Source organism: Coregonus clupeaformis, chromosome 10 (genome assembly GCF_020615455.1).
Source record: "Coregonus clupeaformis isolate EN_2021a chromosome 10, ASM2061545v1, whole genome shotgun sequence".
Taxonomy (NCBI): Eukaryota; Metazoa; Chordata; class Actinopteri; order Salmoniformes; family Salmonidae; genus Coregonus; species Coregonus clupeaformis.
In genome coordinates, this window is record NC_059201.1 from 54,650,313 (window position 1) to 54,722,401 (window position 72,089).

General features: G+C 43.9%; 1 protein-coding gene across 1 annotated transcript; it reads left to right on the forward strand.

Moving 5' to 3' along the window:
- Positions 1–1,666: 1,666 nt before the first annotated feature.
- LOC121574660 (protein-glutamine gamma-glutamyltransferase 2-like) lies at positions 1,667–38,675 on the forward strand. Its single transcript, XM_045223331.1, is given in 26 exon segments — positions 1,667–1,729; positions 1,937–2,040; positions 14,597–14,799; positions 15,202–15,296; positions 15,539–15,667; positions 16,091–16,268; positions 16,490–16,628; positions 16,794–16,897; positions 17,195–17,350; positions 17,353–17,430; positions 24,000–24,179; positions 24,359–24,592; positions 25,226–25,306; positions 25,309–25,343; positions 25,604–25,732; positions 26,172–26,349; positions 26,569–26,704; positions 26,890–26,993; positions 27,291–27,530; positions 28,162–28,188; positions 29,557–29,579; positions 31,621–31,636; positions 35,131–35,340; positions 35,607–35,764; positions 36,008–36,144; positions 38,522–38,675. Coding segments are annotated over 26 exon segments (3,291 nt in total).
- The last annotated feature ends 33,414 nt before the right edge of the window (positions 38,676–72,089 follow it).

The window sequence follows — 72,089 nt, forward strand, 5'->3', positions numbered from 1 at the left end:
ATATTTTGATTTGTTTAACACTGTTTTTGGTTACTACATGATTCCATGTGTTATTTCATAGTTTTGATGTCTTCACTATTATTCTGCAATGTAGAAAATTGTAAAAATAAAGAAAAACCCTTGAATGAGTAGGTATTCTGACACACTCTGATGTGTTTCACCTGTCTTTGTGATTGTCTCCACCCCCCTCCAGGTGTCGCCCATCTTCCCCATTATCCCCAGTGTATTTATACCTGTGTTCTCTGTTTGTCTGTAGCCAGTTAATTATGTTTGGTCAAGCCTACCTGCGTTTTTCCCCTTGCTCCTGTCTTTTTCAAGTTCCTGTTTTCTAGTTTTCCCGGTTTTGACCATTCTGCCTGCCCTGACCCTGAGCCTGCCTGCCGTTCTGTACCTTTTGGACTCTGATCTGGATTACTGACCTCTGCCTGCTCTTGACATGTCGTTTGCCTGCCCCCTGTTTTTGTAATAAACGTTTTTACTTCGACACTGTCTGCATCTGGTTCTTCTCCTGAAATGTGATAGTACGCACTGGCCATGACTGACCCAGCAGACTCGAACCAGCTCCGCAACGCCATCTCCTCCCAAGGAGCCACCATTGGAAGGCACGAGGAGTTGCTTCGTGGTCTCATGGAAGGGTTCCAGACCTTGGCCGAACGCCATGACCGAGCGTTTAACACATTGCTGGAGCAATTCCGCGGGTTGTCTGTTAGGCAGCCTACCACAACGGTAACCTCCCAGCCCCTCAGTAATCCGGCTGTTAGCAGCTCGGCCTCCCCGGCCACCCCGGTTTCCCGAGAACCCCGTTTACCTTGGGAACCTGTCGGGAATTTTCACTCAGTGTTTGCTCATCTACGAGCTGCAGCCCTCCTCCTTCCCCTCGGACCGCTCTAGGATAGCGTACCTCATCACGCTGATGTCCGGGAGGGCTCTCGCCTGGGCCACGGCAGTGTGGGAACAACAGTCGGCCATATGCTTCAGTCTGGAGTTCATACAGGAGGTAAAGAGGTTTTCGATGCTCCATTATCCAGGAGTGAGGCTGCCCAGAAGTTACTCCAGCTTCGGGAAAGAATCCCGCAGTGTGGCAGACTATGCAATGGATTTCCGCACGTTGGCAGCTGAGTGTGCCTGGAACCCGTAAGTGCTGTTCGACACATTCCTGCACGGAGTATCGGAGGAAGTAAAGGACGAGTTTGCAGCCCAGGAACTACCGACGGATCTCGACTAGCTCATCGCCTTGACCATTCGGATCAATGGGCGACTACGGGAACGAAGGAAGGAGAGGAAGGTTTCTACCTTACTTCCGAGGCATCCCGGAAGTCCACGACGGCTCTGTTGCCGAGAGAACCCGAGGCTACCCGAGTTCCCCCGAGAGTCTCCGAAGTCTGCCGATTCAGCCATAGCAACTAGGCAGAGCTAGGCTGTCTCCAGCCGAAAGGCAATACAGGCTTCACATGAAGAGTTGCCTGTATTGAGGGACTACTGGTCATTTTGTGTCCACCTTTCCACTAAAAGACCAGGCTCACCGGTAGGAGCGAGTACTCTGGGGGGCCATACGGATAACTTTTCCTCTCCCCTTACTCGCACCCCCTTTCATGCCATCTTGCTGTGGTGGAACCAGTTGAAATCTCTTCGGGTACTCATCAACTCTGGGGCCGATGAAAGCTTTATGGGCGCTACCCTGGTGTCTGAGCTGGGCATCCCCACTCAGCCCCTCTCCATTCCCATGGACGTTAGATCGCTAGACTACATCACACAATTTATTATGGAAACCCCTTATTAGGAAGAGAGTATGTGTATGGTTGAGAAAAAGAAAGAGAGGAAGGAAGAGAGAGACAGTGTGAGAGGGAGTGAGAGAGAGAGAGAGATTATGTTCCTGACTACAATTGTATCATATTTGTTGCTCCACTCCTCTCCCTCTGTTACTCTGTTCCTCTAGGTCAGTGAAAGCGAAGGAAGTGGTGTGGAGAGTCAGGAATCAACAGCAAAGGGCAGGGAGGAAGAGGAGTTAGAGATGATTGGAGGGATAGAGATGTGGAGCGAGTAGTGGAGTGAGAGGAGAGTGGAGGGAGAGTAGAGGGAGAGAGGAAGGGAGAGTGAAGGAGAGGAGAGCGGAGGGAGAGAGGAAGAGGAGTGAAGAGGAGGAGAGGACGAAGCAGAGGGAGACGAGGATGCAGAGGGAGACAAGGAGGAAGAGCACACCTGAGAGGGGAGCCTACGTTTCCATGGCGTGTGTCTGCCCTAAGTCCCACCAGTCACCCTTGTACCACACAGCCTGGGCCTAAAGTGACAGTGGCAGGGGTTTTGGAGTTGTTTTTAAAAGTGGTAGGAATTTATATCTGTTCCAGAGCTTGTAATGGATTACAACAAGAAAATGTGCGGAGTTGACCATCTTTACCAACTGAGGAGCTATTGCAATGTTGCACGCACACGCAGAAAAATGTGGTTTTGGGGGATGCTCAACATTGCCATCATAAATGTGTACATTGTGTGGGGGACCCTGCAAAGGCCCCTTCCCAGAAACCGCAGGCGCTGTTCCCTGAAGGCATTCAAAATGCAGCTTGTGCATTCACTTTGTGATATGGCTACAGTGGCAGGAAGAGGGGAGCCAAGAGTGTGGCACCAGGGCGTGTGGACCGAGTTGTGACTCATTTGAAAGCAGGTGAAGTTAAGGGCACAAGAGAGGGTGTGTGGTATGCATCCGGAATGGACGCAGGGCAAAGAGTGGGAGATGTGTAGAAACCGCCTTTGGGTGCTCTACGTGTTCTGTGCCATTTCGATGGATGGGGCCGTGCTTCCAGAAGTTGAATGACATGTTGTAGGCTAAATGTAAACACTAAAGTGACAGTGTGAAATATTGTCTCTGAACAGTTGTTGTGTTATGTATCTTCTCTCTTTATCTGTCTCTGTCTAATACTTGTTGCATTCACTGAATTGTTGTCAAAGTAGGCTACTATTTCTACATTTTGTGTCAGGCCTGGTCTGTACTAAATCTTATTGAGAGAGGTTACCTACATTTTGAAATAGTCTCTGAATAGTTGTTTGCATTTTTACATTGTTACAGATATAAGAAACGTGGTCAATCAAATAGCCTATTTTGTGTGGGTTTTGAAATACTTTCTGAATATTGTCCTCTGGTCATATTTTGGATAATGTATTTATTTATATGTAAATAATATTTATAAGTAAAATATATTATACTTGGTACATATTAAGGGAGTAATTTAGTCTAATTTACTACAATTTAAATACTCTAGTGTTTTTTGTTGTGTTGAGTGTTAATAGTTTTTTGATAAGGAGTGTCTTTACACAATGGAAGACTAAATGAATGTTATTCCTATTGACATGAATGTGGTGTCATATTAAAGAGGTTGTGCTCTTTAAAACTAAGTTAACTTGTAATTGTCATATGTTCTTTGTTTTTAAGCTATGTCTGTTTGTTTGAAATGTGTGAGAAAATGAGCTTTATCTTGAAAATTCTCAGTAATCTAAAGCAGCATTCTAGAACTGCAACTGCTCTTAAACACTAGTAAAACTAAATGCATGCTCTTGAACCGAACGCTGCTTGCACCCGCCCACCCGACTAGAATCACTACTCTCGACGGGTCTGACCTAGAGTATGTGGACATCTACAAATACCTAGGTGCCTGACTCACATTAAGCATCTCCAATCAAAAGTTAGATCTAGAATCGGCTTCCTATTTCGCAACAAAGCCTCCTTCACTCATGCTGCCAAACATGCCCACGTAAAACTGACTATCCTACCGATCCTTGACTTCGGCGATGTCATTTACAAAATAGCCTCCAACACTCTACTCAGCAAATTGGATGTAGTCTATCACAGTGCCATCCGTTTTGTCACCAAAGCCCCATATACTACCCACCTGTACACAGCCCATCTGTAATTAGCCCACCCAACTACCTCATCCCCATATTGTTATTTATTTTGCTCATTTGCACCCCAGTATCTCTATTTGCACATCATCTTTTGCACATCTATCATTCCAGTGTTAATACGAAATTGTAACTATTTTGCACTATGGCCTATTTATTGCCTTACCTCCATAATGTACTAAATTCGCACACACTGTATATATATTTTCTGTTGTATTTTTGACTTTATGTTTTGTTTACCCCATATGTAACTCTGTGTTGTTGTTTTTATCGCACTGCTTTGCTTTATCTTGGCCAGGTCGCAGTTGTAAATGAGAACTTGTTCTCAACTGGCTTACCTGGTTAAATAAAGGTGAATAAAAAAATAAAATAAATTAAAACAACTAATGGGGTCTAAAGGGTTAATGGCTGGAGAAAACTGAGGATACAGGGTTCCTTCCTAATTCAGTTGCCGGAGATGAAGGAAACCGCTCGGTATTTCAACATGAGGTCAATGGTGACTTTAAAACAATTACAGAGTTTAATGGCTGTGATAAGATAAAGCTGAGGATGGATCAACAACATTGTAGTTACTCCACAATATTAACCTTATTGACAGAGTGAAAAGAAGGAACCTTGTACAGAATACAAATATTCCAGAACGTGCATCCTGTTTGCAACAAGGAACTAAAGTAATCCTGCAAAAAATGTGGCAAAGCAATTTGCTTTTTGTTCTGAATACAACTTGTTATATTTGGGGCAAATCCAATACAACACATTACTGAGTCCCACTCTACATATTTTCAAGCATAGTGATTGCATCATGTTATGGGTATGCTTTTTTCAGGATAATCAGCAGGACAATAACCTAAAACACAAGGTCAAATTTACACTGGACTTGCTTACCAAGAAGACAGTGAATGTTCCTGAGTGGCTGAGTTACAGTTTTGACTTAAATCTACGGCAAGACCTGAAACTGGTTGTCTAGCAATGATCAACAACCAATTTCACAGAGCTTGAAGAATGTTGCACAATCCAGGTGTGGAAAGCTCTCAGAGACCTACCCAGAAAGACTCACAGCTGTAATCGCTGCGTCAAAGGTGCTTGCACAAAGTATTGACTCAGGGGTGTGAATGCTTATGTAAATGAGATATTTCTGTATTTTCAATACATTTGCAAACATTTCTACAAACATGTTTTCACTTTGTCATTATGGGGTATTGTCTGTAGATGGGTATGAATACTTTCTGAAGGCACTGTATGTCAGTTTTAGAGTTCTTCATGGATGGCTTGGGCAGTTTGCTGGTTGCGAGCTGTAGTCATGCCAGCATCGGTCACCAACCCAAAAGGAAAAACGCATCGTACTGAGATCAACAAACAAAAAGCGACACAGAAGACAAACTTTCCCACCACTTCTTCAAGAACCACCTGAAATGTATCCATTATGGATAGTTAATGAAGACTTAAACCGGGTGTATCTACAGGAAGCAATGAGTATGACTGGAATAAACATGTCCAGAAACCAGTGTCTTCTTTTGACTGTTTAGTGAAAAAATTAAGGTTTTACGGAGTCACATTTAGACAGGCCAAAAACTGTGTTTCACCATAGATTCTTTGTCCTGTACTGATTTCTGATGTCACAGGAGTGATGCCACATGGAATAAACTAATGGAGCATTCTAACACTTTCTTTTATTTACAAAATTGAATGTTTTCTATATAAATATGCATTTATATTTACACTACCGTTCATAAGTTTGCGGACTCTTCAAAATGTTCTTGTTTTCGAAAAGAAAAGCAATTTTTTTGTCCATTAAAATAACATCAAATTGATCAGAAATACAGTGTAGACATTGTTAATGTTGTAAATGGCTATTGTAGCTGGAAACTGCTGATTTTTAATGGAATATCTACATAGGCCCATTATCAGAGGCCCATTATCAGCAACAATCAGTCCTGTGTTCCAATGGCACGTTGTATTTGCTAATCCAAGTTTATCATTTCAAAAGGCTAATTAATCATTAGAAAACCCTTTTGCAATTATGTTAGCACAGCTGAAAACTGTAGTGCTGATTAAATAAGCAATAAATCTGGCCTTCTTGAGACTAGTTGAGTATCTGGAGCATCAGCAATTGTGGGTTTGATTACAGAATCAAAATGGCTAGAAAAAAAAGAACTTTCTTCTGAAACTCGTCAGTCTATTCTTGTTCTGAGAAATGAAGGCTATTCCATGTGAGAAATTGCCAAGAAACTGAAGATCTCGTACAACGCTGTGTACTACTCCCTTCACAGAACAGCGCAAACTGGCTCTAACCAGAATAGAAAGAGGAGTGGGAGGCCCCGGTGCACACCTGAGCAAGAGGACAAATACATTAGAGTGTCTAGTTTGAGAAACAGACGCCTCACAGGTCCTCAACTGGCATCTTCATTAAATAGTACCTGTAAAATACCTGTCTCAACGTCAACAGTGAAGAGGCAACTCCGGGATGCTCACCTTCTTGGCAGAGTTGCAAAGAAAAAGCCATATCTCAGACTGGCAAATAAAAAGAAAAGATTAAGATGGGCAAAAGAACACAGACACTGGACAGAGGACGATTGGAAAAAAGTGTAATGGACAGACGAACCGAAGTTTGAGTAGTTCGGATCACAAAGAAGAACATTTTTGAGATGCAGACAAAATGAAAAGATGCTGGAGGACTGCTTGATGCCATCTGTCAAGCATGGTGGAGGCAATGTGATGGTCTGGGGGTGCTTTGGCGGTGGTAAAGTGGGAAATTTGTACAGGGTAAAAGGGATCTTGAACAAGGAAGGCTATCACTCAATTTTGCAACGCCATGCCATACCCTGTGGATGGCGCTTGATTGGAGCCAAATTCCTCCTACAACAGGACAATGACCCAAAGCACAGCTCCAAACTATACAATAACTATTTAAGGAAGAAGCAGTCAGCTGGTATTCTGTCTATAATGGAGTGGCCAGCACAGTCACCGGATCTCAAACCTATTGAGCTGTTGTGGGAGCAGCTTGACCGTATGGTACGTAAGAAGTGCCCATCAAGCCAATCCAACTTGTGGGAGGTGCTTCAGGAAGCATGGGGTGAAATCTCTTCAGATTACCTCAACAAATTAACAACTAGAATGCCGAAGGTCTGCAAGGCGGTAATTGCTGCAAATGGAGGATTCTTTGATGAAAGCAAAGTCTGAAGGACACAATTATTATTTCTATTAAAATCATTATTTCTGACCTTGTCCATGACTACATTTCCTATGCATTTTGCTATATTTCCTATTCAAACTCATTTCATGTATGTTTTCAAGGAAAACAAGTACATTTCTAAGTGACCCCAAACCTTTGAACGGTAGTGTGTGTGTATATACAGTTGAAGTCGGAAGTTTACATACACTTAGGTTGGAGTCATTAAAACTCGTTTTTCAACCACTCCACAAATTTCTTGTTAACAAACTATCGTTTTGGCAAGTCGGTTAGGACATCTACTTTGTGCATGACACAAGTAATTTTTCCAACAATTGTTTACAGACAGATTATTTCACTTATAATTCACTGTATCACAATTCCAGTGGGTCAGAAGTTTACATACAGTAAGTTGACTGTGCCTTTAAACAGCTTGGAAAATTCCAGAAAACAATGTCATGGCTTTAGAAGCTTCTGATAGGCTAATTGACATAATCTGAGTCAATTGGAGGTGTACCTGTGGATGTATTTCAAGGCCTACCTTCAAACTCAGTGCCTCTTTGCTCGACATCATCGGAAAATCAAAAGAAATCAGCCAAGACCTCAGAAAAAAATTGTAGACCTCCACCAAGTCTGGTTCATCCTTGGGAGCAATTTCCAAATGCCTGAAGGTACCACGTTCATCTGTACAAACAATAGTACGCAAGTATAAACACCTATATCGACATAACCTGAAAGGCCGCTCAGCAAGGAAGAAGCCACTGCTCCAAAACCGCCATAAAAAAGCCAGACTACGGTTTGCAACTGCACATGGGGACAAAGATCATACTTTTTGGAGAAATGTCCTCTGGTCTGATTAAACAAAAATAGAACTGTTTGGCCATAATGACCATTGTTATGTTTAGAGTAAAAAGGGGGAGGCTTGCAAGCCGAAGAACACCATCCCAACCGTGAAGCACGGGGGTGGCAGCATCTCGCTGTGGGGGTGCTTTGCTGCATGAGGGACTGGTGCACTTCACAAAATAGATGGCATCATGAGGAAGGAAAATTATGTGGATATATTGAAGCAACATCTCAAGACATCAGTCAGGAAGTTAAAGCTTGGTCGCAAATGGGTCTTCCAAATGGACAATGACCCCACGCATACTTCCAAAGTTGTGGCAAAATGGCTTAAGGACAACAAAGTCAATGTATTGGAGTGGCCATCATGAAGCCCTGACCTCAATCCTATAGAAAATTTGTGGGCAGAATTGAAAAAGTGTGTGCGAGCAAGGAGGCCTACAAACCTGACTCAGTTACACCAGCTCTGTCAGGAGGAATGGGCCAAAATTCACCCAACTTATTGTGGGAAGCTTGTGGAAGCCTACCCGAAACGTTTGACCCAAGTTAAACAATTTAAAGGCAATGCTACCAAATACTAATTGAGTTTATGTAAACCACTGGGAATGTGATGAAAGAAATAAAAGCTGAAATAAATCCTTCTGTCTACTATTATTCTGACATTTCACATTCTTAAAATAAAGTGGTGATCCTAAGTGACCTAAGACAGGGAATCTTCTAAAGCCATGACATCATTTTCTGGAATTTTCCAAGCTGTTTAAAGGCACAGTCAACATATTGTATGTAAACTTCTGACCGACTGGAATTGTGATACAGTGAATTATAAGTGAAATAATCTGTCTGTAAACAATTGTTGGAAAATATACTTGTGTCATGCATAAAGTAGATGTCCTAACCGACTTGCCAAAATGATAGTTTGTTAACAAGAAATTTGTGGAGTGGTTGAAAAACAAGTTTTGATGACTCCAACCTAAGTGTATGTAAACATCCGACTTCAACTGTATACAACAAAATGTACAATGTGGATCCAGAGCATAGCACTTAAAAGTATTAATTAAAACACTTTCCAAAGTGGTCCTTAGATGGTAAAAACAAATAACACATGACAAAATTACAAACAAGATTCATTTATATTGACATCCTAAAAAGTGGCACATTTCCCTAACCTTAAACAACATTCATTCATTGCACATCATCATTGCACATCATCCCTAACCTAGGAAATAAGAAATGTATTGCACATTATCCCTTTCTTTCAAATAAATACAACCTGACCAGCAGTAGGGGACACAAGGGGGCAGTGGAGTGGTTTCTCTTAGACAACCTCGTCCAAATGAAAACCTTTGCCTGCTTTTTAAAGCTATTTCTTATTTTCCGTTGCTTGATCTCCAAGGGGTGGCTGTTCCATAGACAAATGCCTGTAAAGACAAAAGTGCTCCTCGCAGAACTGTTTACACTTGGGATTTCACAAGACAAAACACTAGCTCTGGTATTGTATCTGTGCTGGTTATATACATATCATTGTGTTGTTGTTTTTTAAACCCTGGGGCAGGATCATTTAATGTCAAACATAAAATTGAGTTTAAGTTGGTCCACTCTGGACGCTGTCGTGGAAATTCTAATGAAGTGAGAGAGACTGTCATTTCTTCAAACAATCATCTTTATTTGTTATCGATTAATTATTGCAATAATGAGGCTGGTCGACCCCACACTCTTGAGTGTTGGACCTAGAGCTCCGACATACAGAAAGAGACAGAGATCTTCTATAGTAGACCTATAAATGCTTAGTCATGGCTGGTTCCACCCCTCCCAGGCAGCTCAGGGCATTATAAGCTACCTTGTTTTCTTCTTGTGGCTATGTGTATTGGGTCATAGCACACAAACAAGTGATAACGTTAGTTCCGTTACTCATCTCTGTTCAAGCCAGCCTCTGTTCACCTCATATCTCCACACAGCTGTGCCCTTGAAATATATGAGAAGAACAGGATAGACTGAGACACTGTGGTCACTCTCAGGTTCTTTCTCTTGACCGTGTGATTAAGTTGAACAGAGGCAGAGTGGAAAAATACCAGCTTCTTCTTACAAGACCTCCAAACAGACAGTTGGAAATTTACAGGTTTAAGGCTCATACAGCACATGTGCATAACAAAAGTTGTAATTTTGCCACGACAACGCCAAAGGCAACAAGCCCATCTCCTGGAACTCCTGTACCCTTATGTGGGTCCTAGGAGGAACATTCACTATGTACCATTATTTTGCAACACATGCATTCTATTTTTCAGGTTTTTTAATAGCCACTATACCAGGCGGAGCAAGTGTAATCAAAGTGACACTGAATCAAGGTTGAGACGAGCAGTTTCTTAACTTTGACACTAGTGTTACGATATAGCATTTTCAGTTTGATTGCCATTTTAGAAAGGATTTTAGTAGCAATCAGATTTCCAGAAAGAGACTGATCCAGGGACACAGCAAGATAAGTTACGCTTGTCTTAGATTCAATGTCGTTGCCTGCACAGTTCATCTACACTAAACAAAAATACAAACGCAACATGTAACGTGTTGGTCCCATGTTTCATGAGCTGAAATAAAATATCCCAGATATTTTCCATAAGCACAAAAACCTTATTTCTCTAAAGTTTTGTGCACACATTTGTTTACATCCCTTTTAGTGCACAATTGGCATGCTGACTGCATGAATGTTCACCAGAGCTGTTGCCAGATAATTTTATGTTAATTTCTCTACCATAAGCCACCTCCCATGTCATTTCTGAGAATTTGGCAGTACGTCCAACTGGTCTCACAACTGCAAATCCATGTGTATGGCATCGTGTATGGCATCGTGTATGGCATCGTGTATGGCATCGTGTATGGCGTTGTGTGGGCGAGCGGCTTGCTCATGTCAACGTTGTGAACAGAGTATCCCATGGTGGCGGTGGGGTTATGGTATGTGCAGGCATAAGCTACGGACAACGAACACAATTTATTTTTATCGATGGCAATTTGAATGCACAGAGATACCATGACGAGATCCTGAGGCCCATTGTGAGGCCCATTTTTCTTTAAGGTATCTGTGACCAACAGATGCATATCTGTGCTCCCAGTCATGAAATCCATAGATTAGGGCCTAATGAATTTATTTAAATTGACTGATTTCCTTATAGGAACTGTAACTCAGTAAAATATTTGAAATTGTTGCATGTTGCGTTTTTATATTTGTGTTCAGTATATAACTTGTCAGCCAAACCAAATCAATTAAGTTTTTCCCAAATGTAGCAAGAATTTGTTGTCAATCAACCAATCTTTAACAGAATGCAATTCCTTACTCAAGCCATCCTCTATGTAAGCCGTATCCTTCCCTGATACCAGTAGGGCTAAGTTATCAGCATAAAGCAGGAGTTTGCACTTTACTGTAGCTGGCATATCATTGACAATATGTCAATGATATGCCAGCTACAGTAAAGTGCAAACTCCTGCTTTATGCTGATGACTTTACTACCCTGCATGAATCTGCAGGGAGCTAACCAACCAGGTTAAATGTTAGCTAGCTAACATTAGGCCATAGCTAGCCAAGCAAATGGCTCTTTCTGTCAAAATTAGAAACGCGTAATATCTGAAAATGTACAGTGGGGAAAAAAAGTATTTAGTCAGCCACCAATTGTGCAAGTTCTCCCACTTAAAAAGATGAGAGAGGCCTGTAATTTTCATCATAGGTACACGTCAACTATGACAGACAAAATGAGAATTTTTCTCTCCAGAAAATCACATTGTAGGATTTTTAATGAATTTATTTGCAAATTATGGTGGAAAATAAGTATTTGGTCAATAACAAAAGTTTCTCAATATTTTCTTATATACCCTTTGTTGGCAATGACACAGGTCAAACGTTTTCTGTAAGTCTTCACAAGGTTTTTACACACTGTTGCTGGTATTTTGGCCCATTCCTCCATGCAGATCTCCTCTAGAGCAGTGATGTTTTGGGGCTGTCGCTGGGCAACACGTACTTTCAACTCCCTCCAAAGATTTTCTATGGGGTTGAGATCTGGAGACTGGCTAGGCCACTCCAGGACCTTAAAATGCTTCTTATGAAGCCACTCCTTCGTTGCCCGGGCGGTGTGTTTGGGATCATTGTCATGCTGAAAGACCCAGCCACGTTTCATCTTCAATGCCCTTGCTGATGGAAGGAGGTTTTCACTCAAAATCTCACGATACATGGCCCCATTCATTCTTTCCTTTACACGGATCAGTCGTCTTGGTCCCTTTGCAGAAAAACAGCCCCAAAGCATGATGTTTCCACCCCCCATGCTTCACAGTAGGTATGGTGTTCTTTGGATGCAACTCAGCATTCTTTGTCCTCCAAACACGACGAGTTGAGTTTTTACCAAAAAGTTCTATTTTGGTTTCATCTGACCATATGACATTCTACCAATCCTCTTCTGGATCATCCAAATGCACTCTAGCAAACTTCAGACGGGCCTGGACATGTACTGGCTTAAGCAGGGGGACACGTCTGGCACTGCAGGATTTGAGTCCCTGGCGGCGTAGTGTGTTACTGATGGTAGGCTTTGTTACTTTGGTCCCAGCTCTCTGCAGGTCATTCACTAGGTCCCCCCGTGTGGTTCTGGGATTTTTGCTCACCGTTCTTGTGATCATTTTGACCCACGAGGTGAGATCTTGCGTGGAGCCCCAGATCGAGGGAGATTATCAATGGTCTTGTATGTCTTCCATTTCCTAATAATTGCTCCCACAGTTGATTTCTTCAAACCAAGCTGCCTACCTATTGCAGATTCAGTCTTCCCAGCCTGGTGCAGGTCTACAATTTTGTTTCTGGTGTCCTTTGACAGCTCTTTGGTCTTGGCCATAGTGGAGTTTGGAGTGTGACTGTTTGAGGTTGTGGACAGGTGTCTTTTATACTGATAACAAGTTCAAACAGGTGCCATTAATACAGGTAACGAGTGGAGGACAGAGGAGCCTCTTAAAGAAGAAGTTACAGGTCTGTGAGAGCCAGACATCTTGCTTGTTTGTAGGTGACCAAATACTTATTTTCCACCATAATTTGCAAATAAATTCATAAAAAATCCTACAATATGATTTTCTTGATTTTTTTTCTCTCAATTTGTCTGTCATAGTTGACGTGTACCTATGATGAAAATTACAGGCCTCTCTCATCTTTTTAAGTGGGAGAACTTGCACAATTGGTGGCTGACTAAATACTTTTTTCCCCACTGTAGCTAGCTAGACTATCTTACCCGTATACATCATTCATGGATGGACGCGTCTCCTGTCGGATGCCATGGTTGCCCTTAGTTTGAAGATGTAATCCAGAGACAGATGTTTTCACCATCTCCTTAGCTATCATACTCGAATTCCACTGATTTCAAAACTCAGTCCTCCAGTAAGTGGAGAGCAACACTTACGCAGTTTTAATACACAATAAAAAAAAATTAAAACCTGCTTTAGACAGGATTACCTAGACATACTGACCAGCTCACGTAGACAGACGCGTACTATATGGCAGACCAATGTAAACTCATCTCTCGGAATGTCCAGCCAACTCATTATCTCAGCCAATCATGGCTAGCGGGAAGGTTGCTGTCTTTTTCTTTGGCTAAACCAACTAGGCTCATAATTTAAAAATGTTATTCATGTTTACAGATGGCATACAAGTTTGTTATTAAGGCACATGAAATGTTCGAGAAGGCATTTCGGCCCCAAAACGCATTTTGATAAAATATATATATTTTTAAAGAAAGTAAACGTTTATGTTCTGTAGTTTATGCGCACATGTTTATTAACGGTAAACACACGACAAAACAACAAAGGAAACGAAACGTGAAATCCAAAGGTACAACACAACAAACCTTACACGGAACAAGAACCCACAACTAGACAGTGCCAAAAGGCTGCCTAAGTATGATTCCCAATCAGAGACAACGAGCGACAGCTGCCTCTGATTGGGAACCACACCGGCCAACATAGAAATACAAATCTAGAATATTCACACCCTGGCCAAACTAGCTAGAGTTCTGTAGGCCAGGGCGTGACATGTTCAAACGGCTCTCCTGTGAAGTAGTGACCCGCGACATATGCCTAGTTTCCTGAAACGGGTCACATATATAAGAAATTAGAGGCCCTAAAATTGTTCACTGCGGCACTCCACAGGATATTTCTTTAGCCACTCACAGAACATCACCAACATTACATACTTGTGTTCTGTTGGTCAGATAAGACCTAAACCAATTCACTGCTACATCATTTAAACTCATGTATTTCAGTTTCATCAGAAGAATATCATGGTCCCCAGTGTCAAACGCTCTCTGGAAGTCTAACATGACCATACCTGTATAGTTCCCCTTCTCACTTCTTGCTTGATGTGGTCAGAAAGGTGGATAAGGCGTGTCAATGGATACTTGCTTACGCATTACGCTTAAATATTAACCTAAATATAAATATGTTCAGAAGTGCACTTTGTTTTCTTGTTGCAAACACAAATTGTACCATTAAAAGTGACCATATTTGTGCCATTAAGTATTTGTGTAAAAACATATTTTTAATTACTTACTTGACCTCACTGGTGCATACATTTATTGTAAGAGCATGGATGAAGTATACCCTTTCATGAGGATTAAGGAGACATTAGCGGCGGTGTTCTCAACCAGTGCTTACTTCATCACCGAAGTGCCTACTTCATCACCGAAGTACCTACTTCATCACCGAAGGCCTGAACCCCAACTCTCCCTCTTTGTACATATCCAGCCCTGCCTCTTCTTCCGTAGGGCTCTACAGTATTCAGCTCCACGTGCTCACACAGCACGGTCAGCAGGGCTACGTGGTCGGAGACTTCATCCTCCTTTGCAACCCCTGGTGCCATGGTGAGTTAATCTACAGAACAACTTAAACCCGCTCCTATGATTAAATGTATTGATGTAGCCAGGTTTGGGGTCAAGTCCATTTCGCTTCATAGCAATATGAAAGTGAATACAGATTCTGATTCAAGACACGAAATGGAATGGAATTTACCCCAACACAGATTGTCCTTGAGTCTAGTGCAAACTTTAATCTTGATTAGATAGGATCATATTTATGGAAATTATAATGGTGGCATTAATGCAGTGCCTATTATCAAAAGTGCTTTACTAAGTGTGGTGCTAACTCCGTGATCACCTTGGTAATGCATTATGGCGATTTTGAATCCTACCTAATTTCTACATCTACCAATTTTAAATGTAAGTAATAATAGTATACGATACAAACATATACTCCATGTTTGATGTGAAAGTAATCAAAGTTTTCTCCCTCCAGAGGATGCCAGAGAGAGGAATATGTAAATAATTATTCTCGTTTATTGTACATGGGGACCCCTAAAAACCTTGAATCAAGACCTTGGTCGTTCGATCAGGTGAGCATCTCCTGATCGAGCTTCACATTTTTATGATACCATTCACAGTCAATGTACACATTTTCCAACGAGATCTGCAAAATACTTGACCTTACAAAAAATAAATAAATGAATAAATGAAAATCTATTACATAAATGAAGAAATTATGACATGAATTGACTGAATAATTGCATAAATTAAACATTTATAACTGAAGATTTTTTGAATACATCAATATTCTAAATGTTTTCTGTCCCTGCAGTACGAGCCAGAGATTCTGGATATTTGTCTGAAGCTGCTCCAGGTCAGCCCGCAGCACGGCAGGAACTGGCGGAAGGACTACCTTCGCTGCGCCGACCCTGTCTACCTCAGTAGGGTGGTGTCTGCCATGGTGAGTGACAACGCCTCAGATACCTCAGATAGTAAATTAATCTCTCAGGCTTTATGTGTGGGAATGAGAATAAGAGCTCAGGAGCTCACAAAACAGTTCCTGGTTTGAAATGACTGGCAGTCTATAATACTGATCATATACTCACGCAATGTAATGTATTGCAGTTCAAGCAATGAAGGTTGAAGTGAGCTTGATTGATAAGGCCATTAAAAACGATTGTATCTATGCAGCTGAGTCATCTTACTACTAGAATACGAATTGAATAAATGGTACTCAGTATTTAACTTTTGGACTAGAACAAATGACCATGCAAGTACCTTGTTACCAGGTACTGTATTTACCTGTCAAATATATGGTTACTGGATAAACTTTGGTGAACCCTAGAGGGAATATTGGGTAGATAATTGTGTTATTCTCTATCAGATCAACTGTGAGAATGACCGAGGGGTCCTGAGAGGGAACTGGTCGAGCAGTTTCAAGAACGGGGTGCACCCCTCCAGGTGGACAGGAAGTGCAGACATTTTGAGACAATGGGCCAAGTCCATGTTCAGCCCAGTGAAGTACAGCCAGTGCTGGGTGTTTGTTGCTGTGATGTGCACAGGTAATGAATATGTTGGAAATGTATGTATTGTAAAATGTTTTATCTATGCATATTCAATAATGTCACTTCCAGCTGAATTTCTGTGTATGTTCATCATGGCACAATCGTAATGGAATATTTTAAGAAGATTGTCTAATTTATGTTAGGAATATAAATAGTTAAGAACTCATTGGTCAAATCATTGACAAATTCTTCATCCTTGTATTTCTATCTGTTGCTAGTCATGAGAGCTCTTGGCATTCCATCCCGTGTCATCACCAACTTCAACTCAGCCCATGACACCAACGGCAACCTGGTCATCGAGGAGTTTTACTCTGAGACGGGCAAGAAACTACCTCACAGTAAAGACTCTAGTCTACAGCATTACCACTCGTTAGAATAATACATATTATTTGTAGATTAAATAATATGAAAGTAGATTATATGATAGCAATAAGTATTCTAAGTAAAATGTAAGTAATTGCATGTAAAAATCAATCAATCTGTCTTTGGTATTAAAATGTGCTGTTTTGTCCTCCATTTCAGGAACTTCCATGTATGGGTGGAGTGTTGGATGACCCGGCCAGACCTGGGTGCAGGATTTGATGGGTGGCAGGTTTTGGATCCAACCCCGCAGGAGAGGAGCGGAGGTCAGAGTCAAAACAGACTAAATAGAAACTCCATAATAAGTTAGATTAAATAAAACTGAAAACCCATACATAAATAACAAGTAAAAAACTATTATTTTAGTTTTTATGATATTTGGAAACTGCACTTATCACAGTCAGCCGCCACCAACACTGATAACCAGACATAAATATATGTATAATTATTACCTGTTATATTATTTAGGACACGTTCTACATCATCCAGACTGGAATCAACCAAAGAGTACAGCTGCTATTGCTTCTAGTTCTAAACCTCTACCATATATTTCCCCCTCCTAGGAATCTTCTGCTGTGGCCCAGCCCCAGTGAAGGCTATCAGAGACAGGCGTGTGGACCTGGTCTACGACATCCCCTTTGTGTATGCTGCGGTGAACGCTGACGTCCATACGGTCATTGTGAAACAGGGCCAGGTGCTGAGCTCCAGCACAGACACAGAGTTGGCTCCCTCATCGTCACCAAGACCATAGGCTCACCAAGGCCTCAGAACATCACAGGGGACTACAAACCCACCAAAGGTGAGTCGAACAGGAAGTGATGTCATGAATCAAATGCTAATATCAAATCGGTAAGACTTTATAATAACTATCATGAATAAGCATTAATAAACTAATTGTAAACTATGAACACACACACCACACACGCGCGTTGGTAATCTTCTCTAGTTGCGCCGTGATTGACTCAGTGTTCTGTAACTCATGGGGACACTACGTCACCGCAGAATCTACAGGGAGAGCTAGGCAGTTCAAGCCCCCTTGGGTGCTGCCATAGATTTATATTAGAAGTGCCTATCCAAGAAGGCTCAATGTCATTGGCCACAGATAAAATTACATCAAATCACGTTATATCTACTGTATTTTTGATTGGACTGATCATGTCAACGTCATACTTTCAAAATCTTAGCTAGCAAGCTAGACAAGCAGTCATCATCATGAATCAGGTCGACAATCTACTGGCAAATCCTTTTCAAAAATTATAGATAAAACGTATCGGTGCTCATCGGCCATTGGACATAAACATTACACAAGTTGGAAATTGCAAATTCAACTATGAGTTTGGAAGGAATCAGTGGCTAACTGCAAGCGTTGCAAAGCAATCACTATTTGGCTTCCCTTGCTTGCTATTCGGTGGAGAGAGTGTGTGGTCCAAGTCTGGGTTTAAGGGTCTCTTTTCCAAGCTTAAAAGGATAAACATTCAGACGCAACACCATGGGCCAGAAAAGGTTGAATACATTGGCCATGCTCTCAATCCAGCATGACTTCTGCCGCGTTTAAAACAACTTGAAACTTGGAACTGGGAAATCTCAGACTTCAAGACAAAAATAGACTGGGAAAATACGTTTTGAATGGTCATCCAACTCGGAATTCCAAGTTGGGAACTCTGACCTTTTTCTAGAGCTCCGACCTGAAGATCACTGACGTCATGATTCAACCTTGTTTTTTTCCCAGTTCCCAGTTGTCTTGAAAGCACCATAAATCCAGAGAATGCCAGACTTTGACAAAGTTTCATGACAACATTTCCCCACAAGAAGGAATGTAGACTTGATTGTGTGTCAGCTCACATACGGATGGTCTGACATTCTCCTGTAGAATTCTCTGATACAGAGCAGAATTCATGGTTCCTTCTATTAAGGCAAGTCGTCCAGGTCCTGAGGCAGCAAAGCATCCCCAAACCATCACACCACCACCACCATGCTTGACCTTTGGTATGATGTTCTTACTGTGGAATGCAGTGTTTGATTTTCGCCAGGCATAATGGGACCCATCTCGTCCAAAAAGTTGACTCAAGTTTGCCAAAAAGCACCTGGATGATCATCAAGACTCTTGGAAGAACGTTCTATGGACAGATGATTCAAAAGTATAACTTTTTGGACGACATGGTTCCAGTAATGCCTGGCGAAAACCAAACTCTGCATTCCACAGTAAGAACATCATACCAAAGGTCAAGCATGGTTGTGGTGGTGTGATGGTTTGCTACGCCATCCAAGATGGCGTAGCAGTGCAGTCCTGTTTTTGTCGTGTGTCTGTAAATAGCCTGTAAATAGCCTTTTTATTTTTTTTATTTTTTTCGTACATATTTCCCTATCAGACTTTTCATCCTTCTACAAAATATACTTTCCTACAATCCGCCTCACTCAATGTGGAACGGATTCTATTATTGACTTACCTTTTATCTAGAATCTCCAGTTGAAACTAGCTAGCCAGCTAACTAGCTACTTGCTATTAGCCACAGTTAGCGGTATTTCACCCAGAATATTGGATTTTTCTGCCGGAATAATTTAATCACTGGACATTAATCACCGGATCGCAACTAGCTAGCCGCAACCGAATGGATGTTGCTGTTTGGCTAATCACCACTGCCCCCGATGCAAGCACCAGTTAGCCTCGAGCTAGCCTAGAGCCAGGCTCATATCCCAGCTATCTACCTCTCGGTCTACCGGACGGGAGTAGCCAGCTAACTAGCTACTTGCTATTAGCTACCGTTAGCGGTTTTTCACCATTGTCCGTGGCCTGCACCACCTACCAGCCAGCTCTAGCCTGGACTATTATTTGGGCAGTCTGCACTGTCTGCACAGCGCGTTATCGACCCAGAACATATCAGTTTTTCTGCCGGAATCACTGAATCACTGGACCTTTAACTCCGGATTCATCGCTACCAGCTAGCTGCAACAAAATGGACGTTGTGGTTTGGCTAATCATCCTGAGCTAGGCCCATCTATCGGCTATCTACCTCTCTGTCAACCGGACGGGACCACCTAGTGTTGACACGGAGCCCCGCCGATCCAACACGACTGGTCTGCCGACGAAATAATCTGATGTGGTTACAACAGGCTTCCCGTTACAACGTCGACCACGAAGATTCCATCTGCTAGCCCCGGCCCGCTAGCACACGCTAGCCATGGCCTCTTGCTCGCTAGTGCTTTAGTAGCCCCCGAACTACCTCCGAACTATCCTATTGCTGTTCACCAGACCTTATGATAACTCAGCTATACAGCTGATGCCTGCTGGACTGTACCTTTTTACGGTACCGCATCCTGTTTATGTTTAGCCTCAGCCCAAACTGTGTCGCCATTACCAGCTGTTGTCTTAGCTCTCTCAAATTACACCTGTGATTGCTTTATGCCTCTCTCCCATGTCAATATGGTTTGCTTATTGCTGTTTCGGTTATTTCTAATTGTACTATTTCACTGTAGATCCCCCAGCCCAGCTAAACCTGCCTTAGATAGCTTCTTTGTCCCACCCCCCATACACGCGGAGACCGACTCAATCGGTGCCTCCAGTGATGCTATCTCTTTCATTGTTACCCAACGCTTAGGTTTACCTCCACTTTACTCATATCCTTCCATATCCTTGTCTGTACATAATGCCCTGATTCTTTTCTACAACGCCTGGAAATCTGCCCCCTTTATTCTATGTACCCAACGCACTAGAAGACCAGTTCTTAAAGCCTTTAGCCGTATCCTTATTCTAGTCCTCCTCTGTTCCTCTGGTGATGTAGAGGCTAACCCAGGCCCTGCAGCCCTCAGTATCACTCCTACTCCCCAGGCGCTATCATTTGTTGACTTCTGTAACCGTAAAAACCTTGGTTTCTTGCATGTTAATATCAGAAGTCTCCTTCCTAAGTTTGAGTTATTCACTGCGTTAGCACACTCCGCCAACCCTGATGTTCTAGCAGTGTCTGAATCCTGGCTTAGGAAGGCCACCAAAAATTCTGAAATTTCCATCCCCAACTATAACATTTTCCATCTAGATAGAACTGCCAAAGGGGGTGGAGTTGCAATCTACTGTAGAGATAGCCTGCAGAGCTCTATCATACTATCCAGGTCTGTGCCCAAACAGTTTGAGCTTCTACTTCTAAAAATCCACCTTTCCAGAAATAAGTCTCTCACTGTTGTCGCTTGCTACAGACCCCCCTCAACCCCCAGCTGTGCCCTGGACACCATATGTGAATTGATTGCCCCCCATTTACCTCAGAGTTCGTACTGCTTGGTGACCTAAATTGGGATATGCTTAACACCCCGGCCATCCTACAATCCAAACTAGATGCCCTCAATCTCACACAAATTATCAACGAACCTACCAGGTACAACCCTAAATCCGTAAACATGGGTACCCTCATAGATATCATCCTGACTAACTTACCCTCTAAATACACCTCCGCTGTCTTCAACCAGGATCTCAGCGATCACTGCCTTATTGCCTGCGTCCGTAACGGGTCCGCGGTCAAACAACCACCCCTCATCACTGTCAAACGCTCCCTAAAGCACTTTAGCGAGCAGGCCTTCCTAATTGACCTGGCCCAGGTATCCTGGATGGATATAGATCTCATTCCGTCAGTAGAAGATGCCTGGTTGTTCTTTAAAAGTAATTTCCTCTCAATCTTAAATAAACATGCCCCATTCAAAAAATACAGAACTAAGAACAGATATAGCCCCTGGTTCTCCTCAGACTTGACTGCCCTTGACCAGCACAAAAACATCCTGTGGCGTACTGCATTAGCATCAAATAGCCCCTGCGATATGCAACTTTTCAGGGAAGTTAGGAACCAATATACACAAGCAGTCAGGAAAGCAAAGGCTAACTTTTTCAAACAGAAATTTCAACAAGCATTTTGCTACGGATGGCCATGCTTTCCACCTGGCTACCACTACCCCGGCCACCAACTCTGCACCCTCCGCTGCAACTTGCCCATGCGAGGTCCATAAAACATTTTTTACATTTTACATTTTAGTCATTTAGCAGATGCTCTTATCCAGAGCGACTTACAGTTTTTAGTGAGTACATACATTTTTCATACTGGCCCCCCGTGGGACTCGAACCCACAACCCTGGCGTTGCAAGCGCCATGCTCTACCAATTGAGCTACAGGAAAGTCGTGCCATTCATCCACCGCCATCACCTTATGTTTCGACATGATTATGCACGACCCCATGTTGCAAGGATCTGTACACAATTCCTGGAAGCTGCAAATGTCCCAGTTCTTCCATGGCCTGCATACTCACCAGACATGTCACCCATTTAGCACGTTTGGGATGCCCTGAATCAACGTGTACGACAGCGTGTTCCAGTTCCCACCAAAAGAGGAGTGGGATAACAATCCACAGGCCACAATCAACAGCCTGATCAACTCTATGCGAAGGAGATGTGTCGCGCTGCATGAGACAAATGGTAGTCACACCAGATACTGACTGGTTTTTTGATCCACGCCCCTTCCTTTTTTAAAGGTGTCTGTGACCAACAGATGCATATCTGTATTCCCACTCATGTGAAATCCATAGATTAGGGCCTAATGAATTCCTTTCAGTTGGCTGATTTCCTTATATTAACTGTAACTCAGTAGAATCTTAGAAATTGTTGCATGTTGGTTTATATTTTTGTTCAGTGTAGTTTTATAGAAATAGGCAGGGTTTATGACTCTGTGGCTGTGGTAACTAGTGATGTCCATGGAGGATGGTAGCTTCGAAAAACGTTATGTTGAGGCTTTTCCGCTTCTTCTGTGGGTTTAAGAGGTGCACCCACCTACTTACTGTACATTGTGATCAACACTTTTCTTCAAGTGGGTGAGGTAGTTTAGGAAGTGGCATTTATTGCTAGAAAGGAACCGTTTGTAGTGCCTCAAATACATAGTAGCCTATATTAAATCAACGGTAAAAATGTAGGCTATTTTTGGGCATAATCATTTTATCATTAACTTAAACAATAAATGATTAGATGTAGGCCTATCACCTTTTGTGTAATCAGCAATGATTGTAAATGGATTATGTCCACGTGTGTGGTTGTATTGTGTTTTTAAACTGGCAAATAAATTAAATCTAATTAAAATCACAACAAATATAAGGTATTTATAGAAACAACAAAAATAGCTTGCAGCCTCTGGCTGGCTGTGGTTAGCTGGAAGGTGGCAGGCCGAATTTGAGCTTAGAGAAAATCCTTGCTATTGTCTTTGGAATTATCTCATGGCTAAGTGGCTTCCCTAGTTGTCCTCTGAACGGAGGCTAAACGCCAGAGACGCAAAAGCGGTCTGCCAAGTGCTAATAGCGGTCCTCTGAATGGGGACTTACCTCCGGAGATGCAAATCATGTCATGAGTGGCTAATTCTTCTGCTGGCGGTATGGATGTATGGCTTTGGGCGTAGCGCCAGCGGTAAATAGCAAGCGGGGGAACATATCTTGCTATCTGGGATTTACTATACTTCTGAGTGGGTTGGTCCTGTTAGTCACTCACATTCTAAACATGCACATTGGTAAGACATCTACGCAAGAACACACCTATGACCTTGACTATTGTTCAACACTTTCCATATTCGATCACATAAATGTCACATTAAAAACTTGTCCGTGATCAATGGCGAAACCAGTAAATCCGCTTGCAAACACCCAGTACAGTAATTGTTCAGACATTCCTGTGGGTGGGGCAGAGGAGACTTTAAATAGGTGGAGAGGGAAAGTGTTCCCCATATCATTAAAACAGTGTATCTTTCAAACCGGAGCACACACAAATGGAAGGTGAGATACTGCTTTTGTTATACTTATCGTTAGGTTGTTTCTTACGACTATCACTACACTATTTTCTTTTTAGACTACTTAAATTATCAGCCTGTGACATTACAAGTTTAGTGGTATGATTCTTTGGTGGGTTATGTCACAACTCAGATTTACTCAGCTATCAAGCTGTGGTTTGTGGTCACATGGTCAATCCGCAATAACACTTTCAAGGCAGTTTAACATTGCACACCTGTGAACTCTTGACACCACAATTGAATCAGTATGCTTTTATAATCCTTTATAATCCCTTGAAATTATTCTAGTGTAAATGATCATGCACAACTGAACGATTTTATTATCTGTAAAAAAAAAAAATATATATATAATATATATATATATATATATATATTCTAGATGGAATTGTTACATGTGTTCTTAGCACTGCTAAGTAGAATTTACTATTCAGATGAGATATCTTATTGAATAGCAAAAAGGAACACCTTGGTATTGCTTCATTTTGATGTAGTTTCTGATCTCTGCATTTTACTCACATTAATGTTTTCAGTATTCCATTGACAAAAGCCCAATGTTTCTTTCTTTCCAGAATTGATTATCCAATTTGTCAACTTGGAACTGCAGGGCAACCATGAGAGCCACAAGACCCAGGGGTTCAGCTCTAAAACCCTGGTGGTGCGGAGAGGAGCACCCTTCAAAGTCACCCTGCTCCTCAAGGGACGAGCCTTCAACCCACAAACTGACACCCTGGTGTTCAGAGTCCTCCTAGGTACACTGCCATACATACTGTTCAAGTCAATAATTGGTTAGGACATTTCTTGTCAGAGCGTGGATGATGTATTTAACTCTGTAGAAAGCTAAAGTATACACATTCATGAGGATTAAGGAGACAATAGTGGTGGTGTGCGTTGCGTTATCTGATCCATATTCATTCCTTTTCCCCAACAGGTCAGATGTACGTGGAGTTCCCCGTCACCTTCTCCAAGCAGGGATCCCCCTCCCAATGGAGCGCCTACTTCACCACCAAAGGCCTGAACCCCAAATCTCCCTCTTTGTACATATCCAGCCCTGCCTCTTCCTCCGTAGGGCTCTACAGTATTCAGCTCCACGTGCTCACACAGCACGGTCAGCAGGGCTACGTGGTGGGAGACTTCATCCTCCTTTGCAACCCCTGGTGCCATGGTGAGTTAATCTACAGAACAACTTAAACCCGCTCCTATGATTAAATGTATTGATGTAGCCAGGTTTGGGGTCAAGTCCATTTCGCTTCATAGCAATATGAAAGTGAATAGAAATTATGATTCAAGACACGAAATGGAATGGAATTTACCCCAACACAGATTGTCCTTCAGTCTAGTGTAAACTTTAATCTTGATTAGATAGGATAATAATATTTATGGAAATGCTAATAGGGACTGCATTAATGCAGTGCCTTTCATCAAAAGTGCTTTACTAAGTGTGATCACCTTGGTGATGCATGGCGGCCATTTTGAATCCTACCTCCGTTATTGCGGTGGAGAGGTAAGGTAATTTCTACATCGATCTATTTTCAAACTAAGTACCAGTACTATACGATACAAATATATACTCCATGTTTGATGTTAATAATAATTGGTCATTTAGCAGACGCTCTTATCCAGAGCGACTTACAGGAGCAATTAGGGTTAAGTGCCTTGCTCAAGGGCACATCGACAGATTTTTGACCTAGTCGGCTCGGGGATTAGAACCAGCGACCTTTCGATTACTGGCACAACGCTCTTAACCACTAAGCTACCTGCCGCCCATGTTAAAGTAATCAAAGTTTTCTCCCTCCAGAGGATGCAGTGCACATTCCCTTCGAAGACCAGAGAGAGGAATATGTAAAGAATGACTCTGGTTTATTGTACATGGGGACCCCTAAAACCTTGAATCAAGACCTTGGTCGTTCGATCAGGTGAGCATCTCCTGACCAGCTTCAAAACATTTTACAATACCATTCAAAGTCAATTTACATATTTTCCAAAGAGATCTGCAAAAAGGCTTGACATGACAACATACATGACTAAAAATAAATTAATAAAGGAAGAAATGAAAAATCTATTACATAAATTAAGAAATAATGACATAAATTGACAAAATAATTACATAAATGAAAAATGTATAACGTAGATTAAAAAAAAATATATATATTCCAAAAAAATTATATCTATGCAGTACGAGCCAGAGATTCTGGATATTTGTCTGAAGCTGCTCCAGGTCAGCCCGCAGCATGGCAGGAACTGGCAGAAGGACTACCTTCACCGCGCTGACCCTGTCTACCTCAGTAGGGTGGTGTCTGCCATGGTGAGTGACAACGCCTCAGATCCCTCAGATAGTAAATGAATCACTCAGGCTTTATGTGTGGGAATGAGAATAACAGCTCAGGAGCTCACAAAACAGTTCCTGGTTTGATATGACTGGCAGTCTATAATACTGATAATATACTCACGCAATGTAATGTATTTCAGTTCAAGCAATGAAGGTTAAAGTGAGGTTACGTGATAAGGCCATTAAAAACTATTGTATCTATGTAGCTGAGTCATCTTACTACATTAAACTTTCTTAAATAATTTCTCTCCGAATTGAATTAATGGTACTTAGTACTTAACTTTTGGAGTAGAAGAAAATGACCATGGAAGTACCTTGTTACCAGGTATTTACCTGTCAAATAAATGGTTACCGAATAAACGTTGTTGATCCCTAGAGGGAACATTGGGTAGATAATTGTGTCATTCTCTATCAGATTAACTGCGAAGACGACCGAGGAGTCCTGAGAGGGAACTGGTCGGGCGATTTTAAGAACGGGGTGCCCCCCTCCAAGTGGACAGGAAGTGCGGATATTTTGAGACAATGGGCCAAGTCCAAGTTCAGCCCAGTGAAGTACGGCCAGTGCTGGGTGTTTGCTGCTGTGATGTGCACAGGTAATGAATATGTTGGAAATGTATGTATTGTAAACATTTTTATCTATGCATATTCAATAATATCGCTCCAGCTGAATTTCTGTATATGTGCATCATGGCACAATCATAATGAAATATTTTAAGAAGATTGTCTAATTTATGTTAGGAATATAAATAGTTAAGAACTCATTGGTCAAATCATTGACAATTTCTTCATCCTTGTATTTCTATCTTTGCTAGTCATGAGAGCTCTTGGCATTCCATCCCGTGTCATCACCAACTTCAACTCAGCCCATGACACCAACGGCAACCTGGTCATCGAGGAGTTTTACTCTGAGACGGGCAAGAAACTACCTCACAGTAAAGACAGCATATGGTAAGCACATCTCTAGTCTACAGCATTACCACACTTGAATAATAAATATTATTTGTAGATTAAATAATATGAAAGTAGATTATATGACAGCAAGAAGTATTTTAAGTAACATGTAAGTAATTGCATGTAAAAATCAACCAATCTGTCTTTGGTATTAAAATGTGCTGTTTTGTCCTCCATTTCAGGAACTTCCATGTATGGGTGGAGTGTTGGATGACCCGGCCAGACCTGGGTGCAGGATTTGATGGGTGGCAGGTTTTGGATCCAACCCCGCAGGAGAGGAGCGGAGGTCAGAGTCAAAACAGACAAAATAGAAACTCCATAATAAGTTAGATTAAATAAAACTGAAAACCCATACATAAATAACAAGTAAAAAACTATTATTTTAGTTTTTATGATATTCAGACACTGCACTTGTCACAGTCAGCCGCCACCAACACTGATAACCAGACATAAATATATGTATAATTATTACCTGTTATATTATTTAGGACACGTTCTACATCATCCAGACTGGAATCAACCAAAGAGTACAGCTGCTATTGCTTCTAGTTCTAAACCTCTACCATATATTTCCTCCTCCTAGGAATCTTCTGCTGTGGCCCAGCCCCAGTGAAGGCTATCAGAGACAGGCGTGTGGACCTGGTCTACGACATCCCCTTTGTGTATGCTGAGGTGAACGCTGACGTCCACACAGTCATTGTGAAGCAGGGCCAGGTGCTGAGCTCCAGCACAGACACAGAGAGAGTTGGATCCCTCATCGTCACCAAGACCATAGGCTCACGAAGGCCTCAGAACATCACAGGAGACTACAAACCCACCGAAGGTGAGTCGAACAGGAAGTGATGTCATGAATCAAATGCTAATATCAAATCGGTAAGACTTTACAATAACTATCATGAATAAGCATTAATAAACTATTTGTAAACTATGAAGACACACCACACACATAGATAAAGTGCATTAGGAAAGTATTCAGAATTTCTTAGCAGACGCTCTTATCCAGAGCAATTAGGGTTAAGTGCCTTGCTCAAGGGCACATCGACAGATTTTTCACCTAGTCGGCTCGGGGATTAGAACCAGCGAACTTTCGGTTACTGGCACAACGCTCTTAACCAATAAGCTACTTGCCACCCCTTCAATTTTTCCACATTTTGTTACGTTACAACCTTATTAAAAAATGTATAACAACAAAAAAATGAATCATCAATCTACACACAATACCCCATAAGGACAAAGCAAAAACAGGATTTTATAAACTTTAATATCACATTTGAATACAGTGAAGGGAAAAAAGTATTTGATCCCCTGCTGATTTTGTACGTTTGCCCACTGACAAAGAAATGATCACCTTTTGCAGCAATTACAGCTGCCAGTCTCTTGGGGTATGTCTCTATAAGCTTGGCACATCTAGCCACTGGGATTTTTGCCCATTCTTCAAGGCAAAACTGCTCCAGCTCCTACAAGTTGGATGGGTTCCGCTGGTGTACAGCAATCTTTAAGTCATACCACAGATTCTCAATTGGATTGAGGTCTGTGCTTTGACTAGGCCATTCCAAGACATTTAAATGTTTCCCCTTCAACCACTCAAGTGTTGCTTTAGCAGTATACTTAGGGTCATTGTCCTGCTGGAAGGTGAACCTTCGTCCCAGTCTCAAATCTCTGGAAGACTGAAACAGGTTTCCCTCAAGAATTTCCCTGTATTTAGCGCCATCCATCATTCCTTCAATTCTGACCAGTTTCCCAGTCCCTACCGATGAAAGACATCCCCACAGCATGATGCTGCCACCACCATGCTTCACTGTGGGGGTGGTGTTCTCGGGGTGATGAGAGGTGTTGGGTTTGCGCCAGACATAGTGTTTTCCTTGATGGCCAAAAAGGTCAATTTTAGTCTCATCTGACCAGAGTACCTTCTTCCATGTGTTTGGGGAGTCTCCCACATGCCTTCTGGCCACTCTTCCGTAAAGCCCAGCTCTGTGGTGTGTACCGCTTAAAGTGGTCCTATGGACAGATACTCCAATCTCCGCTGTGGATCTTTGCAGCTCCTTCAGGGTTATCTTTGGTCTCTTTGTTGCCTCTCTGATTAATGCCCTCCTTGTCTGGTCCGTGAGTTTTGGTGGGCGGCCCTCTCTTGGCAGGTTTGTTGTGGTGCCATATTCTTTCCATGTTTTAATAATGGATTTAATGGTGCTCCGTGGGATGTTCAAAGTTTCTGATATTTTTTTATAACCCAACCCTGATCTGTACTTCTCCACAACTTTGTCCCTAACCTGTTTGGAGAGCTCTTTGGTCTTCGTGGTGCAGCTTGCTTGGTGGTGCCCCTTGCTTAGTGGTGTTGCAGACTCTGGGGCCTTTCAGAACAGGTGTATATATACTGAGATCATGTGACAGATTACATTAACATTTATATTTACGTCATTTAGCAGACGCTCTTATCCAGAGCGACTTACAAATTGGTGCATTCACCCTATAGCCAGTGGGATAACCACTTTACAATATTTTTTTTTTTTGGGGGGGGGGGTTGCTGGGGGGGTAGAAGGATTACTTTATCCTATCCCAGGTATTCCTTAAAGAGGTGGGGTTTCAAATGTCTCCGGAAGGTGGTGAGTGACTCCGCTGTCCTGGCGTCGTGAGGGAGCTTGTTCCACCATTGGGGTGCCAGAGCAGCGAACAGTTTTGACTGGGCTGAGCGGGAACTATGCTTCCGCAGAGGAAGGGAGCCAGCAGGCCAGAGGTGGATGAACGCAATGCCCTCGTTTGGGTGTAGGGACTGATCAGAGCCTGAAGGTACAGAGGTGCCGATCCCCTCACAGCTCCATAGGCAAGCACCATGGTCTTGTAACAGATGCGAGCTTCAACTGGAAGCCAGTGGAGTGTGCGGAGGAGCGGGGTGACGTGAGAGAACTTGGGAAGGTTGAACACCAGACGGGCTGCGGCATTCTGGATGAGTTGTAGGGGTTTAATGGCACAGGCAGGGAGCCCAGCCAACAGCGAGTTGCAGTAATCCAGACGGGAGATGACAAGTGCCTGGATTAGGACCTGTGCCGCTTCCTGTGTAAGGCAGGGTCGTACTCTCCGAATGTTGTAGAGCATGAACCTGCAGGATCGGGTCACCGCCTTGATGTTAGCGGAGAACGACAGGGTGTTGTCCAGGGTCACGCCAAGGCTCTTCGCACTCTGGGAGGAGGACACAACGGAGTTGTCAACCGTGATGGCGAGATCATGGAACGGGCAGTCCTTCCCCGGGAGGAAGAGCAGCTCCGTCTTGCCAGGGTTCAGATCATGTGACATTTAGATTGCACACAGGTGGACTTTATTTAACTAATTATGTGACTTCTGAAGGTCATTGGTTGCACCAGATCTTATTTAGGGGCTTCATAGCAAAGGGGGTGAATACATATGCACGCACCACTTTTCCGTTATTCATTTTGTATAATTTTTTGAAACAAGTTATTTTTTTCATTTCACTTCACCAATTTGGACTACTTTGTGTATGTCCATTACATGAACTCCAAATAAAAATCAATTTAAATTACAGGTTGTAATGCAACAAAATAGGAAAAACGCCAAGGGGGAAAAATACTTTTTAAAGGCACTGTGTATATATATATATATATATATATATATATATATATATATATATATATACATATATATATTGTGACGTCACGAGAGGCTACACAGCTTTCAGCGGGATTGCTCAAGTAGTGCAAGGAGACAAGGTTCAAACAAAACAAGGATTTTATTATAGGTCTTGGGAAATTAACGAAAATATAACAAAATTCTGTTCTCTTGTGGCTCTTTAAGGGTTAACAGTTCAGGGATGTCTCTTCCACATCCAAAATCATAATTCTCACTCGCTCAGATAACTTTTCCCCAGCCTTACTGTAGTCCACGTTGCAGCTAGTGGCCAACCCAGCAAAAAGTCCTTCCAAATGTCTCTCACGTATTTCCACAGGTGCATATATCCAAAGGTGAGTATTTCCCAAAGGTAAGTATCTCCAAATCCTTATATTCCTCATGGAAGTGGACGTGCAGCACTCTTGTCCTCCAGAGAGCCCAGGTTGGAGACTGTGTCTCTTCCCTTCCCAAACCTTCAGCTCATCAGCTCCTCATTTGTTCCAGCTGCGTGGGAAGATTGGCCATAGAGGAGTGGAGTTCCCGACCATACCAGCAGATGGAGCCATAGCTGTCTGGGTTTGCAGCCACCTCAGGGGATGTAACGTCCCTCCAGGACACAGCCTCTCGTGACATCACACATCCCCCTCCTCGGGACCGACGTCCTCGTCGGGGTAAAGGCAGCGAAGAAGGCATCACGCCGGGAGAGGGCGTCCGCATTGCCGTGGTGCTTGCCAGACTGCTCTCTCTTCAACTCCTCCAACTCTAGGACCAGGGACTCAGCCTCCTGTTGTCTCTCCTTGAGTTTCTTACTGAACGCATCAGCCTTGGTTTTAGCAGAGTTTAGCTTCTGTTGAGCAGCTTTCAGTTCCTTCTCTCTCTCTGCCTCCGCATTCTTCATCTTGTTCTCCAACACCTTGTACTTCTCCTCTGCCTTTTTCTGGACCTCCTTACTACTGCGCAGGGTCTCCTCACACTCCTCGATGGTCCTGCGCAGCCTCTCCAGCTCCTCCTGTTGCTTATGGAAGGAGCTCTGTTGGAGTTTAGCCTGGAGGATATCTAACTCTTCTGTCTTCATGTCTAACTGTTGCTTTAACAAACGATACCTCTCAGTGGTCCCCTTCAGACCAGACAGTTCTTTGTCCAGATTCTGTAGCTCCGTCTCTGTGTCGGTCTGGGCACCTGCCATCCCTATCAAAGCCCGGGCGGGAGTGAGTAACTCGGAGGATTGCACCGAGCCTTCCCAGGATGAGTCTTGCCTCTCCGTTTCCGAGGTACTCGGGTTATCCTCTCCTGAGACTCTCTCCAGAGTGGGTAAAAGGCTGGGCAGTCTCGTCCAATTAGGACAGGGACGGGGAGGGAATCAACCACCCCCGCCGTCGTGTGTATGGTTCCCCGTGTGCTGGTCATTGTAAGTTCAGTAATGGGGTATTCTCTGGTGTCCCCATGGACACAGGAAACTGGGAGGACTTTCCCCGGGGTCAGACACGTTGGGCCCACCAAATCCTTACGCACCAGGGTAGCCCGGCTACCAGAATCCAGTAAGGCCTCCACATCATGGTGATTCACAGTTACCGGGCAGGTGGGGGGTCGATCTGGGCCGCCATCTACGACTCCCAAGAGCGAGGCAAAACGGTGTGTGGGTGCTGAGCTGGAGGACTCCGCAGTGGGCATAGGTTCATCGGCTGGTTTCCCACACTGCCAGGAGATATGTCCCATCTCCCCACACCGGTAACACTGTCGAGTTTCCCCCTCCTGGTGTACTCTTCTTGGACCCGCCTGGTTTCTGGCTCCCCCTGGAGCCGGGATAAGTCCTGACGTGGCTGGGTTCGAGACCTTGGGGGTCCTTTGGACGGGTTCTTCCCATTTGTGGTGGGGCCGCCCTCCTGGGGTCTTTTTCGGGAAGCATTCAGCATCTCCGCTGTGGCCTGGTACTTTTCCACCGCTTCCACGGTCAGATCAGCCGTGGTCAAGGCCTGTTGACTGATGAACCGTTTTGCCTCATAAGGCAGGGCGCGTAGGTAACGATCCACCACAACGGCCTCCACCACCGCCGCTGCTGTATTCCTCTGCGGATCCAGCCATTTCCTTGCGATTCGGACAAGTTCATGCATCTGCGCCCGAGGAGGTTGGTCTGGTTGGAAGGTCCAGCTGTGAAAGCGCTGGGCCATACCAAACTTTGTGAGTCCATATCTGCTGAGGATCTCAGACTTCAGGGCATCATAGTCAGTAACCTGGTCAGGGCCCAGGTCCCGGACAGCATTCAGCGATTCCCCGGTTAGAAAGGGGGCTAACAGACCAACCCACTGTTGCTTGGGCCAGGCTTCCCTAGTGGCCGTGGCCTCAAATGCATGCAGGTATGCCTCAATGTCATCGGTAGCTCCCATCTTAGATATAAAGTCACTTGCCTTTATTGGGCGGGTATTTTGGACCACCCTCTGTCTCTGCAACTGCAATTCCTCTGCCTTCAGAAGGTTGGCTTTCTTTTGCTCCTCCAAGAGAGCCACGTTTGCTTGCATCTGGGCTTGCTGGCCAGCAACAAGGGCTTTCAATATGTCCTCCATTTCAGTCGGCGGGGAGCCTACGGCCAACTTGGAAAACTGGGTGATCAAACCTTCGGTATCCTCCTCTGACATGCACTATTAACGCTTGAGCGTGCCCGTATTCTCCACCATCTGTGACGTCACGAGAGGCTACACAGCTTTCAGCGGGATTGCTCAAGTAGTGCAAGGAGACAAGGTTCAAACAAAACAAGGATTTTATTATAGGTATTGGGAAATTAACGAAAATATAACAAAATTCTGTTCTCTTGTGGCTCTTTAAGGGTTAACAGTTCAGGGATGTCTCTTCCACATCCAAAATCATAATTCTCACTCGCTCAGATAACTTTTCCCAGCCTTACTGTAGTCCACGTTGCAGCTAGTGGCCAACCCAGCAAAAAGTCCTTCCAAATGTCTCTCACGTATTTCCACAGGTGCATATATCCAAAGGTGAGTATTTCCCAAAGGTAAGTATCTCCAAATCCTTATATTCCTCATGGAAGTGGACGTGCAGCACTCTTGTCCTCCAGAGAGCCCAGGTTGGAGACTGTGTCTCTTCCCTTCCCAAACCTTCAGCTCATCAGCTCCTCATTTGTTCCAGCTGCGTGGGAAGATTGGCCATAGAGGGGTGGAGTTCCCGACCATACCAGCAGATGGAGCCATAGCTGTCTGGGTTTGCAGCCACCTCAGGGGGATGTAACGTCCCTCCAGGACACAGCCTCTCGTGACATCACAATATATATATATATATACATATATATATATATATATATATATATATATATATATATATATATATATATACAGTTGAAGTCGGATGTTTACATACACTTAGGTTGGAGTCATTAAATCTTGTTTTTCAACCACTTCACAAATTTCTTGTTAACAAACTATAGTTTTGGCAAGTCGGTTAGGACATCTACTTTGTGCTTGACACAAGTAATTTTTCCAACAATTGTTAACAGACAGATTATTTCACTTATAATTCAATGTATCACAATTCCAGTGGGTCAGAAGCTTACATACATAAAGTTGACTGTTCCTTTAAACAGCTTAGAAAATTTCAGAAAATGATGTCATGGCTTTAGAAACTTCTGATAGGCTAATTGACATCATTTGAGTCAATTGGAGGTGTACATGTGGATGTATTTCAAGGTCTATCTTCAAACTCAGTGCCTCTTTGCTTGACATCATGGTCAAATCAAAAGAAATTAGCCAAGACCTCAGAAATAGAATTGTAGACCTCCACATTCTGGTTCATCCTTGGGAGCAATTTCCAAACGCATGAAAGTACCACATTCATCTGTACAACAATAGTACGCAAGTATAAACACCATGGGACCACGCAGTCGTCATACTGCTCAGGAAGGAGATGCGTTCTGTCTCCTAGAGATGAACATACTTTGGTGCGAAAAGTGCAAATCAATCCCAGAACAATAGCAAAGGACCTTGTGAAGATGCTGGAGGAAACAGGTACAAAAGTATCTATATCCACAGTAAAACGAGTCCTATATCGACATAACCTGAAAGGCCGCTCAGCAAGGAAGAAGCCACTGCTCCAAAACCGCCATTAAAAAGCCAAACTACGGTTACAACTGCACCAGTGGCCCCCAGCTATCTTGGCACGCATACCTTCTGGCACCCACCAGTGACAGAAATAAATACATGGAATGTCCTCATCCTCCAAATCCTATGCAGCTCACAATATCCAACATCAACTAATTCTGTATAAAATACGTAATATCAGGGATATACATGGATTCACCATAACCCTACACTACCTCTCTATACTATGAGTAAAGTGGACTTTGTGTGGCTGTTATGAATCCATAAAATAATTGTGAATGTTGGTTCAAGAATACTGATCTCTTATGAGTCTCAATGTCACAGCGTTGTGTTTATACTGTAACGATCGTCTTTATATCTCAATCTAAATCCTTTTTGTTTCATATGCAGCTGCCATGTCCTCCCACAGATCAAGGGGTGCAAGTAAGTGTTAACTTATTAGCTAAATTATTAATTTAGTGTATGAAAAATTGTATTTATTAGAAATAAATTCCTATTCCTATATTCAAATGTGTCTAACACAATATATTTTTCTCTCTTTCAACAGATAGGAGAGGTGAGTGTTAATTATTTGATCTAGAACTTCTATATATGATTCTGTCTATATTCCATCTTTCCACATATTTCATTGACATCATACATTTAATTGAGTCATTGACATAATACACTTCATTTAATGTTCCATTCATATGTTTCTCATAGGGTCAACTCAGGGCCTCTCAGTGTCTCTGAGCCTCCTTAAAGTGCCTGCGGCTGGGGAAAACATCTCCTTCACAGTCATGGTCACGAACATGGACAGCGTCCCCAAGGTGCTGAGGGAGCATGTCAACGCTCAGACCAAGAAATACAACCACAGTCCCTCAGACGCCTTCTGGGAGGCCCACAACATCATACGGATAGCGCCGCACGAAGGTAAGAACCTTAACGCATCGCTAACGTTAACTCTGGCGCATAATGTCGAATGGCTAGCACCCTGAAGATAGTGTATCTCCCTCCACACTGATATATGGAATTAAATCTGTTATATTTCTTGACATACCAATAGTAATCTTCCTTGAAATTATCTCTTTGGTCATATGGAACATTTCGGGGACACCATGCCATTTTGTTGAACCTACCATGTATTCACTAATTTGTCCCCCCTCTCTCTTTCTCCCTCTCTCTCTCCCTCCCTCCAGCTAAGGCCATTCATCACCAGATCGGCCATGTCCAGTATGAGTCTCTGATGGGAGATGACCTGGTCAACCTGGCTGTGGTCATGGAGGACGAGTCCACTCAGGAGAGAGTCCTGGCCTCAGAGGAGTTCAACATCACCAGCCCTCAGCTCTCCATACAGGTATATGCATCTCTTCAGAAAGTCTCTACATACCAAATGAACTTCACACAGGGTATTTGAATGCCGTTATTCATCTTGCGTCGACATTCAAAGCAATTAGACCTAGACTAAATAATATAGCTATGTTTAGACAGTGATTTGCTGTGTGAAATAGGTCCTTTACTTGTTTTATACCTAAAACAAATGGGTTGATAACATCCTGTGTGCAGATGAAGGACATAGCTTTAACCTTTTTTTCTTTAGATTGCAGATGAAGACTCCATCGTGCCACACAAGGAGCACACTGCCCTCGTAGTCTTCCGCAACCCCTTCTCTGTACCTGTGAGCGGCGTATTAACCGTGGCTGGCTCTGGTTTGATAGAGGGGAAAGTTCACCCAAGGTAAGAACATGTTCTTTTAGTGTTTTTAAATGTGTTTAATTCTTTGGTGTCTTAGACGTCAAATAGAAAACATTTCTTACATAAGGAGTGACGAAAGGCAGTGTTGGTAACTGCCAATTTGGATTCCATTGAGTATTAGCAAAAGAAGGTGCAAACATTAGGAGTGGCATAGTCGTAAGGTATACAGTGGGGAGAACAAGTATTTGATACACTGCCGATTTTGAAGGTTTTCCTACTTACAAAGCATGTAGAGGTCTGTAATTTTTATCATAGGTACACTTCAACTGTGAGAGATGGAATCTAAAACAAAAATCCAGAAAATCACATTGTATGATTTTTAAGTAATTAATTTGCATTTTATTGCATGACATAAGTATTTGATACATCAGAAAAGCAGAACTTGATATTTGGTACAGAAACCTTTGTTTCCAATTACAGAGATCATACGTTTCCTGTAGGTCTTGACCAGGTTTGCACACACTGCAGCAGGGATTTTGGCCCACTCCTCCATACAGACCTTCTCCAGATCCTTCAGGTTTCGGGGCTGTCGCTGGGCAATATGGACTTTCAGCTCCCTCCAAAGATTTTCTATTGGGTTCAGGTCTGGAGACTGGCTAGGCCACTCCAGGACCTTTAGATGCTTCTTACGGAGCCACTCCTTAGTTGCCCTGGCTGTGTGTTTCGGGTCGTTGTCATGCTGGAAGACCCAGCCACAACTCATCTTCAATGCTATTACTGAGGGAAGGAGGTTGTTGGCCAAGATCTTGCAATACATGGCCCCATCCATCCTCCCCTCAATACGGTGCAGTCGTCCTGTCCCCTTTGCAGAAAAGCATCCCCAAAGAATGATGTTTCTACCTCCATGCTTCACGGTTGGGATGGTGTTCTTGGGGTTGTACTCATCCTTCTTCTTCCTCCAAATTTTGCGAGTGGAGTTTAGACCAAAAAGCTCTATTTTTGTCTCATCAGACCACATGACCTTCTCCCATTCCTCCTCTGGATCAACCAGATGGTCATTGGCAAACTTCAGACGGGCCTGGACATGCACTGGCTTGAGCAGGGGGACCTTGCATGCGCTGCAGGATTTTAATCCATGACGGCGTAGTGTGTTACTAATGGTTTTCTTTGAGACTGTGGTCCCAGCTCTCTTCAGGTCATTTACCAGGTCCTGCCGTGTAGTTCTGGGCTGATCGCTCACCTTCCTCATGATCATTGATGCCCCACGAGGTGAGATCTTGCATGGAGCCCCAGACCGAGGGTGATTGACCGTCATCTTGAACTTCTTCAATTTTCTAATAATTTTGCCAACAGTTGTTGCCTTCTCACCAAGCTGCTTGCCTATTGTCCCGTAGCCCATCCCAGCCTTGTGCAGGTCTACAATTTTAGCCCTGATGTCCTTACACAGCTCTCTGGTCTTGGCCATTGTGGAGAGGTTGGAGTCTGTTTGATTGAGTGTGTGGACAGGTGTCTTTTATACAGGAAACGAGTTCAAACAGGTGCAGTTAATACAGGTAATGAGTGGAGAACAGGAGGGCTTCTTAAAGAAAAACTAACAGGTCTGTGAGAGCCGGAATTCTTACTGGTTGGTAGGTGATCAAATACTTATGTCATGCAATAAAATGCAAATTAATTACTTAAAAATCATACAATGTGATTTTCTAGATTTTTGTTTTAGATTCAGTCTCTCACAGTTGAAGTGTACATATGATAAAAATTAAAGACCTCTACATGCTTTGTAAGTAGGATAACCTGCAAAATCGGTAGTGTATCAAATACTTGTTCTCCCCACTGTATGTCATAAGTCCTTAAATATTTGTATGGGTAATGAAGGACAGAACGTAATGGTATGTAAACCTTCGTTGCAATAAGCGCCAATAGATGATCATTTGGATAAACAATTGTAACTCTTATATAAAGGCTGTAATTATACTGTACATGGTTACTTGGTGCTATGGTAATATGAGCGATAACCACAGGGGAACTTTACAAGATCCAGAGACAAAACTTCATTCTGTCAACTCTTTGCACTTCAACATTTTCATTATGAGATGGCATTCAGTAGATTAACTTCACTAGATTTATAGGGATAGTTTGCTCAAATTATAAATTGACATATTGATTTCCATAGCCTGTAAGCAGTCTGTGGACATGGAAAGACAGGTAGACAAAACCAAAGCATGGATTGCTTCCAGTTTCTTACCTTGTCCATAGACTGCTTACAGGGTAAAGAAACAAATGTCATTTTGTAATTGGGTGAACTACCCCTTTAATCCCCATTCCCATAACCTTCACATGAATAACCAGTCTTGTCAATTCATATGTTGCATCATTGAGACAAATACCTTACATACTGTATCAATTCCTTCCTGTCTTGCAGGATTCAACTGTTAAAGCCAGGGGGCACTATGGAGAGGAGCGTCAGTTTCACTCCGAGGATTGTGGGAAAAAAGATGTTGCAGGCTACTCTAGTCCTCGAAAACAATTCTGCAAAAATTACAGGCTACAGAATGATCTCCGTGAAGGCAGCTTAGTCATTTTGCAATGATTCAGATGGTGCTAATAAATAAATGTATATTGTCACGGTTTCGGCCGAGGCTGCTCCTCCTCCTTGCTCGGGCAGGCTTCGGCGGTCGTCGTCTCCGGAGTACTAGCTGCCACCGTTGGATGTTTTCGATGTTCGTTTGGTTTTGTCTAGTTGTTGTGCACCTGTTCCCTGTTAGTGTGATTATGTACCCTATATATTGTTCCATTTGTTTGTCATGTGTTGTGTGTAATTGTTTTCCTGTCGTTTGGTGCAGTGCTGTTTGCTAGACTCTCTTTGTTTTACCGTCGCACTATTGTTCGTGCGCAGTTCGGTTTGGGAGTATTTTACGCACTGTGGCGTATGTTTCGCCTCCGGGTTGTTTGACCCGTGTTATGATTTTTGGATTTTCTAGTAAAGTCTGGATTAACTGAGCTCCTGTGTCCTGCTATTGATTCGCACCACATCCGCATCAGAGTTCGTGACACTCATGTACAACTTAAGTATTATATCAATTATTATTATAGTTTTTTTACTGAAACATGTATTTATTGATTGATTATAGTTTGTGATATTTATTGATTTGTTGATTTAAAAAAAAATCTAACTCAATTACCCTCAGAGTAGCTTGTCATTGGTGGGCCATCAATTTACTGGAGAAAATGTGTTGAAATGATCATATTTTATCACACGTGCAGCAGTAGAAAAATACTGGGAAAATCAAAGATCGTAATCAAAAAATAAACCCATACCCCAACGCAACCTCAAAGTGTGTGTTTTCCTGTCTCCAGACCTATTTAAAAACAAGGATTGCCCACTCACTAGAAACTTGCTGTGAGATGTAAAACCAACATTGAGAGAGTGGACCGAAGTTGTAAATTATATTTACAGTTGAAGTCGGAAGTTTACATACACTTAGGTTGGAGTCATTAAAACTCGTTTTTCAACCAATCCACAAATGTATTGTTAACAAACTATAGTTTTGGCAAGTCGGTTAGGACATCTACTTTGTGCATGACACAAGTCATTTCTCCAACAATTGTTTACAAACAGATTATTTCACTTATAATTCACTGCATCACAATTCCAGTGGGTCAGAAGTTTACATACACTAAGTTGACTGTGCCTTTAAACAAGCCGAAGAACACCATCCCAACCGTGAAGCACGGGGGTGGCAGCATCATGCTGTGGGGGTGCTTTGCTGCAGGAGGGACTGGTGCACTTCACAAAATAGATGGCATCATTTTGAAGGAATATTATGTGGATATATTGAAGCAACATCTCAAGACATCAGTCAGGAAGTTAAAGCTTGATCGCAAATGGGTCTTCCAAATGGACAATGACCCCAAGCATACTTCCAAAGTTGTGGCAAAATGGGTTAAGGACATCAACGTCAAGGTATTGGAGTGGCCATCACAAAGCCCTGACCTCAATCCTATAGAACATTTGTGGGCAGAACTGAAAAAGCATGTGCGAGCAAGGAGGCCTACAAACCTGACTCAGTTACACCAGCTCTGTCAGGAGGAATGGGTCAAAATTCACCCAACGTATTGTAGGAAGCTTGTGGAAGGCTACCCGAAAAAAATGTAAAGGCAATGCTACCAAATACTAATTGAGTGTATGTAAACTTCTGCCCCACTGGGAATGTGATGAAAGAAATAAAAGCTTAAATAAATCATTCTCTCTACTATTATTCTGACATTTCACATTCTTAAAATAAAGTGGTGGTCCTAACTGACCTAAGACAGGGAATTTTTACTAGGATTAAATGTCAGGAATTGTGAAAAACTGAGTTTTAATGTATTTGGCTAAGGTGTATGGAAACTTCAGATTTCAACTGTATAACATGGAAGAAATCCAAATTTGAGAAAACACAGTCACATAAAGACAAACGGTTGAAACGGAAGGAATTTATAAACATTGATAAGGTATCTTGATAGGCCTACAGTGCCTAGTGAAAGTCTACACACCCCTTGCACAGTTGTGTGTGTGTTCCATGTGAGAGTCACACCTTCATTAATCTAGTAGTTGGGGATGCAGCAAAATCATCTGTAAAGTTGCTGAGCTTTGGGGTTCTACAGAGGGCTTTCAACCTGTTCAGCTCCTCTGTGCAGTGTTGGGAGATAATGCAGGCCAATGCTTGTTTCTCTGCTCTGAAACTCATCAAGGCCTACCCGCGGCTGTCAGATCGTGATCATTTCAACAGAGCAGAGAGTTTATTTAAAAATAAGGATTGCCCACTCACTAGAAACACCGAGACAGTGGACCGTAGTTGTAAATTATATTTCTAAAACAATTTTTTTCAAACAATACAAAACACAACGACATCACACCTGCCCAGACCCATCTGTTCTCACCCCTATCTCCAGTGCCTGCACTACTCTCTGCCACATGTCCTCAAATTGCATTATTTTTTCCTCTCTGTCGCCCAATATTTAGATAATAAAGCATATGATTTTTCCATTGTCTGAACTATGGAGGATTGGTTGATTTCCAGTTTTTAAATATACGTTTTTTCAAGATAATTGATGAGAAGAGTATCCTCCAACCCATCAGGTATCTCACTGTGGCGGTCATGACATTCTGTCAGCCAGTGATTTTCAGGCAAGTAACTGCTGGTGTCACCGTAATTGACCGTTAATTAACATAAACACATTAAGCATCTCCTGGCTTCCGCGCATAGCCTACAAGCCACAGATCCATTTAATATAGCCTACACCATCACAGTAAATCCATTATTTACTTTAGACAGGTCTAAAGAAACATGATATGAAGAAAATGTAGTCTATTTTAGAAGAACAGAATAGCATACTCTGAGTTATCCTTATGTTAGGCCCTGATCTAGCTATGCCATATGACTGTGGTCTACACTACACAGCCATATGACTGTGGTCTACAATTCCGTGGCATTCTTTTTTATTATTTTATATTATGAAGAATACAATTGAACAAAAACTGAATAAAATAGAAAGGATATTTTCTCCAAACGATACTGTATAGGAAGGAGTGTACACATCGGCTATTCTGTGTTGAGCGGTTAACAAAGAAACAGTTCGTAATATAAGCTTAATTTCAGTAACGGTGCATGGGCAAAATCACTGGGGAAGCCAAGCCATAAAAAAATGCTATATTACAACCTATGTGTTGTAATATTTGCTTTGTTTGCTCTATAACCTGTTAGTTCAAATGCCTTGCGACCGTGATATATATAGGCCTAAGCCCGAGACAATAAGAAGACACAGTGGCTAAATACATTCAACCACACCTTTGTTTCATCAGAAAACCGGAGAGCAACCTCTGTCCAGTGAAGTCCACAAAGCATTTTGCATGTAACAAACAGTTACATGACCTATACAGTGGGGAAAAAAAGTATTTAGTCAGCCACCAATTGTGCAAGTTCTCCCACTTAAAAAGATGAGAGAGGCCTGTAATTTTCATCATAGGTACACGTCAACTATGACAGACAAAATGAGGAAAAAAAATCCAGAAAATCACATTGTAGGATTTTTAATGAATTTATTTGCAAATTATGGTGGAAAATAAGTATTTGGTCAATAACAAAAGTTTCTCAATACTTTGTTATATACCCTTTGTTGGCAATGACACAGGTCAAACGTTTTCTGTAAGTCTTCACAAGGTTTTCACACACTGTTGCTGGTATTTTGGCCCATTCCTCCATGCAGATCTCCTCTAGAGCAGTGATGTTTTGGGGCTGTCGCTGGGCAACACAGACGTTCAACTCCCTCCAAAGATTTTCTATGGGGTTGAGATCTGGAGACTGGCTAGGCCACTCCAGGACCTTGAAATGCTTCTTACGAAGCCACTCCTTCATTGCCCGGGCGGTGTGTTTGGGATCATTGTCATGCTGAAAGACCCAGCCACGTTTCATCTTCAATGCCCTTGCTGATGGAAGGAGGTTTTCACTCAAAATCTCACGATACATGGCCCCATTCATTCGTTCCTTTACACAGATCAGTCGTCCTGGTCCCTTTGCAGAAAAACAGCCCCAAAGCATGATGTTTCCACCCCCATACTTCACAGTAGGTATGGTGTTCTTTGGATGCAACTCAGCATTCTTTGTCCTCCAAACACGACGAGTTGAGTTTTTACCAAAAAGTTCTATTTTGGTTTCATCTGACCATATGACATTCTCCCAATCCTCTTCTGGATCATCCAAATGCACTCTAGCAAACTTCAGACAGGCCTGGACATGTACTGGCTTAAGCAGGCGGACACGTCTGCACTGCAGGATTTGAGTCCCTGGCGGCGTAGTGTTTTACTGATGGTAGGCTTTGTTACTTTGGTCCCAGCTCTCTGCAGGTCATTCACTAGGTCCCCCCGTGTGGTTCTGGGATTTTTGCTCACCGTTCTTGTGATCATTTTGACCCTATGGGGTGAGATCTTGCGTGGAGCCCCAGATCGAGGGAGATTATCAGTGGTCTTGTATGTCTTCCATTTCCTAATAATTGCTCCCACAGTTGATTTCTTCAAACCAAGCTGCTTACCTATTGCAGATTCAGTCTTCCCAGCCTGGTGCAGGTCTACAATTTTGTTTCTGGTGTCCTTTGTCAGCTCTTTGGTCTTGGCCATAGTGGAGTTTGGAGTGTGACTGTTTGAGGTTGTGGACAGGTGTCTTTTATACTGATAACAAGTTCAAACAGATGCCATTAATACAGGTAACGAGTGGAGGACAGAGGAGCCTCTTAAAGAAGAAGTTACAGGTCTGTGAGAGCCAGAAATCTTGCTTGTTTGTAGGTGACCAAATACTTATTTTCCACCATAATTTGCAAATAAATTCATAAAAAATCCTACAATGTGATTTTCTGGATTTTTTTTTCTCAATTTGTCTTTCATAGTTGACGTGTACCTATGATGAAAATTACAGGCCTCTCTCATCTTTTTAAGTGGGAGAACTTGCACAAATAGTGGCTGACTAAATACTTTTTTTCCCCACTGTAGCTTGGTCAAGCAAGTTAATGTTTCCGACATTTCCTTCTTTTTAATACTTTGAAAGAAATTACTGAGAGTTTGACACTTCCACATGCTATTATTTTTCTTTCATTGTACAAAGCATTTGACATGGTTGAACACCCTTTTATCTTCCGTACTTTGGAGCTTTATGGTTTTGGAGAGAAGTTCAGGAACATAACTAGATCCTTCTATCAAAACACTTATAGCTCAGTGTCTGTATCCCGCTGCTAAAGCGCATCAAATGCGTTCCCCGCTTCCGGGGTCCAGGCAAAGGAGCGTACGCTCATCTGGGTGAGGAGCTTCTAACATCAAGGCGGTGACCCGATCATGTAGGTTAATGCTCTACAACATTCGGAGAGTACGACCCTGCCTTACACAGGAAGCGGCACAGGTCCTAATCCAGGCACTTGTCATCTCCCGTCTGGATTACTGCAACTTGCTGTTGGCTGGGCTCCCTGCCTGTGCCATTAAACCCCTACAACTCATCCAGAATGCCGCAGCCCGTCTGGTGTTCAACCTTCCCAAGTTCTCTCATGTCACCCCGCTCCTCCGCACACTCCACTGGCTTCCAGTTGAAGCTTGCATCTGCTACAAGACCATGGTGCTTGCCTACGGAGCTGTGAGGGGAACGGCACTGCCGTACCTTCAGGCTCTGATCAGTCCCTACACCCAAACGAGGGCATTGCGTTCATCCACCTCTGGCCTGCTGGCTCCCCTACCTCTGCGGAAGCACAGTTCCCGCTCAGCCCAGTCAAAACTGTTCGCTGCTCTGGCACCTCAATGGTGGAACAAGCTCCCTCACGACGCCAGGACAGCGGAGTCACTCACCACCTTCCGGAGACATTTGAAACCCCACCTCTTTAAGGAATACCTGGGATAGGATAAAGTCATCCTTCTACCCCCCCCCCAAAAAAAAAATAATAATAAAAAACACATTGTAAAGTGGTTATCCCACTGTCTATAAGGTCAATGCACCAATTTGTAAGTCGCTCTGGATAAGAGCGTCTGCTAAATGACGTAAATGTAAATGTAAATGGCTGTCAGGGGAGCGGCTAGGGAGCAAAAATTGCAAATAAATCGGCTATAAAAATGAGCAAACCCTAAAAAACGTTGTAGTTGCTTGAGGGATGACGGCTGGGGCCAATCCAGTACCGCGCTGACCTTGGCTGGGTCCATCCGTAGGTCCCCCTGGGTGATGATGAACCCCTATGTGGAACACATACTTCTCTGCATTGACGTAGAGCTGGTGACGGAGAAGACGTTGGAGGACCTGCCGAACGTGCTTCTGGTGTTCACTCATGTCCTTTGAAAATCTTAGGATGTCATTCAAATACACGAAGACGCTGTAGTCGAGGAGGTCCCAGAGCATGTCATTGACCAACGCCTGAAACACTGCAGGCGCGTTGGCTAGACCGAATGGCATGACTTGGTCCTCGTAATGCCCACTTGGTGTGTTAAAAGCCGTCTTCCACTCGTCCCCCTCCCGAATCCTCACCAGGTGTCCACGGTGAAGCTTGGTGAAGACCCGGGCTCCCTGCAATGACTCGAATGCCGTCGTCATCAGGGGGGTGGGTAGCGGTTCTTAACCGTGATGTCATTGAGCGCCCGGTAATCAATGCAGCGCCTGCGGGTGAGGTAGAAGGACGGATGTGACCCTCGACGAGTGCCTCGTCGATATACTCCCTCATGGCCAGCGTCTCCGGCCGGGACAAGGAAAACAATCGCCCTCGTGTGGGCATGGTGTCCGGCAGGAGATCGATAGTGCAGTCGTAAGGCCTGTGAGGAGGTAGGCCCTTGGCACGCCTCTAACTAAACACCTACCCCAGATCCCAATACTCCCGGGGAACGCCTGCCAGGTCTGGGCCGGTGACGGAGTCTGTAGCCGCCGTCCTCCCGGTGGCAATCGCAGCCAGGGCAGTAGGCGGTTCGGAGTGCGGGACCTGGGGAAGAGGTGAGGACTGGTTGGTGGTCTGGGACGGTGGTTTGGGCTGATGAGTGGTCAGTGGAGACCGGAACAGGACGGGGGCGGAGCCTCCCTCCAGGATGAGCCGCCCAGTGGACCAGTCTATCCGGGGTTTGTGGGCGACCAGCCAGGGGTGCCCGAGGACGAGGGGACACTCCGGAGAGTCCACAATGAAAAACTGGATATCCTCCCATAGCCCCCCGCCACCCGGACACGCACAGGGCCAGTGTGCCAGGTGATGAAGCCCGACCCCAATGGCCGGCCGTCCAGGCCCATGACCGGAACCGGCTCGGAGAAGGAGAGTAACGGAATGATCCACCCTTGGGCCAGCCCCGCGTCCATCAGGTTTCCCGCGGCCCCAGAATCGACCAGTGCATGCGCCCGATGCGCAGCGCAAGCCCACTGAACCCTGACAGGGAGAAAAGTTTGGGAGTCTCTGGAGTTGGGGTTTCGGTTCCGGCTCGCTAGCACCCCTCCCGATACTAGCGAGCCCTCCCATATCCCTGCTTCTCCGGGCATGAGTCGAAGTGGTGACCTGCCTGGCAGCAGTACAGGCAACGTCCCTGGTGTAGACGCCTCTCCATCCTGGACAAGCGCGCCGCCCCCTGCTGCATAGCCGCCTCCCTGAATCGTTGGAAAGCCTCCAGGTTGAAAGGGGGACGTGGAAGCGCCCCTTGCATCATCCCTCTCTCATGCGCCCTCTCACGACACTGATTGTCTACCCACACCGAGAGTTCGATGAGGCCGTCCAGACGCTCAGGCAGCTCCTGAAGGAGAGTTCGTCCTTCATCTCCTTCGATAGCCCCTGGGCGTAAAGGACGACCAAGGCGGCCTCCTCCCATCCTGCCTCCCGAGCCCGGATCCGGAACTCCACGGAGTAGTCCACCACCGAACGGTCACCCTTCCGACAGGCAGAGAGCCACCATCCGAGAAGTGTCGAACACCTTGCGTAGCTCCCGGGTGAATTGGTAGGAGTCGGAGCACGCCAGAGTTTGGCTCTCCCACTCCGCGGTAGCCCAGGAAAGGGCCCGACCCGTCAACAGAGTGATGATGTAGGCCACCCGGCCCTGCTCCGTCAGGAAGGAGGAGGGTTGTAGGCTGAATAAAAGGGAACACTGGGTGAGGAATTCCCTGCAGTCCTCTGGGCGTCAGTCATACCTCTCCGGAGGTGGTAGGCGGGGTTCCTTCGATGTTGCAGGTGAGACTGGAGACGCCGCAGCCGCGGCTTCCGCTCCACCGGCTACTGGGGCTGGTCGGGTGTCCACCCGGCTCTGCACAGCGATCGTCAGCTGGCGGAGATTCACGGTGATCTGCTGCAGGCTGCGGTCGTGTTGGTTCAGCATAGCTCCCTGTGTTGCCAATGTGCTCCGATACTGTGCTGCCTCCGCTGGATCCATATTGGCTCAGTTTTCTGTAAGGGTTGGGGTGAGGTGTGACCCATGTGCGGTGCAGGATATACAGTAAGCAGTAGGCAGAGATGGTGAAACAAGGATCTTTACTGGTGGTCCCGAAGCCAAAATACAAAATAATGGACTTATCACGATAAAAGAAAGGCATATCAAATAAGTCTCCAAAAAACGGCTGACAGCCAAAATACAAAATACTACCTAAGACTGAAACAAATAACGAAACAGTGAGAACACTTCTCAAGTACCTGTACATAGATCTCCGATCAGACACTGAGTAGTACTGCTGGACATAGAGAAATTAGCAGAGAAAACTGAGCAAGGGAACACTGGGAAGTGAGGGCATAAATACACAGGTGAACCGATAGACACAGGTGACACAAATAGGATGATGATTAGTCCCGACTGTGAGTGAGGAGGTGAATAAGGTTGTCGGAGGATGACACCTAGTGGGTCGCTCCGGAACTGCGACCCCCTCCTGTAACACCAAGGCACTTCTCTGCGGTTTGACATAAATCGTGGAATTAAATAAGTCTGCCATATTTCACCATCAATCTTTTTTATGGCTGTAGAAATGCTGACAATTCTTGTAAAGAATTCTGATATAGAAAAATTGAATGTTTTTGATATTCACATTGTCATAAGTCAGATGGCAGATGATACAACAATGTTTTTGAGAAATATTGACCAGGTTCCAGGCTCTCCAAACCATAAAACGATTTTCCAAAGCTTCTGGTTTACGCCTTAATTTAAGGAAGTGTTAATTAATGGCTCTAGATGACTCCCACCTTATCTACAGTAGGTATACATATTACCAAAGATATCAAGATAAGTGAGACTCTCAATGTCTGGAATAAATTGGATGAATGCAAGGCCAGACTTAACAGATGGATGCAAAGCAATATCTCCCTATTTGCCTTCGGAAAGTATTCAGACCCCTTGACTTTTTCCACATTTTGTTACGTTACAGCCTTATTCTAAAATTGATTATATTGTTATTCCCCCCTCATCAATCTACACACAATACCCCATAATGAACAGGCAAAAACAGGTTTTTAGATTTTTTTTGCAAATGTATTAAAAATAAAAAACGGAAATATCACATTTACATAAGTATTCAGACCCTTTACTCAGTACTTTGTTGAAACACCTTTGGCAGCGATTACAGCATTGAGTCTTCTTGGGTATGACGCTACCAGCTTGGCACACCTGTATTTGGGGAGATTCTCCCATTCTTCTCTGCAGATCCTCTCAAGCTCTGTCAGGTTGCTACACAGCTATTTTCAGGTCTCTCCAGAAATGTTTGATCGGGTTCAAGTCCGGGCTCTGGCTGGGCCACTCAAGGACATTCAGAGACTTGTCCTGAAGCCACTCCTGCGTTGTCTTGGCTGTGTGCTTAGAGTTGTTGACCTGTTGAAAGGTAAACCTTCTCCCCAGCCTGAGGTCCTGAGCGCTCTGGAGCGTGTTATCATCAAGGATCTCTCTGTACTTTGCTCCGTTCATCTTTGCCTCGATCCTGACTAGTCTCTCAGTCCCTGCCGCTGAAAAACATCCCCACAGCATGATGATGCCACCACCATGCTTGCCCACCACACACTCTCATTCACAATTTCACAAGCAATTGACAATATTTTCACCACGCCTCGAATTTCCTGGTGGCATCGACAGCCTTGTGTGGCCATAATGCCCCTTAAAAATATCCATGCCTTGCGACCAAAGTGGCCGTTGTGCCCTTGGGCTGAATATAATAATTATAATTCCCTTCTCCCAGCTGCCAATCATGGTGCTCCGAAGCACTTCTCACTCACATGGCTCTCTCAGATACCTCAATTATTATCAGCCAGTGCCCCGTCACGTGATCGGGTCCTTCTCAAAGGCATTGCAGCTCCGAAGTAGGCTACAGGTGAACACAGACACATCAGGGACGCAACTGCGCACGTCCTTCCTATCGAATTCCGAGGCACATATTTAAGATGTTAGAAGAACTGTCCACATTTGCTTATTGTCATCCATCCAGATGAGTAAGCCTATCGAACAGCAAAAGCACTAGCCTATGTCAATCTACTATCCCACCTAGTACAAACGTGCCAGAAATAAATATTCCAAACATACTTTGGAACAGTTGTGGGATGCGATAGATCCCAATTTAATACAACTACTACATCAAAAAAACTTTGAAAAGCAATGAGGCTGATGCAACAGATCAGAATGTTTAGCTTAAATGCGCACAGGGCAGTAGGCTATACGGGAAAACACCATTCTCAAAAGTGACTGCAAATGCAAGCGGTTTCATATGAGTTTGGCTACATTTTCAAGTGCCTCCCTCATGTCAGCATCGGTCTGGACATGACAGGCTGTAGCCAATATGCATACGCTATCACCTACACTTCGACAGGTAGGCTAATTAGTTATGTACATTTACATACACATCAAAATCAGATCAAATTGTATTTGTCACATGCGCCGAATACAACAGGTGTAGAACTTACCGTGAAATGCGTACTTATGAGCCCTTAACCAACAATGCAGTTCAATAAATATTTACTAAATAAATTAAAGTAAAAAATACATTAAAAAGTAAAAAATAAAATAACAATAATGATAACGAGGCTATATACAGGGGGTACCGGTACCGAGTCAATGTGCGGGGTTACAGGTTAGTTGAGGTAATTTGTACATGTAGGTAGGGGTAAAATGACTATGCATAGATAATGTAAAAAGTCTGGGTGGCCATTTGATTAATTGTTCAGCAGTCTTATGGCATGGGGGTAGAAGCTGTTAAGGAGCCTTTTGGACCTAGACTTGGCGTTCCGGTACTACTTGCCGTGCGTAGCAGAGAGAACAGTCTATGACTTGGGTGACTGGAGTCTTTGACACTTTTTTGGGCCTTCCTCTGACACCGCCTAGTATATAGGTCCTGGATGGCAGGAACCTTGGCCACAGTGATGATCTGGGACATACGCACTACCCTCTGTAGCGCTTTACGGTCAGATGCCGAGCAGTTGCCATACCAGGCGGTGATGCAACCGGTCAGAATGCTCTTGATGGTGCAGCTGTAGAACTTTTTGAGTATCTGGGGACCCAGGCAAAATCTTTTCAGTCTCCTGAGGGGTAAAATGTGTTGTCGTGCCATCTTCACGACTGTCTTGGTGGGTTTGGACCATGATAGTTTGTTGGTGATGTGGACACTAAGGAACTTGAAACTCTCGACCCACTCCACTACAGCCCTGTCGATGTGAATGGGGGCGTGTTCAGCCCTCCTTTACCGGTAGTCCACGATCAACTCCTTTGTCTTGCTCACGTTGAGGGAGAGGTTGTTGTCCTGGCACCACACTGCCAGGTCTCTGACCTGCTCCCTATAGACTGTCTCATCGTTGTCAGTGATCAGGCCTACCACTGTTGTGTCGTCAGCAAACTTAATGATGGTGTTAGAGTCGTGGGTGAACAGGGAGTACAGGAGGGGCCTAAGCCTGCACCCCTGAGGGGCCCCCGTGTTGAGGAACAGCGTGGCAGGTGTGTTGTTGCCTACCCTTACCACCTGGGGGCGGCCCGTCAGGAAGTCCAGGATCCAGTTGCAGAGGGAGGTGTTTAGTCCCAGGGTCCTTAGCTTAGTGATGAGCTTTGTGGGCAATATGGTGTTGAACGGTGAGCTGTAGTCAGTGAACAGCATTCTCACATAGGTGTTCCTTTTGTCCAGGTGGGAAAGGGCAGTGTGGAGTGCGATTGAGATTGTGTCATCTGTGGATCTGTTGAGGCGGTATGCGAATTGGAGTGGGTCTAGGGTTTCCGTGATGATGGTGTTGATATGAGCCATGACCAGCCTTTCAAAGCACTTCATGGCTACCGACGTGAGTGCTACGGGGTGGTAGTCATTTAGGCAGGTTACCTTCGCTTTCTTGGGCACAGGCACTATGGTGGTCTGCTTGAAACATGTCAGTGAAGACACTTGCCAGTTGGTCCGTGCATGCTCTGAGTACACGTCCTGGTAATCCATCTGGCCCGGTGGCCTTGTGAGTGTTGACCTGTTTAAAGTTCTTACTCACATCGGCTATGGAGAGCATGATCACACAGTCGTCCGGAACAGCTGGTGCTTTCATGCCTGCTTCAGTGTTGCTTGCCTCGAAGCTAGCATATAAAAGGCATTTAGCTCATCTGGTAGGTTCGTCTGAGAGCATAGCGGGATTTCTTATAAGCGTCCAGATTAGTGTCCCACTTCTTGAAAGCGGCAGCTCTAGCCTTTTGCTCGGAGCGGATGTTGCCTGTAATCCATGGCTTCTGGTTGGGATATGTACTAACGGTCACTGTGGGGATGACGTCATCGATGCACTTATTGATGAAGCCGGTAACTGAGGTGGTAAACTCCTCAATGCTATTGTATGAATCCTGGATCATATTCCAGTCTGTGCTAGCAAAACAGACCTGTAGCGTAGCATCCATGTCATCTGACCACTTCCTTATTGAGCGAGTCACTGGTACTTCCTGCCTTAGTTTTTGCTTGAAATCAGGAATCAGGAGGATAGAATTATGGTCAGATTTGCCAAATGGAGGGCGAGGGAGAGCTTTGTATACATTTTACATTTACATTTAAGTCATTTAGCAGACATCTCTGTGTGTGGAGTAAAGGTGGTCTAGAGTTTTTTTCCTTCTGTTTGCACGTGACATGCTGGTAGAAATTAGGGAAAATGGATTTAAGTTTCCCTGCATTAAAGTCCCCGGCCACTATGAGCGCGGCATCTGGATGAGCATTTTCTTGTTTGCTTATGGCCTTATACAGCTTGTTGAGTGCAGTCTTAGTGCCAGCATCGGTTTGTGGCGGTAAATAGATGGCTACGAAAAATATAGATGAAAACTCTCTTGGTAGATAGTGTGGTCTACAGTTTATCATGAGGTACTCTACCTCAGGCGAGCAATATCTTGAGACTTCCTTAATATTAGACATTGCGCACCAGCTGTTATAGAGAAATAGACACACAACCCCACCACTCGTCTTACCAGATGTAGCTGTTCTGTCCTGCTGATGCACGGAAAACCCAGCCAGCTCTATATTATCCGTGTCGTCGTTCAGCCACAACTCGGTGAAACATAAGATATTACAGTTTTTAATGTCCCGTTGGTAGGATAGTCCATACATACTATATACATTTTATGGACACAGGCAAATTCTACAATAATTATATTTTGTTTGTTTTTACTCCTGAACTTCCTCCGATCATTTTCATGATGTCCATCTGGTTTGCTTCTATATGCCATATTTTTCTATCTGTGCTCTTTCACAAAAGCTCTCAACCTATAACCTATATACTTATTATGGACACAGTATGCTTTACATTAGTTATCTTGTTGTTATTAGTTGTTGTTATTAGTTCTATCCTTCAGCTCCATTCAACACCTCCCATCTATCTCTTAACACCATCCATATTGGATTTCAATTTGCCATATCTTTTTCAACTGTACTGTGATGTTTTACAAAAATTCTGAACCTTTCTATTCTCATTGCTTCTACAGATCGTAAATTGAAAATAAACATTTTTGCTAAAAGTATTATTATATTATTGATCGATTGACTATGACTTTTCAGATCACCCAGTAGTGCTATCTGCAGGGATAGCTCCAGGTAAATATTGCAATCCTTTAGCCATTCCTGGACCTGTGTCCAAAAACAAGCTACAAATGGACAGTACCAAAACAAATGATCTAATGATTCTGTCTCTTCGCAGCAAAATCTGCAGAGCTGGGAAGATTGTATCCCCCATATAAATAACATTCTATTGGTAGCAAGAATTTTATATAATAATTAAAATTGAAAAACACTATGCCATGGAATCGGTACATAACAAATCTCTTCCCAACTATTTTGCAATCTATATGGGACGCCTGTCAATTCTTTGGTCCTTAAATGAAACTGGTATACTTTTTTATTTATCACAATTTTCTTTAACCAATTATATTATTTAATGCAAGGCTGACAGACAAGTTCCTTACTTTTTCCCCCTTCCACTTTCCTTTTCCATTTTTGCAGTAATGCTGCAATTATTTGGTTGTAATTTTGGGTAGAGCAGACATTTCCATATGTTTTTGTTAGCTGCATGTGCGACATAACTCCACCAGTCCTACCGATAATATCATTTACGAAGATTATACCTTTTTTTAAAATTTTGTCCAAAAAAAAGTTTTTTAATCAGTTAGTATATTTGAGTTTAACCACAATATTTGTTTCATTATTTGTTCTGTAATTTCTGGAGGATTAAATTGAAACTGCAACCAACTTTGTATGGCTTGTTTCAGAAATAGTGATATTTGGGAGATTATTTCCTTTTCAGTGAGAGGTTGTAATCTGAATAAAGGGAAAAAGGCCATTATTAGAAAATATCTACATTGATCAATCCAGCATTTCTCCTTAATTCTGTCATGCAAATAAATGTATTTCCTATTACCAAGTCATTTACGGGTTCTATGCCTTTAGTTTTCCATGTGGACCAATTTATCGGTGCATTCTGAAAAGCTATCCAAGAATGGTTCCATAGGGTTGAGTTTTTTTGGGAGTGATATTGGTTCTTGTAGAATCCGTTTCCTTTTCTTCCATATTGTTAAAGTGTTCTTAACTATGAAGTTGTGAATGTTCTTGGCTGAATCCTTTGAAACTAGATACGTTAAAAGATTATGGGGATGAGCATGCACATCTTCAATAATGACCCATTGTTCCTCTTTAGTGCATTTAACAATATGTCTCAAGTAAAAGCCTTGGGTGGCGAGTTGATAGAGTTCCAAGTCTGGGATGTAAAAACCACCCTCAGACTTATGGAGATGTAAAACTTTCATTTTTATTCTATGACTTTCATTTGACCATATAAAATCGGTTATGGCCAAGTATAATTTTTTTAAAGAATGTCTTCATTCGTTATTACCGAGAATAAATATAAAAACTTTCGGAGCCATGCCATTCTGAAGAGGTTTATTCTACCTGTAAGATTTATGCGAAGATTGTTCCATTTAAATAGATCTAATTTCATATTGTTGAGCGATGGGATAAAGTGATCTTTATATATTGGTTGTTTCTTGTCACTTACTAAGCATCCTAAGTATTTGATATTTTTTGTGGTCCACCTAAAGGATTGCTTTAGAGTTATTCTTTTTTCTTTTTCCTATTGCCATTATTTCAGGTTTTTTCCATGTTCATTTTATATCCTGAGATTTTAGAGTATTCTGAAAGTATTTTTAGCATGGGGGGCATTACATTTTCAATATTGGTCAGGTATATCAGGAGATCAACTGCAAATAAGTTTAGTTGATATTCATGCTTACCAATACTGATACTTTTTACGTTTGGGTTCAGATGCCACTGCAAACAGGAAGGGGGAGAGAGGACATCCCTGTCTTGTGCCCCTTTCTAAAGCAATTTTATCAGATAATGTATTATTAGTGTATATTTTTACTTTAGGATATTTATATATATATTTTTATATATATTTTTATATATATTTTTATTTCAGCTGGAAAGTTGAAGGCTTCAAAAGTTTTGATTAGAAAATGCCATTCAAGACGGTCGAAAGCCTTTTCGGCATCAACAGCCATTATTGATAAATCTTTGTTGTTTTTTGTGTATTGTATTATATTGAAACATGTTATTGTATTTGTTTGTAAGTGTCTATTTTTAATAAACCTTGTTTGATTGATACAGTTGAAGTCGGAAGTGTACATACACCTTAGCCAAATACATTTACACTCAGTTTTTCACAATTCCTGACATATAATCCTAGTACAAATTATTTGTCTTAGGTCAGTTAAGATCACCACTTCATTTTAAGAAGATGAAATGTCAGAATAATAGTAGAGAGAATGATTTATTTCAGCTTTTATTTATTTCATCACATTCCCAGTGGGTCAGAAGTTTACATACACTCAATTAGTATTTGGTAGCATTGCCTTTACATTTTTTAACTTGGGTCAAACGTTTCGGGTAGCCTTCCAGAAGCTTCCCACAATAAGTTGGGTGAATTTTGGCCCATTCCTCCTGACAGAGCTGGTGTAACTGAGTCAGGTTTGTAGGCCTCCATGTTCGCACACGCTTTTTCAGTTCTGCCCACACGTTTTCTATAGGATTGAGGTCAGGGCTTTGTGATGGTCACTCCAATACCTTGACTTTGTTGTCCTTAAGCCATTTTGCCACAACTTTGGAAGTATGCTTGGGGTCATTGTCCATTTGGAAGACCTATTTGCGACCAAGCTTTAACTTCCTGACTGATGTCTTGAGATGTTGCTTCAATATATCCACATAATTTTCCTTCCTCATGATGCCATCTATTTTGTTTAGTGCACCAGTCCCTCCTGCAGCAAAGCACCCCCACAGCATGATGCTGCCACCCCCATGCTTCACGGTTGGGATGGTGTTCTTCGGCTTGCAAGCGACCCCCTTTTTCCTCCAAACATAACGATGGTCATTATGGGCAAACAGTTATATTTTTGTTTCATCATACCAGTGGACATTTCTCCAAAAAGTACGATCTTTGTCCCCATGTGCAGTTGCAAACCGTAGCCTGGCTTTTTCATGGCGGTTTTGGAGCAGTGGCTTCTTCCTTGCTGAGGGGCCTTTCAGGTTATGTCAATATAGGACTCGTTTTACTGTGGTTATAGATACTTTTGTACCTGTTTCTTCCAGCATCTTCACAAGGTCCTTTGCTGTTGTTCTGGGATTGATTCGCACTTTTCGCACCACAGTACTTTCATCTCTAGGAGACAGAACGCGTCTCCTTCCTGAGTGGTATGACGGCTGTGTGGTCCCATGGTGTTTATACTTGCGTACTATTGTTTGTACAGATGAATGTGGTACCTTCAGGCATTTGGAAATTGCTCCCAAGGATGAACCAGACTTGTAGAGGTCTACAATTTTTTTTCTGAGGTCTTGGCTGATTTCTTTTGATTTTCCCATGATGTCAAGCAAAAAGGCACTAAGTTTGAAGGTAGGCCTTGAAATACATCCACAGGTACACCTCCAATTGACTCAAATGATGTCAATTAGCCTATCAGAAGCTTTTAAAGCCATGACATCATTTTCTGGAATTTTCCAAGCTGTTTAAAGGTACAGTCAACTTAGTGTATGTAAACTTCTTACTCACTGGAATTGTGATACAGTGAATTATAAGTGAAATAATCTGTCTGTAAACAATTGTTGGAAAAGATTACTTGTGTCATGTACAAAGTAGATGTCCTAACTGACTTGTCAAAACTATAGTTTGTTAACAAGACATTTGTGGAGTGGTTCAAAAACGACTTTTAATGACTCCAACCTAAGTGTATGTACATTTCTGACTTCAACTGTATGTATCAAGTCTGGTAAGACTTTTGCCATTCTGTTGCTTATGAGCTTTGTTATTTTTTTGTTGTCGCAGTTTATTAAACGTATGGGTCGGTAATCAGCAGGGGACTCTCCAGATTGTAATATAACTGAAAGTATTGAATTGAGTGACGTGTGTTGTCATTTTTGTAAATATGGGTGCTACTTTGTCCCAAAATGTTAAATAGAATTCTATTGGGGAAGCCGTCCATTCCTGGTGCATTTCTCCGCGTGAATGTTTTAACAGTGTCTAATATTTTTTGGGGGGTGATCTCTCTTTTTAGTGATAATTTTTTGTCTGCCTTAGGGTTGTTGAGTCTAAGAACGCTGTAGGGTCAGTCCAACTGTGGTTTAATTCTGATTTATATAGATTTCATATAAATTTTAGAAAAAAAGGTTAATCGCATTGTAGTTTCTAATTAACGCATTTGTATTTTTATCTTTTAAAAATATAACTGGTTTGGCTTGTATTCGTTTCGCAAAGTCTGTGTGATGTTTACCAGGTTTATTTGCCATGAAGTAGTATGCTTTATTTGAGTTTAACCTGTAGTTGTTGGCTCTCTTCAAAAGTAAAAGATCCTATTCCTGCTTAAGTTCAAACATTTTATTTTCTTCTTTACCATGTATATATTTTTTTGTGGGCTTTTTCTAAGATAGTGATCTCTGTTCCTTTTTCTTTAATTTTAATTTCTAACTCAGATTTAACGTTTGCCGAGTATGAGATAATCATACCCCTAATGCCTTAAAAGCATCCCAAATTACACTACCAGTCAAAAGTTTGGACATACCTACTCATTCAAGGGTTTTTCTTTATTTTTACTATTTTTTACATTGTAGAATAATAGTGAAGACATCCAAACTATGAAATAACACATATGGAATCATGTAGTAAGTAAAGTGTTAAACACATCAAAATATATTTTATATTTGAGATTATTCAATTAGCCACCCTTTGCCTTGATGACAGCTTTGCACACTCTTGGCATTCTCTCAACCAGCTTCATGAGATAGTCACCTGGTATGCATTTCAATTAACAGGTGTACCTTCTTAAAATTTAATTTGTGGAATTTGGTAAAAGACCAAGTCCATATTATGGCAAGAACAGCTCAAATAAGCAAAGAGAAACAACAGTCCATCTTTACTTTCAGACATGAAGGTCAGTCAATATAGAATATTTCAAGAACATAGAAAGTTTCTTCAAGTGCAGTCGCAAAAACCATCAAGCGCTATGATGAAACTGGCTCTCATGACCACCACAGGAATGGAAGACCCAGAGTTACCGCTGCTGCAGAGGATAAGTTCATTAGCGTTACCAGCCTCAGACATTGCAGCACAAATAAATGTCTCAGAGTTAAAGTAACAGACACATCTCAACATAAACTTTTCAGAGGAAACTGTGTGAATCAGGCCTTCATGGTCGAAATGCTGAAAATAAACCACTACTAAAGGACACCAATAAGAAGAAGAGACTTGCTTGGGCCAAGAAACACAAGCAATGGACATTATACTGGTGGAAAGTTGTCCTTTGGTCTGGAGTCCAAATTGGATAATTTTTTTTTTACTGTGGATATAGATACTTTTGTACCTGTTTCCTCCAGCATCTTCACAAGGAACTTTGCTGTTGTTCTGGGATTGATTTGCACTTTTCGCACCAAAGTACGTTCATCTCTAGGAGACAGAACGCGTCTCCTTCCTGAGCGGTATGACGGCTGCGTGGTCCCATGGTGTTTATACTTGCTTACTATTGTTTGTACAGATGAACGTGGTATCTACAGGTTTTGGACATTTCTCCCAAGGATGAACCAGATTTGTGGAGGTGTACAATTTTTTTTCGGAGGTCTTGGCTGATTTCTTTTGATTTTCCCATGATGTCAAGCAAAGAGGCACTGAGTTTGAAGGTAGGCTTCCAATTGACGATGTCAATTAGCCTATCAGAAGATTCTAAAGCCATGACATCATTTTCTGGAATTTTCCAAGCTGTTTAAAGTCACAGTCAACTTAGTGTATGTAAACTTCTGACCCACTGGAATTGTGATACAGTGAATTACAGTGGGGAAAAAAAGTATTTAGTCAGCCACCAATTGTGCAAGTTCTCCCACTTAAAAAGATGAGAGAGGCCTGTAATTTTCATCATAGGTACACGTCAACTATGACAGACAAAATGAGAATTTTCTTTCCTGAAAATCACATTGTAGGATTTTTAATGAATTTATTTGCAAATTATGGTGGAAAATAAGTATTTGGTCAATAACAAAAGTTTCTCAATACTTTGTTATATACCCTTTGTTGGCAATGACACAGGTCAAACGTTTTCTGTAAGTCTTCACAAGGTTTTCACACACTGTTGCTGGTATTTTGGCCCATTCCTCCATGCAGATCTCCTCTAGAGCAGTGATGTTTTGGGGCTGTCGCTGGGCAACACAGACTTTCAACTCCCTCCAAAGATTTTCTATGGGGTTGAGATCTGGAGACTGGCAAGGCCACTCCAGGACCTTGAAATGCTTCTTACGAAGCCACTCCTTCGTTGCCCGGGTGGTGTGTTTGGGATCATTGTCATGCTGAAAGACCCAGCCACGTTTCATCTTCAATGCCCTTGCTGATGGAAGGAGGTTTTCACTCAAAATCTCACGATACATGGCCCCATTCATTCTTTCCTTTACACGGATCAGTCGTCCTGGTCCCTTTGCAGAAAAATAGCCCTAAAGCATGATGTTTCCACCCCCATGCTTCACAGTAGGTATGGTGTTCTTTGGATGCAACTCAGCATTCTTTGTCCTCAAAACACGACGAGTTGAGTTTTTGCCAAAAAGTTATATTTTGGTTTCATCTGACCATATGACATTCTCCCAATCCTCTTCTGGATCATCCAAATGCACTCTAGCAAACTTCAGATGGGCCTGGACATGTACTGGCTTAAGCAGGGGGGACACGTCTGGCACTGCAGGATTTGAGTCCCTGGCGGCGTAGTGTGTTACTGATGGTAGGCTTTGTTACTTTGGTCCCAGCTCTCTGCAGGTCATTCACTAGGTCCCCCCGTGTGGTTCTGGGATTTTTGCTCACCGTTCTTGTGATCATTTTGACCCCACGGGGTGAGATCTTGCGTGGACCGCAGATCAAGGGAGATTATCAGTGGTCTTGTATGTCTTCCATTTCCTAATAATTGCTCCCACAGTTGATTTCTTCAAACCAAGCTGCTTACCTATTGCAGATGCAGTCTTCCCAGCCTGGTGCAGGTCTACAATTTTGTTTCTGGTGTCCTTTGACAGCTCTTTGGTCTTGGCCATAGTGGAGTTTGGAGTGTGACTGTTTGAGGTTGTGGACAGGTGTCTTTTATACTGATAACAAGTTCAAACAGGTGCCATTAATACAGGTAACGAGTGGAGGACAGAGGAGCCTCTTAAAGAAGAAGTTACAGGTCTGTGAGAGCCAGAAATCTTGCTTGTTTGTAGGTGACCAAATACTTATTTTCCACCATAATTTGCAAATAAATTCATTAAATATCCTACAATGTGATTTTCTGGATTTTTTCTTTCTCATTTTGTCTGTCATAATTGACGTGTACCTATGATGAAAATTACAGGCCTCTCTCATCTTTTTAAGTGGGAGAACTTGCACAATTGGTGGCTGACTAAATGCTTTTTCCCCCCACTGTATAAGTGAAATAATCTGTCTGTAAACAATTGTTGGAAAAATTACTTTTGTCATGCACAAAGTAGATGTCCTAACCGACTTGCCAAAACTATAGTTTGTTAACAAGAAATTTGTGGAGTGGTTGAAAAACGAGTTGTAATGACTCCAACCTAAGTCTATATAAACTTCTGACTTCAACTGTATTTTGACTTGTTTAATACTTTTTTGGTTACTACATGATTCCATATGTGTTATTTCATAGTTTTGATGTCTTCACTTTTATTCTACATTGTAAAAAATAGTAAAAATAAAGAAAAACCCTTGGTGTGTCAAAATGTTGACTGGTAGTGTATACAGTGGGGAGAACAAGTATTTGATACACTGCCGATTTTGCAGGTTTTCCTACTTACAAAGCATGTAGAGGTCTGTAATTTTTATCATAGGTACACTTCAACTATGAGAGACGGAATCTAAAAAAATCCAGAAAATCACATTGTATGATTTTTAAATAATTAATTTGCATTTTATTGCATGACATAAGTATTTGATCACCTACCAACCAGTAAGAATTCCGGCTCTCACAGATCTGTTAGTTTTTCTTTAAGAAGCCCTCCTGTTCTCCACTCATTACCTGTATTAACTGCACCTGTTTGAACTCGTTACCTGTATAAAAGACACCTGTCCACACACTCAATCAAACAGACTCCAACCTCTCCACAATGGCCAAGACCAGAGAGCTGTGTAAGGACATCAGGGATAAAATTGTAGACCTGCACAAGGCTGGGATGGGCTACAGGACAATAGGCAAGCAGCTTGGTGAGAAGGCAACAACTGTTGGCGCAATTATTAGAAAATGGAAGAAGTTCAAGATGACGGTCAATCACCCTCGGTCTGGGGCTCCATGCAAGATCTCACCTCGTGGGGCATCAATGATCATGAGGAAGGTGAGGGATCAGCCCAGAACTACACGGCAGGACCTGGTCAATGACCTGAAGAGAGCTGGGACCACAGTCTCAAAGAAAACCATTAGTAACACACTACGCCGTCATGGATTAAAATCCTGCAGCGTACGCAAGGTCCCCCTGCTCAAGCCAGCGCATGTCCAGGCCCGTCTGAAGTTTGCCAATGACCATCTGGATGATCCAGAGGAGGAATGGGAGAAAGTCATGTTGTCTGATGAGACAAAAATATAGCTTTTTGGTCTAAACTCCACTCGCCGTGTTTGGAGGAAGAAGAAGGATGAGTACAACCCCAAGAACACCATCCCAACCGTGAAGCATGGAGGTGGAAACATCATTCTTTGGGGATGCTTTTCTGCAAAGGGGACAGGACGACTGCACCGTATTGAGGGGAGGATGGATGGGGCCATGTATCGCGAGATCTTGGCCAACAACCTCCTTCCCTCAGTAAGAGCATTGAAGATGGGTCGTGGCTGGGTCTTCCAGCATGACAACGACCCGAAACACACAGCCAGGGCAACTATGGAGTGGCTCCGTAAGAAGCATCTCAAGGTCCTGGAGTGGCCTAGCCAGTCTACAGACCTGAACCCAATAGAAAATCTTTGGAGGGAGCTGAAAGTCCGTATTGCCCAGCGACAGCCCCGAAACCTGAAGGATCTGGAGAAGGTCTGTATGGAGGTGTGGGCCAAAATCCCTGCTGCAGTGTGTGCAAACCTGGTCAAGACCTAGAGGAAACGTATGATCTCTGTAATTGCAAACAAAGGTTTCTGTACCAAATATTAAGTTCTGCTTTTCTGATGTATCAAATACTTATGTCATGCAATAAAATGCAAATTAATTACTTAAAAATCATACAATGTGATTTTCTGGATTTTTGTTTTAGATTCCATCTCTCACAGTTGAAGTGTACCTATGATAAAAATTACAGACCTCTACATGCTTTGTAAGTAGGAAAACCTTCAAAATCGGCAGTGTATCAAATACTTGTTCTCCCCACTGTATATTTTTTATAATTGACTGTTTTGCATGTTATTTTGGCATTAATACTTGTCACATATCAGTTTGCAAACAATGCAAAAATATAAATTATTGAGTTAAAGCTGTATACAAACATGGTCTCTTTTTTGTATTCTTGAGTAAAGCAGCTTCAAAATGCAGGGGTTTCAGCCTAGCTCAGTGCTTTCTGTTATGGAGGTGCAGCCAGCAGAAAATACAGAGCATAGGCGTTGGTAATCTTCTCTAGTTGTGCCATGATTGACTCAGTGTTCTGTAACTCATGGGGACACTACGTCACCGCAGAATCTACAGGGAGAGAGGCAGTTCAAGCACACATTAGAAGTGCCCATCATTGGCCACAGATAAAATGACATCATATCACGTTATATCTAGTGTAGCTTTGATTGGACTGATCATGTCAACATCATACTTTCAAAAGCTAGCAAGCTAGACAAGCAGTCATCATCTTGAATCATGTCAACAATCTACTGGCAAATCCTTTTCAATCCTTGTCATATGAAGAGAAATTATGGCTAAAGGTATCGGTGCTCATCGGCCAATGGACATAAACATTGCACAACAAGTTGGATCTCACAAATTCAACAATGAGTTTGGAAGGAATCAGTGGCTAATTGCAAGCGTTGCAAAGCAATCACTATTGTGCTTCCCCTGCCTGCTATTCGGTGGAGAGAGTGTGTGGTCCAAGTCTGGGTTTAAGGGTCTCTTTTCCAAGCTTAAAAGGATAAACATTCAGACGCAACACCATGGGCCAGAAAAGGTTGAATACATTGGCCATTCTCTCAATCCAGCATGACTTCTGCCGTGATCAGAACAACTGGAAACAAACTCGGAAATGGGAAACCTCAGACTTCAGTGAGTTCAAGACAACTGGGAACTCGGAAAAAAACGAGGTCCGACTATGGAAAATACGTTTTGAATGGTCATCGGAATTCCAAGTCGGGAACTCTGGCCTCTTTCTAAAGCTCCGACCTGAAGATCACTGACGTCATGATTCGACCTTGTTTTTTCCCCAGTTCCCAGTTGTGTTGAAACCACCATAAATCCAGAGAATACCAGACTTTGATGACAAAGTTTAATGACAAAGGTTGTCCACAAGATGGACCGCGCCACCTTCCTGTTCAAGTGAGCACAGCACAACAACGGTGAGTCCAAAAATGTATTGTATGCTGCTGCATAAATTATGCAATACGCCAGCGAGATATGTATACTGTAGCTAAGGAAGCAATACTAAGTCTATGTTGTGTAGTAAGCTGTTAGTAGCCCATGTGGCTTATCACCTCAGAACTTAGCCTACTATTCTGACTTGGTGGTGCACATGTAGCCTGTAGCCTGTTTTAGAGAAATGTCATCATCAAATATTGTAAGAGCTTTCATTTTCTACGTATATTTCCCCGTTATTCATCCTACGGTTCTGACTTGGTGTACAGGGAGAAAACTGTATGAACGACCCATGTTCAGAATTATGTCTCTGTCCATTTCAAAAGAGCTGAACAAATGGATATATCGACTATGTCCGTCTTAGTTTTCTCATTAATGTCTTAATCAAAATTACGGCTTGCCTCTTATCCGCTCATCATACCCTTATGCATAGTTTGTTCAATGCGTATAATTGTTTTGCTTACTTTGTATTATAATTAGCTCATGTGCTTTTCTCGATGAGGAGGGGATACTATATAATGTTGTTGGGTCTGTAACCATGTTTGCCAGTGACAGTCTCTTCCCATTCAAATATTGTTTTTTCAACATAAGGTTCAGTAATAGACCCATGTAATTCCAGTTGATATTGCGAGGGTTGTTTTGTTTGTGCAATGCGCTGTCTGTGCGTCGGTATATTGTCTATAAAAGTGGATCCTCGTGATTGTATTTTCCTTCCTTTTTAGACCACATAGGCCTAATAAAATACATTAAAATGGTTGGCTAACAGCATCTATCTCTCTCTCTCTCTCTCTCTCTCTCTCTCTCTCTCTCTCTCTCTCTCTCTCTCCGCTCGCTCTCTGTCTGTCTGTCTGTCTGTCTGTCTGTCTGTCTTTCTCTGTGTGTTTGGTGACTTAAAGAAGAAGAAAGTTAAGGCCTCAACATCTTGCTGAATTTATCTGAACTAACATTAACCTGAATATCTGTCGGTGTCCATTTTGAAAGTGCTGAACGAACAGGCCTACCTTGTCATTGCTCATTTGCTTGCACTTGCTTATACTTAGAGCTAAGTGTTAATGATATAAGAACAAACATTATGAATTTGCTGAACATAAATGTAATAATGTTTGTGTATGGTTCAAAAGTCAAAACTCATGTCGGCATTTCTTATTATTGAAGGAGAAAGTGATTCTTATCAAGTCACACAAATCCACAAGGAGTCAGTAGAAACCACTTTTTTTTAATCAAGTCAGCCAAATCAGCTATGGTTTTTAAAAAGACAGTAAATGAGGCTGAATTAACTGTTTTGCTGCCAGACAAAGCTTCGCTGATAGCCAGACGCAGCAACGGTAAGGATTCACGCCATGGTGCTGAAAGGAACGCTCCGCTGTCGGGACAGTTTTTATGTAGGCCCTAATAGTTTGTGGGCACCGTTTGTCACCGTTATAGTGCAATTAATGCATGCTTTGCTGGCATGCATTAAAATAAATTGGTTGAGTTTGCCCAACCAAGATTTTCATGCTAAAATCACCACTGTTTGCACCTCAGGTAATATATGATTTATTTTGAAATAAATTATCTATTATTTGTAATTTCATTTAAAGTATTTAATCTATACATGGTTGATTAATTCATATTCATAATATTTGGATATTATCCACTATACTTAATAATGTCCAAGATGTTGTGCAATTACACCCCACCTTTTCACAAAGGTTTATTACTACACAAATGTTTTATTACAAAATACAAAGTTGACCAACTTTTTCAACTAGAATTGTATCTTAGTAAAAGACAAGACTGTATTTATTAGAATCAACTGCATATCCTGTACAGTATGCATATAGGGCCAGCAGTACAGATCTTAATTTGACTAGTTTCTCACAGCAGGAAATAATTCTGCAGCAACAGGAAATGTGAATTTTTGTGTGGATTATAATTAATGGATATTTTTGTAGGGTTGAGACATTTTTTATTAGGGCAGATCAAGCCTTTTTAAACCTCGAATACACTACTAGTTTGGATTTCCTGCTGTGTATTTTTTGCCCATTCAAACTTTAAAACATGTTGACTGTTATGGATTGAGTTGCTTGTATACAACTTTTGGATATCTTTCATACTTTTTAAACTATTAAGCTTTGTGTCCTTCTTTTTTCAGCTAGTTAAACAGGCAGAAATGACCTAAAACTAGTGTTATTGTCATGAATGTCTGTGGAATGCGGTAGGCCAGTGTCACGGTTTCGGCCGAGGCTGCTCGGCGGTCGTCGTCCCCGGAGTACTAGCTGCCACCATTGTATGTTATCGATGTTTGTTTGGTTTTGTCTTAGTTGTACACCTGTTTCCGTTTAGTGTTAATTATGTGTCCTATAAGTTCTCGTTTTGTTAGTCGTGTGTTGTGTGTAATTGTCCGCCTGTCAGCAGGTGCTGTATTGTTTTGCTCCATTGTTTTGGAGAGTTTTCGCACCTGTGTGCGCACTTATTTGTATTTTGGTGTTTACGCACGGTGTGCGTAATCGCTCGCCTCCGGGCTCTTTTGAGGCCCGTTTGTTACTTCTTGGTCGTCTACTAAAGTGTGTTGGACGAAGCTTCTATGTCCTGCGCCTGATTCCTGCACCACATCCACATTCAGCTATTCCTGACAGAATTACACACCAACGATGGAATCAGCAGGAGCAGCAGCAGCGCCCGAGTCGTGGGAGGAGCGTTTCTGCCCTCATCTCCTGTCTCACCGGCAAAGCGTTGGAGTGGGCCAACGCCGAATGGAGGGGGATAGATGCCGCCACTATCACCTACGCGGAGTTCTCCCGCCGCTTTAGGGCCGTGTTCGACCATCCACCTGAGGGGAAAGCGGCGGGGGAGCGTCTATTCTACCTCCGACAGGGGAAGAGGAGCGCCCAGGAGTTCGCCATGGAATTCCGGACTCTAGCGGCGGATGCAGGGTGGAATGAGCGGGCCCTCATCGACCACTATCGATGCAGTCTGCGGGAGGACGTCCACCGAGAGCTGGCCTGCAGGGACACCAACCTCTCGTTCAACCAGTTGGTGGATATGTCCATCCGTCTCGAGTGGGGGCCGTCCATTCCATCCTCCAGCACCTCCGAGCCGAGCCCTATGGAGCTCAGAGGTGCTGGCGCTAGAGAGAGTAGGAGAAGGAGCCCGAGGGGGGCCGTCCCCTGCACCAACTGTGGCCGTGGAGGGCACACTGCGGCTAGGTGCTGGGGAGGGTCTCCAGGTGGACGAGACAACAGGCCACGCACTGGGGAGTCCTTCCAGGTGAGTAGGCGCTCCACTTACCCAGAGCTCTCTGTTGTGCACCTATGTATACCTGTCAGTTTTCCACAGGTTGCACCTCATTCCCAGCATAAGACGCCAGTAGATTCAGGCGCAGCTGGGAATTTTGTTGATCGGAATTTTTGTGCTAAGTTAGGGATTCCCCTCCTTCCTGTCAATGCTCCCTTCCCTGTACATGCACTAGATAGCCGCCCGTTGGGATCGGGGTTGATTAGGGAGGTCACAGCGCCACTTAGGATGAGTACGCAGGGGGGTCATGAGGAAACTATTCAGTTATATCTGATCGACTCTCCTGCGTATCCAGTGGTGCTGGGGCTTCCCTGGTTGATTACCCATAACCCCTCTATTTTGTGGCAACAGAGGGCTCTTAAGGATTGGTCTGCCCAGTGTGTGGGGCAATGTCTGGGTGTTTCCGTGGGGGCGACCTCGGTGGAGAGTCCGAACCAAGTGCCCGCAATGCACATTCCCCCTGAGTATGAGGAGGTAGCACTCGTGTTTAGCAAGGCGAGGGCGACGCGATTGCCACCTCATAGACAGGGGGATTGTGCGATAGACCTCCAGGCAGGAGCAGCGCTTCCGCGTAGCCATGTGTATCCTCTGTCTCAAGAGGAGAAGGGGGCTATGGAGACATACATAGCCGAGTCTCTGAGACAAGGATACATACGACCCTCCACTTCCCCTGCGTCCTCGAGCTTCTTTTTTGTGAAGAAAAAGGATGGAGGATTGCGCCCGTGTATTGATTACCGTAGTCTCAATCAGATCACTGTGAAATACAGTTATCCACTCCCTCTGATTGTGACTATGACGGAATCATTACACGGAGCATGTTTCTTCACAAAACTGGATCTCAGGAGCGCCTACAACCTGGTGCGCATTAGGGAGGGTGATGAATGGAAGACAGCATTTAGTACCACCTCGGGTCATTACGAGTATCTCGTCATGCCATACGGGTTGATGAATGCTCCTTCAGTCTTCCAATCCTTTGTGGATGAGATCTTCCGGGACATGCAGGGGCAAGGTGTGGTCGTGTACATTGACGACATTCTAGTGTACTCGTCTACCCGAGCCGAGCATGTAGCGCTGGTGCGCCGGGTGTTGAGGAGGCTGCTGGAGCACGACCTGTATGTCAAGGCAGAGAAATGTCTGTTTTTCCAGGAGTCTATCTCCTTTTTGGGTTATCAGTTGTCCGCGTCAGGGGTGAAGATGGAGGTTGATCGTGTGTCAGCCGTGCGTAATTGGCAAACCCCAACCACGGTTAAAGAGGTGCAGCAGTTCTTGGGTTTTGCGAATTACTACCGGAGGTTTATCCGGGGTTTTGGACAGGTGGCAGCTCCCATAACGTCTCTTCTGAAGGGGGGTCTGGTGCGCTTGCAGTGGTCAGCTGAGGCGGACAGGGCGTTTGGGAGACTGAAGGGCCTGTTTACTTCGGCTCCGGTGCTGGCGCATCCGGATCCCGCCTTACCATTTCAGGTAGAGGTGGACGCGTCTGAGGCCGGTATAGGGGCCGTGCTATCGCAACGGTCTGGCACGCCACCTAAACTCCGCCCCTGTGCTTTTTACTTCAAGAAGCTCAGCCCGGCGGAGCGAAATTATGACGTAGGGGACAGGGAGCTGTTAGCCGTGGTACAGGCCCTAAAGGTGCGGAGGCATTGGCTTGAGGGGGCTCAACACCCTTTCCTCATTTTGACTGACCACCGTCACCTAGAGTACATCCGGGCAGCTAGGAGACTGAACCCTCGCCAGGCTCGGTGGAACATGTTTCTAGCCCGGTTCGTATTTAAAATCACGTACATCCCTGGGTCCCAGAACGGTAAGGCAGACGCCCTGTCCCGGCGGTATGACACAGAGGAGAGGTCCGTTGAGCCCACTCCCATACTACCGGAGTCTTGTCAGGTGGCACCGGTAGTGTGGGAGGTCGATGCTGAAATCGAGCGGGCGTTGCGTACCGACCCTAGCCCTCCACAGTGTCCTGTGGGTCGGACGTACGTTCCGCTCGAGGTTCGGGATCGACTTATATATTGGGCTCACACGTCACCCTCCTCTGGACATCCAGGTATTGGCCGGACAGTGCACTGCCTTAGCGCTAAGTACTGCTGGCCAACGTTAGCCAGGGATGTGAGGGTTTATGTCTCCTCCTGCTCGGTGTGCGCCCAGTGTAAGGCGCCCAGACACCTACCCAGGGGGAAGTTACAACCCCTGCCCGTTCCACAACGACCCTGGTCTCACCTCTCGGTGGATTTTGTTACAGACCTTCCCCCCTCTCAGGGGAATACCACCATACTGGTCGTTGTGGATCGGTTCTCTAAGGCCTGTCGTCTCCTCCCAATGCCGGGTCTTCCTACTGCCCTACAGACCGCTGAGGCACTATTCACCCACGTCTTCCGGCATTACGGGGTACCCGAGGATATAGTGTCTGATCGAGGTCCCCAGTTCACCTCCCGAGTCTGGAGAGCGTTCATGGAGCGTTTGGGGGTCTCGGTGAGCCTTACCTCGGGGTACCACCCGGAGAGCAATGGGCAGGTAGAACGAGTGAACCAGGATGTGGGTAGGTTTCTGAGGTCGTATTGCCAGGGCCGGCCGGAGGAGTGGGCGAGGTATATTCCCTGGGCAGAGATGGCACAGAAATCTCTCTCCGCCACTCCTCCACCAACCTAACCCCTTTCCAATGTGTGTTAGGGTACGAGCCGGTTCTGGCACCATGGCATCAGAGCCAGATCGAGGCCCCTGCGGTGGATGAGTGGGTGCGGCGCTCGGAGGAGACGTGGAACGCTGCACACGTCCATCTGCAGCGGGCCATCCATCGACAAAAGGCGAGCGCCGATCTCCACCGCAGTGAGGGGCCGGTGTACGCACCTGGAGATCGAGTCTGGCTCTCGACCAGAAACCTACCCCTCCGCCGGCCCTGCCGGAAGCTGGGTCGGCGGTTTGTGGGGCCTTTTAAAGTCCTGAGGAGATTGAACGAGGTGTGTTACAGGTTACAACTGCCTATTGATTATCATGTTAACCCCTCGTTCCATGTGTCGCTTCTCAGGCCGGTGGTAGCTGGTCCACTCCAGGACTGTGAGATAGGAGAGACTCCTCCGCCCCCATTGGACATCGAGGGGGCTCCGGCGTACACAGTTCGGTCCATCTTGGATTCGAGGCGTCGGATGGGGGGTCTCCAATATCTCGTGGAGTGGGAGGGGTACGGCCTGGAGGAACGGTGCTGGGTGCCGAGGAGGGACATCTTGGACCCGTCTCTCCTGACTGAGTTCCACCGTGGTCATTCCACGCGCCCTGCTCCGCGTCCTCCTGGTCGTCCCCGAGGCCGGGGTCGGCACACGGCTGGAGCCGCGCGTCAAGGGGGGGGGTACTGTCACGGTTTCGGCCGAGGCTGCTCCTCCTCCTTGTTCGGGCAGGCTTCGGCGGTCGTCGTCCCCGGAGTACTAGCTGCCACCGTTGTATGTTATCGATGTTTGTTTGGTTTTGTCTTAGTTGTACACCTGTTTCCGTTTAGTGTTAATTATGTGTCCTATAAGTTCTCGTTTTGTTAGTCGTGTGTTGTGTGTAATTGTCCGCCTGTCAGCAGGTGCTGTATTGTTTTGCTCCATTGTTTTGGAGAGTTTTCGCACTTGTGTGCGCACTTATTTGTATTTTGGTGTTTACGCACGGTGTGCGTAATCGCTCGCCTCCGGGCTCTTTTGAGGCCCGTTTGTTATTTCTTGGTCGTCTACTAAAGTGTGTTGGACGAAGCTTCTGTGTCCTGCACCTGATTCCTTCACCACATCCACATTCAGCTATTCCTGACATCCAGAGTCAAGCGCAGGACACAGAATGAAATTAGCGTCCCAGGTCTCCTGCGAGCGCCGAACCCACTCGTCCACCGCAGGTACCTCAATCTGGCTCTGGTGCCAAGGTGCCAGGGCCGGCTGATAACCTAACACACACTGGAAAGGAGTGAGGTCAGTTGAGGAGTGGCGGTTGGAGTTGATTGCCATCTCTGCCTAGGGTAGGAAATCCGACCACTCCCCTCGCCGGTCCTGGCAGTACGACCTCAGAAACCTACCCACCTCCTGGTTGATTCTCTCCACCTGCCCGTTACTCTCGGGGTGAAAACCTGAGGTAAGGCTAACCGAGATCCCCAACCGTTCCATGAACGCCCTCCAAACCCAGACACTATATCCTCAGGCACCCCGTAGTGCTGGAAGACGTGGGTAAATAGGGCCTCGGCAGTTTGTAGGGCCGTAGGGAGTCCGGGCAGAGGAAGGAGGCAACAGGACTTAGAAAACCGATCCACAACGACCAGGATGGTTGTGTTCCCTTTTGAGGGAGGAAGATCAGTCATAAAATCCACCGATAGGTGGGACCACGTCGTTGTGGAACGGGTAGGGGGTGTAATTTCCCTCTGGGCAGGTGTCTAGGAGCCTTACACTGGGCGCACACCGAGCAGGAGGAAACATAAACCCTCACGTCCTTAGCTAAGGTGGGCCACCAGTACTTCCCACTAAGACAGTTCACTGTCCGACCGATGCCAGGATGACCAGAGGAGGGTGACGTGTGAGCCCAATAGATCAAACGATCGCGGACCTCCAGCGGTACATACATACAACCCTCTGGACACTGGGGAGGAGTGGGTTCGTTACGCAATGCCCGCTCGATGTCCACGTCAACCTCCCATACCACCGGTGCCACTTGACACGACGCCGGAAGTATGGGAGTGGGCTCCACGGAACTCTCCTCCGTGTCATACAGTCGGGACAGAGCATCTGCCTTAGCGTTCTGGGAGCCTGGCCTGTAGGAAAGGGTGAAAACAAAACGGGTGAGAAACATGGACCACCTTGCCTGTACTCCAGATTGCGGTGGTCAGTCAAAATGAGAAAAGGGTGTTTAGCCCCCTCAAGCCAATGTCTCCACGCTTTCAGGGCTTTGACCACAGCCAACAGCTCCCGGTCCCCCACATCATAGTTGCGCTCCGCCGGGCTGAACTTATTCGAAAAGAAAGCACAGGGGCGGAGCTTGGGTTGCATGCCCGAGCGCTGAGAAAGTACAGTGCCTATCCCAGCCTCGGACGCGTCCACCTCAACCGTGAAGGCCAAGGAGGGATCCGGATGAGCCAGCACTGGAGCCGAGGTAAACAGGTCCTTCAGGTGACTAAAAGCCATGTCCGCCTCAGCTGACCACCGCAGACGCACCGGTCCCCCCTTCAGCAATGAGATAGTGGGAGCCGCTACCTGACCAAAGCCCCGGATAAACCTCCGGTAGTAGTTGGCAAACCCCAAGAATCGCTGCACCTCCTTCACCGTGGTTGGAGTCGACCAATTACGCACGGCCGAAATGCGGTCACTCTCCATCCTCACCCCAGACGCGGACATGTGGTACCCTAGGAAGGAGATGGACTCCTGAAAGAACAGGCATTTCTCTGCCTTAGCATACAGATAATGCTCCAACAGTCTTCCAAGCACTTTACGCACCAGGGACACATGCTCGGCCCTTGTAGTGGAGTATATAAGGATGTCGTCAATATACACCACTACCCCTTGTCCGTGCAGGTCCCTGAAAATCTCATCCACAAATGATTGGAAAACTGATGGAGCATTCATTAAACCGTATGGCATGACAAGATACTCATAATGTCCAGAGGTGGTACTAAATGCCGTCTTCCACTCATCTCCCTCCCGGATACGCACTAGGTTGTACGTGCTCCTGAGATCCAATTTTGTGAAGAAGCGTGCCCCGTGCAAT